The sequence below is a fragment of the Oncorhynchus mykiss genome, chromosome 1 (assembly GCF_013265735.2).
Source record: "Oncorhynchus mykiss isolate Arlee chromosome 1, USDA_OmykA_1.1, whole genome shotgun sequence".
In the NCBI taxonomy this organism is placed as follows: Eukaryota; Metazoa; Chordata; class Actinopteri; order Salmoniformes; family Salmonidae; genus Oncorhynchus; species Oncorhynchus mykiss.
Genome location: NC_048565.1, coordinates 84,366,968 through 84,439,056, shown reverse-complemented (window position 1 = coordinate 84,439,056; position 72,089 = coordinate 84,366,968). Strand labels below are relative to the sequence as shown.

The 72,089-nt window shown below is 43.2% G+C and overlaps 2 protein-coding genes and 1 long non-coding RNA gene across 7 annotated transcripts in view; all 3 read right to left on the bottom strand.

Annotated features, from left to right (window-relative positions):
* The window catches only part of LOC110531070, an 8,371-nt gene extending 142 nt beyond the window's left edge, over positions 1-8,229 (bottom strand). The window contains exons 1-8 of one of the 2 annotated variants that reach the window (XM_036987445.1): positions 7,906-8,229; positions 7,625-7,736; positions 7,122-7,210; positions 6,868-6,908; positions 6,504-6,569; positions 978-1,061; positions 662-721; positions 1-285 (exon numbers count right to left, since the gene is read on the bottom strand). The exon at positions 1-285 is cut by the window's left edge and continues 142 nt beyond it. In XM_036987445.1, the coding sequence (XP_036843340.1) occupies positions 262-285; positions 662-721; positions 978-1,061; positions 6,504-6,569; positions 6,868-6,908; positions 7,122-7,210; positions 7,625-7,736; positions 7,906-8,149 (720 nt within the window). In that variant the 5' untranslated portion in view covers positions 8,150-8,229 and the 3' untranslated portion in view covers positions 1-261. The remainder of the gene's footprint in view (positions 286-661; positions 722-977; positions 1,062-6,503; positions 6,570-6,867; positions 6,909-7,121; positions 7,211-7,624; positions 7,737-7,905) is intronic. The other variant, XM_036987451.1, reaches the window with a different exon arrangement.
* A 17,650-nt stretch (positions 8,230-25,879) lies between these two features.
* On the bottom strand, positions 25,880-28,411 carry LOC118966004. 2 transcript variants are annotated; one of them, XR_005053192.1, is made up of 4 exons: positions 28,371-28,411; positions 26,841-26,924; positions 26,526-26,585; positions 25,880-26,390 (listed from the first exon to the last, which is right to left on the bottom strand). It is a non-coding gene; the product is annotated as an uncharacterized LOC118966004 (long non-coding RNA). The 2 variants fall into 2 exon arrangements; XR_005053191.1 differs by lacking the exon at positions 28,371-28,411 and having other exon boundaries at positions 26,841-27,465.
* A 23,589-nt stretch (positions 28,412-52,000) lies between these two features.
* Positions 52,001-65,821, bottom strand: LOC110532822 (polymeric immunoglobulin receptor-like). 3 transcript variants are annotated; one of them, XM_036987428.1, is made up of 8 exons: positions 65,586-65,821; positions 56,081-56,416; positions 55,800-55,911; positions 55,304-55,392; positions 55,050-55,090; positions 53,074-53,157; positions 52,758-52,817; positions 52,001-52,511 (listed from the first exon to the last, which is right to left on the bottom strand). In XM_036987428.1, exons 1-8 carry the CDS (start codon positions 65,689-65,691, stop codon positions 52,488-52,490), a joined length of 852 nt encoding a protein of 283 aa, XP_036843323.1. In that variant the 5' UTR covers positions 65,692-65,821; the 3' UTR covers positions 52,001-52,487. The 3 variants fall into 3 exon arrangements, with proteins under 3 accessions (XP_036843323.1, XP_036843324.1, XP_036843328.1); XM_036987429.1 differs by having other exon boundaries at positions 52,001-52,508; XM_036987433.1 differs by lacking the exon at positions 52,001-52,511 and having other exon boundaries at positions 52,553-52,817; positions 65,654-65,776.
* Between the last annotated feature and the right edge of the window lie 6,268 nt (positions 65,822-72,089).

The following is a 72,089-nucleotide window of genomic DNA, read 5'->3' as shown; positions in this document are numbered from 1 at the left end:
CTAGATCAATGAGATCATGATGTAAGAAATAAGAGACAAGGGGAAAGGTGGTGGAACATAACTAATAACAGAAATGTGATGATAATCAGAACAAACACAGCAGACTGTCTTCAGTAGTTTATTACACTAAAGGATAGAGGTGTCTTCCTGGGGTGGGTTAAGAGGTATGACAGAAGAATATTGGAGGCAGATAGATGTTGTGACACAGGAGAGGGGAGTGTTCTGTCCTTCCAGTAAAAGGAAGGTCTTCTCAGTCAGTCACTACTGTGCTGCTGCTGCCCTCTGCTGGAGAGAAAGTGAAACATTCAGTCACAATCTCCATTGTGACGTTTCAACTAGATACAGATCTCCTCCTATCCTAACCTTAACCTTTGGTGGGGAATTTTTTTTTATCTGACCCAAGATCATCATCTAGGTGCAACGTCACCCTAAACCCAGGTGCAGTCCACACTGTAATGTTATAGATACACACTGATAACAATAGTTTAGCTGATCACAATGTGATGACAACATTTTACATGCAGCAAAATAAAAAAACGAAGACAGATTTGTGTGGTTAAAGAGTGATGTTTAGTACACATAGTAATGTGGTGTTGTCTGTATCTTTGTTGAGAGATCAGCATCATCTGGTACAACAGACAGAGGAGACACCAACACTGACCTGTGTGGTCACCTGTAGAGCTAGTGAGCTGTAGACCACATTATCATCTGGTTCTGCTGACTACAGAGGAGGAACAGGTAGAGAGGTGAACAGGGATAGTTCTGTCATGATGGAGATACACTATAAAAACACACTTCTCTGTGAAATTAAAAGGGTAGACAGTTATAATTGTGATATGTAACATAAAGGTGATATATTAGGCCTACAGCTATAATGGTGATGTAACCATGACTATATTAACACTGAGGAAACAATCACCTACTGTTGTTTCTGATAACATAATACCAGCTGTGGAGAATCAGTAGAACAGCTTTACCTTGGTCTGTCCTTTTAGTTGGGTCTTGTGCTGGGGGATGACAGTGCTGTATGTGACATCATCATCAGCTTCAGGAAATGGATCCTGTTGGTAGAGAGACGCCCAAGTAACAAAAACGTGTTGTTATACTGTTATAGTGTACATTTACCTATTGCTTGTTCCAAGACAGAACATTAGACTGGAAATACAATTGTTTTCTAAAACAGATGCACATTTGCCAAGGCAGTGACGTTTTATGAGTAACAGCAATAATGTTGTCTACGAGTCGAGATGCTTGTAGCCATAAGTTGACCTTCTCTTCTGTCCTGAACTGATCAGGCATCACAGTGCTGTACATCACGTCATGGCGTCTCTCTGGGTTTGGCCTCTGAGAAATGGACAGCACAGAAGATAAACACATGGCTACATGCATTGGAAAAGACCCGGAACTTCAGATGCTCAGCTAGCTTCGCTCACCCTAGAGGAGGAGATCAACCATTTCCAGGCCCAGGGACATGGACTAGTCTGTGGCAACCTAAATGCCAGAAATATAACTGTTTGGCCATAATGACCATCGTTATGTTTGGAGGAAAAAGGGGGAGGCTTGCAAGCCGAAGAACACCATCCCAACCATGAAGCACGGGGGTGGCAGCATCATGTTGTGGGGGTGATTTGCTGCAGGAGGGACTGGTGCACTTCACACAATAGATGGCATCATGAGAAAGGAACATTGTGTGGATATATTGAAGCAACATCTCAAGATCAGTCAGGAAGTTAAAGCTTGGTCGTAAATGGGTCTTCCAAATGGACAATGACACCAAGCATACTTCCAAAGTTGTGGCAAAATGGCTTAAGGACAACAAAGTCAAGGTATTGGAGTGGCCATCAAAAAGCCCTGACCTCAATCCTATAGACAATTTGTGGGTAGATCTGAAAAAGCGTGTGCGAGCAAGTAGGCCTACAAACCTGACTCAGTTACACCAGCTCTGTCAGGAGGAACGGGCCAAAATTCACCCAACTTATTGTGGGAAGCTTGTGGAAGGCTACCCGAAACGCTTGACCTAAGTTAAACAATTTAAAGGCAATGCTACCAAATACTAATTGAGTGTATGTAAACTTCTGACCAACTGGGAATGTGATGAAAGACATAAAAGCTGAAATAAATCATTCTCTACTATTATCATGTCATTTCACTTTCTTAAAATAAATTGGTGTATAACCTAAATTGTGATATAACCTAAAACAGGGAATTCTTACTAGGATTAATTTGTCAGGAATTGTGAAAAACTGAGTTTAAATGTATTTGGCGAAGATGCACGTAAACCTCCGACTTCAACTGTACGTATCAGATGCTCAACATGCTCTGCTCACACCTACTGTGATGGTCCAGGAACCCAGACTTCATCAAAGAAATTGGAAATATAGACATTGTCATCCTACAAGAAACACGGTATAAAGGAGAGGGACCCACTGGTTGCCCTCTAAGCTACAGACAGCTGTTAGCCACATCCACCAAACTATCAGGTGTCAAACAGGGAAGAGACTCAGGGGGTATGCTAATTCCGTATAGAGCAGACCTAACCCACTCCATTCGTCAAAACAGGAACATTTAACATCTAGCAAGAAACTAATAATGAAATGATCTCAACAGAGAAGAATGTCCTCATGTGTGCTACCTATATCCCCCCAATAGAATCCCTGTGCTTTAACGATGACAGCTTCTCCATCCTAGAGGGGGAGATCAACAATTTCCAGTCTCAGGGATGTGTGCTAGTCTGTGGCGGCCTAAATGTCAGAACTCAACAAGAACCTGACACCCTCAGAACACAGGGGGACAAAAACCTACCTGGAGGTGACCATATTCCCTCCCCCATATGCCTCCCTGAGGCATCAAAGCCAAAGGAAAGGAATACATTTAAGAAATGGTATAGAAAGAAGGAACGTAGTGTGAAATCTAGCAAAAAACAATTAGTCAACAACAAATTCAATCCCTTCTAGAAAAGGTCCTGGACAAAATGTTTCACTGTAATGGTGAAGGTGTAAACTTGGCAGTAGAAAACCTAAACAGTATATTTGACCTTTCAGCATCCAAAATCAAATCAAAAATGTCAAGCAGACAACCTAAGAAAATTAACAACAATGACAAATGGTTTGATGAAGAATGCATAAACCTAAGAAAGAAATTGAGATACCAATCCAACCAAAAACATAGAGACCCAGAAAATCTGAGCCTACGCCTTCGCTACGGTGAATCACTAAAATAGTGCAGACATACACTGTGGAAAAATAAGGAACAGCATGTCAGAAATTAGCTCAATGTAATTAAAGAATCCTTAAAATCTAACCAATTCTGGAAACTCTGAAAAAACAACAACAAATCGGAGGTGTTTGGATAAACCACTTCTCCAATCTATTTGGCTCTGTAACAATGAACAAAAAGCAAAAAGATATACATGATCAAATACAAATCTTAGAATCCACTATTAAAGACTTCCAGAACCCACTCCAATTAAATTGAATGAACTAGAGGACAAAATACAAACCCTCCAACCCAAAAAGGCCTGTGTGGCTGATGGTATCCTAAATGAAATAATAAAATATACAGACCACAAATTCCAATTGGCTATACTTAAACTCTATAACATAATCCACAGCTCTGGCACATTCTCCAATATTTGGAAACAAGGACCAGTGGTGTAAAGTACTCAAGTAAAAATACGTTAAAGTACTACTTAAGAAGTCCTTTTTTTTATCTGTACTTTTCAACATATATATATCATTCAATTGGCGAGGGCACTGGAACAGTCTGCAGCACCCGGCCTCACCCTACTAGAACCTGAAGTCAAATGTCTACTGTTTCCTCTTGTTCTGGTTCTTCTGTCCCCAACCAAGGAGGGCCTACAGCAGCACCTAGATCTTTTGCACAGATTCTGTCAGACCTGGACCCTGACAGTAAATCTCAGTAAGACAAAAATAATGGTCTTCCAAAAAAGGTCCAGTTGCCAGGACCACAAATACAAATTCCATCAAGACACCGTTGCACTAGAGCACACAAAAAACTAGACATACCTTGGCCTAAACATCAACGCCACAGGTAACTTCCACAAAGCTGTGAATGATCTGAGAGACAAGGTAAGAAGATAAGGAACATCAAATGTGACATACCAATTAGGATTTGGCTAAATATACTTGAAACAGTTATAGAACCCATTGCCCTTTATGGTTGTGAGGTCTGGGGTCCGCTCACCAACAAGAATTCACAAAATGGGACAACACCAAATAGAGACTCTGCATGCAGAATTCTGCAAAAATATCCCCAGTGTGCAATGTAAAACACCAAATAATGCATGCAGAGCAGAATTAGGCCGATACCCGCTAATGATCAAAATAAAGTAAAGAGACGTTAATTCTACAACCACACAAAAGGAAGTGAATCCCACACCTTCCATAACAAAGCCATCACCTACAAATAAATGATCTTCAAGAAGAGTCCCCTCAGCAAACTGGTCCTGGGGCTCTGTTCACAAACACATACATACCCCACAGAGCCCCAGGACAGCAACACAATTAGACCCAACCAATTCTTGCGAAAGCAAAACAATTATTACTGTCACGCCCTGACCTTATATATCTCTGTTTTCTATAAATAATGGTTAGGTCAGGGTGTGACTAGGGTGGGTCCTCTAGTGTTGTATGTCTAGGGTTGTTGTATGTCTAGGGTTGTTGTAAGTCTATGGGTTTTTGTATTTCTATGTTGGCCTGATATGGATCCCAATCAGAGACAGCTGTTTATCGTTGTCTCTGATTATGGATCATATTTAGGCAGCCCTGTTACCCACTTTCTGGTGTGGGATCTTAACTGTGTGTAGTTGCCTGTCAGAATGATGTTGTATAGCGTCACGGTTCAGTTGTTATTTTGTTAGATTGTTTGGTGTTCAGTCTTTTAATAAAGAGAATGTACGTACGCATACTATGCTTCATACGATGATTGTGACAATTACTTGACACATTTTTAAGAATTTACAAAATACTGAGCAAACTAGAATGCTATTTGGCCCTAAACAGAGAGTACACAGTGGCAGAATACCTAGTGGTTAAAATACCACAGTGTGTAATCACAGCAGCAAGATTTGTGAACTGTTGCCACAAGAAAAACCTTTACAACATATATTTGTGTATTTATTTTCCCTATTGTACTTTAACTATTTGCACATCATTACAACACTATAGGTGGCAGGGTAGCCTAGTGGCTAGAGTGTTGGACTAGTAACTGAAAGGTTGCAAGTTCAAATCCCCAGCTGACAATATATAAATTTGTCGTGCTGCTCCTGAACAGGCATTTAACCCACTGTTCCTATTCCCTCGTTGAAAATAAGAAGTTGTTCTTAACTGTAAAAAATGTATAGATGTAATATGACATTAGAAATGTTTTTTGGAACTTTAGTGAGTGTGATGTTTACTGTAAATGTTGTTTTGTTATTTAACTTTGTTTACTATCTATTTCCCTTGCTTTGGCAATGTAAACATATGTTTCCCACGCCTACCTCCCAAATTGTTTTTAATTTAATTGAGTTAAGAGAGAGAGAGTGTTAGTGTTTTTATGAATAATGACTAAACAATATCTACGTTTAAATAGAACTATAACTAATTAAACTCTACCCTGTTTTATTATATCTGATTAATAATGTTAATTCACAAGGAAGGGATTGTGCAGCATGAAACAGGGGGTAATTAAACATAATAAATACCATTCCAGCTGGGTTAGGGAGGAATGGATTGTGGGTTTTTAAGTAAGTAAAGAGGGTCGTTAACCTATGGTTGAACCAACTCAACTTAGCTCTGGGATGTTTAGATAAGGCAGCGAGTGTCTCCCTAGGTTTTCCATTATCTGGAACTGTCTGCTGAATAGTGATAGACGAAGGTGAGATTTCAGAAGTTAATCTTGATATGGTTTGTGTCTGGAGTGAGTGAGCTAGGGGGTTGGAATAAACCTTTGAACCTGTTTTGCCTTGGTCGATAGGAGGAAGGATATTTTATAACCTATGACGTCAAATTTTGTATATAAACTGTTGTTCGTGGTTCCATGGCAGCGAGCTCCGAGAATAAATACTATTATCTAATTTTGATAAGACTGGTCTCTATCGATTTTATGCAAATAGGAATCTTACAAATTCTAATAAAATAGACTGAGTGAATTTAATTAATGAACACATATAGGAATTATGAAATTCCGATGACAGAGAGAGAGAAACACCAGCTCAAACTGCAGAAATCGAGGACAGAGAGATAGAGAGAGAGAGATAGAGAACACCAACTCACACTGCAGAAATCGAGGACAGAGAGATCGAGAGAGAGAGATAGAGAACACCAACTCACACTGCAGAAATTGAGGAGAGAGAGAAGGAGAGAGAGAGAGAGAGAAGGAGAGAAGGAGAGAGAGAGAGAGAGAGAGAGAGAGAGAGAGAACCCCGGCTCACTGCAGAGATGGAGTTATTGGTTCTATTCCAAGATCTCCACAGAAAAATACAAGTTTTATTCAGTTTGTACCTGCTGTGCTATTTTTCTGGTGTGGGTCACTGTGCTGTATGTAATGTCCTGCTCAGAGTCAGCAGACTGCAAAGAAATAAATAGCAAAGAGGAACAGGACTTGTCTATTTACCACCTAAACCACAGTTTGTTTCAGATGTATGTTTAGTGAACTGACAATTTCCTGTTATCTGTCTTTTTAACAGTCTTTTTAACATCTTGAGAGCTATAAGAGCTTGGGTTCAGTTAGAATATGGGACCTTTTATGTCAACTCATTGATAATCAACTGAACAGGTAACGCTGGAGTCAAATGGTAGATGATCCCAGATCAACAACAGATTTGCAGATGTTTGAAAATAATAACATTAAAGAAGTGTATCCTACCACTGAGTTGTTAGTTGTCTGGTCCTTGGCCTTATTGTCCTCTGGAATAAAGAGAGGGAGATGTCAACTACTTCTGAGTTTGTTATAGTACAATAATATCTCTGAATGGATTTCTTAAAGACAATTCCTCCAAATGTTTTCTGTCATTCAAGATAAATCACAGGTGAGAAATATACTGTTGGTCACAATATCAATACATTTAGAATTTTCTAAACTATTCTCCTGTTTTATATTCACATAAAATGACTACTTACTATGCCTTCTCCACATCTTCCATGTTACTAGGATACCAGCTGTCACCACCACCAACATGCCCAGAGAGATGAGTAGGACTTTCACGGACCTGATGACAACTTGAATTAATAATACAATTAAAATAGATGATTATAAATGTATCATTTGTGAAAAGGTAACAACTTGTATGATAAGTGGAACAATTATTTATCTATTCACATGTGTGAAAGTTGACCATGCAAATGAAGAGATGATATGATTATTATTGAGATTATGACTATTTATTAAGTTTGCAACTTGTTCTTGCACATGAGTGAGTATAACACAATAATGCTGCTACTTTTCACAAGGCAACCACAGAGATGTTCTACCCAGGAGGAAGTGATAACAGTCTCTATATGCATTTAGGGAGGGTGTTTGGTTAGCATTAACTGTTGTAGTGTATGATGGAATTGTAATGTTTCTCAGAGTTCATATTATCTAACAACATGTGGGATAAAACATCTGAAGGAGTGATAATAACCTCTGGTGGACTTCCTCCATGTTCCCCTCAGCTCCTTGACTTGTGTTGTCAGTCTGAACAGGCTCAGCAGTTGGAGAGGCAGAGGGTTGTTGAGGGGTTGGATCTTGGGTTGCTGTGAGGTAAAACAACAATATCATCAATGAAGTTAATGGTAAACCAGATAGTCAGGTTGTATAGCAACATCACATTCATAGTTCATATTACACTTAGTTCCAGATGATACCAGTGGATAAAACAAAGTGAATCATATTGATCATAAAGTATGTGATTCATCTACTAACTTGAGGTCATCTTAGAGGTTCTCTGTGTTGCAGTTTGTTGACTGACAGTGATGTGAATAGGCATCTCTATTTCTCCAACTCTACACCAATACCAGTCAGTGTTCTCCATCTTCAGTCCACTCATAGTCACTGTTAAGACTGTTCTGTTGTTGGCATCACTAGTCCGCGTTAATGTCACTGATGTTCCATGTAAAGTCCCAGAATACCCACTCACACAATCACCACCCATCCTGCACCACTTCATATCTCCAGAATTACTATAGTAGCAACGGACAGTGACACTCTCTCCTTCTACTCCAGTCACTTCCTCTTGTTCCACATAGAGTTCTGGAGTACCTGAACACAGGTAAAAAACAAGAATTCAGAGGAGAAAAAGTGCTTTTACAACAGCCTCCTTACAAATTCCTTCAAGCTGCATTCTGTGATTGGTACATCCATTTTTGGTCTTTTAAATTCATAATAATTATATATAGTCATTGATTCTTGAAGAATGTAACTATCCTCACAAGCTTAGTTCTGTTACTCCATCATGACACAAAATATAATCTTGTTTTAACTACATTTACAGTATAGCTCTGTCTAGGAATTATTCATTCTACTTTACTAGATACAAGCAGTGAAGGGATCTTACCTGGAGTGACAGACAGGTAGAACCATTGTATCATGATATCTGGTCCTCTATTGATCTCCACAACACACCTGTAAGTATTAGAGTCCCATGACGCCAGGTCAGTCATGGTCACGGTGAAGATTCTCTTGTTGATGTCATCAGAGATTGAGGTCTTACCACTGCTCTTAGGATGGTCAGTACGTACTACATACGAACATACATCCCAACCTAATCCTTTACACCAGTATTTCACGTGGTTTATGTAATACTGATCATAGCGACATGGGAAGGTGATGGAGCCTCCTGTCTGCACAGAAACATACCCCACTGTGGACACATCAACACAAAACACATTTAAATTAGAGTTAACATTTAATAGAATCTTAACAGAGGGAAAATGTAAATACCACATCACTCCAAAAACTTTTAAACTGCTTGTTCATGATTCTGATTGATTATACAGTTTTTAAAGTGAATTGACTCAGGGGACTTCACCCTTAATAAATAGAAATGTTACCTTTACCCGCTGAGATTCTGTAGACGAGGAGGAGAAGGAGGAGCAGGAGGAGGGAGAGATGAAGAGCCATGAGAGTTAGAGTCTGCCTGTTACGTTAAATTGGCCTGAGCACAAATGTGTGTCAAGGACCAAGGCACCAGTGAGAACTATTACTTCCTAGTGTTCACACACCTCACTTTAACTCTTACTGCTTCTGTTTGTGTGTACATGCTCCCCTCAGTGGAAGATAGGAACCATTGCAGTATATAGACTACTTTAAGGCCAAGACCTCTACAGACTAACTTTAAACCGGTCTCATGGTTCAGGATTCCCACAACCCAGTCTGATGTGATTTTACGTTCAACAGAACACTCTCTGTTTCTCACCACCATACAGGAAATGTACAGCAAAAGTGTGAAAGTTATAGTAGCTCAGAATGCTGCAAGTTTCAGTTACAATCCTTCCATGACGTCATGTTAAATACTGAGCTATACGTTCTGTTATTGACTCCAATACTCCAAACTACTTCAGATACATCATAAATCATAATTAATTTCTCACTCAAACTCACAGAGCACAGAGCTCCCATCATGTTGTGACAAATGATCTTGAGAACAGTAAAATATCTTTCAAAACGTCAATTACTTTTTATTTGTTTGCTTTCATACTATTTTCACACATATGTGGTAATATTTCACAACTCTACTTCACAACTCAAAACAGATCATCACGAAAGCTGTTGATTCAAAACTAACCTCTTGAGACTAGGGGGCATTATTTTGATGTTTGGATGAAAAACCTACCCAAATGAAACTGCCTATTTCACAGGCCCAGTAGCTAGAATATGCATACAATTGGCATATTGGGATAGAAAACACTCCAAAGTTTCCAAAACTGTCAAAGTATTGTCTGTGAGCATAACAGAACTGATATTGCATGCGAAAACCTGAGGAAAATCCAACCAGGAAGTGCTGTTTTTCTGAAACCTCTCTGTTCCATTGCATGCCTTCCCTCCATTTATAGGGATATCAACCAGATTCCTTTCCCTATGGCATCCACATGGTGTGAACAGTCTTTAGACATAGTTTCAGGCTTTTATTCTGAAAAATGAGCGAGAATGATCACATTGCGTCAGTGGATAGCTGTGTGTCCCCAGAGTTTTGCATGCGCAAGAAGGTTGGAGCAGACCTTTTCTCTCTCTCACTTATTGAAAAGGCTACCGCCCGGTTGAAATATTATTGATTATTTATTGTAAAATGTTTCTACCAACTTTACGGATAATATTTGGAATTTTCGTCTGCCTGTCGTGACCTGCTTGAGCCTGTGGATTACTAAACAAAACGCGCCAACAAATAGAGGTTTTTGGATATGAAGATAATCTTTATCGAACAAAAGGAACATTTATTGTGTAACTGGGAGTCTTGTGAGTGCATACATCCGAAGATCATCAAAGGTAAGCGATTAAAAAAAAAAAACGGACTTTCGTGACCAATCTACTTTGCTGCTAGCTGTTTGTAATGTTTTGTTTGCTGCGAGAGATGTCCTCACATAAACACTTGGATTGCTTTCGCTGAAAAGCTTTTTTGAAATCTGACATGCCAGGTGGATTGACAACAAGCTAAGCTGTGTTTTGGTATATTGCACTTGTCATGTACTGTCATGTTGTGTCTTGTTTCTGTCCTTTCCCTTCACCCTGTCTCCCTCTGCTGGTCGTTGTTAGGTTACCTTTTCTCCCCCTCTTTTCCCCAGCTGTGCCTTGTCTCCTCCTAACTACCTCGTCACCCCTTTTCCCACCTGTTCCCTTTTTCCCTCTGATTAGGTCTCTATATCTCTCTCTGTTCCTGCTCCTGTCCTTGTCGGATTCTTGTTTGTGTTGTTCATGCCTGAACCAGACTATCGTCATGTTTGCTGCAACCTTGTCCTGTCCTGTCGGAACCTGCCGGTCCATCTGAGCCTACGTTTTGTTTTGTTATTAAAGAAGCTCTGTTTACGTTAATTCGCTTTTGGGTCCTCATTCACGCACCGTAACAGAAGAATCCGACCAAGAATGGACCCAGCGACTTCGGATCCTCTCCACTCAGCCGTCGAGATCCAGGGAGCGATGCTAGGCAGACACAAGCAGGAATTGTCTGCTGCTCGGCATGCCGTTGAGACCCTGGCCATCCAAGTCTCCAACCTCACAGAACAGGTTCACCATCTCCGCCTCGATCCACCGGCCACGTTCAGGGCTTTCGAATCTCCGGAGCCCAGAATCAATAACCCGCCGTGTTACTCTGGGGAGCCCACTGAATGCCGCTCGTTCCTCACCCAGTGTGATATTGTGTTTTCTCTCCAGCCCAACACTTACTCCAGGAGCACTGCTCGTGTCGCCTACGTCATATCTCTCCTTACTGGACGGGCTCGTGAGTGGGGCACGGCAATCTGGGAGGCAAGGGCTGAGTGTACTAACCAGTATCAGGACTTTAAGGAGGAGATGATACGGGTTTTTGATCGATCTGTTTTTGGGGAGGAGGCTTCCAGGGCCCTGTCTTCCCTATGTCAGGGTAATCGATCCATAACAGACTACTCTATTGAGTTTCGCACTCTTGCTGCCTCCAGTGGCTGGAACGAGCCGGCTTTGCTCGCTCGTTTTCTGGAGGGTCTCCGCGCAGAGGTAAAGGATGAGATTCTCTCCCGGGAGGTTCCTTCCAGCGTGGATTCCTTGATTGAACTCGCTATTCGCATTGAGCGACGGGTTGATCTTCGTCACCGAGCTCGTGGAAAGGAGCTCGCGTTCTCCGTTGCCCCCCTCTCCGCATCACTACCATCTTCCTCTGCCGGCTCGGGTGCTGAGCCTATGCAGCTGGGAGGTATCCGCATCTCGACTAAGGAGAGGGAACGGAGAATCACCAACCGCCTCTGTCTCTATTGCGGTTCTGCTGGTCATTTTGTCACTTCATGTCCAGTAAAAGCCAGAGCTCATCAGTAAGCGGAGGGCTACTGGTGAGCGCTACTACTCCTGTCTCTCCTTCAAGATCCTGCACTACCTTGTCGGTCCATCTACGCTGGACCGGTTCGTCAGCTTCCTGCAGTGCCTTAATAGACTCTGGGGCGGAGGGCTGTTTTATGGACGAGACCTGGGCTCGGGAACATGACATTCCTCTCAGACAGTTAAGGGAGTCCACGGCCTTGTTCGCCCTGGATGGTAGTCCTCTCCCCAGGATTCAGCGTGAGACGCTACCTTTAACCCTCACTGTTTCTGGTAATCATAGCGAAACCATTTCTTTTTTAATTTTTCGTTCACCTTTTACACCTGTTGTTTTGGGCCATCCCTGGCTAGTTTGTCATAATCCTTCCATTAATTGGTCTAGTAATTCTATCCTCTCCTGGAACGTCTCTTGTCATGTGAAATGTTTAATGTCTGCTATCCCTCCTGTTTCCTCTGTCTCTTCTTCACAGGAGGAGCCTGGTGATTTGACAGGGGTGCCGGAGGAATATCACGATCTGCGCACGGTGTTCAGTCGGTCCAGGGCCACCTCTCTTCCTCCACACCGGTCGTATGATTGTAGTATTGATCTCCTTCCGGGAACCACTCCCCCCCGGGGTAGACTATACTCTCTGTCGGCTCCCGAACGTAAGGCTCTCGAAGATTATTTGTCTGTAGCTCTTGCCGCCGGTACCATAGTCCCCTCCTCCTCTCCCGCCGGAGCGGGGTTTTTTTTTGTTAAGAAGAAGGACGGGTCCCTGCGCCCCTGCATAGATTATCGAGGGCTGAATGACATAACAGTGAAGAATCGTTATCCGCTTCCTCTTATGTCTTCAGCCTTCGAGATCCTGCAGGGAGCCAGGTTTTTCACTAAGTTGGACCTTCGTAACGCTTACCATCTCGTGCGCATCAGGGAGGGGGACGAGTGGAAGACGGCGTTTAACACTCCGTTAGGGCACTTTGAATACCGGGTTCTTCCTTTCGGCCTCGCTAACGCTCCAGCTGTCTTTCAGGCATTAGTCAATGATGTCCTGAGAGACATGCTGAACATCTTTGTTTTCGTTTACCTTGACGATATCCTGATTTTTTCACCGTCACTCCAGATTCATGTTCAGCACGTTCGACGTGTCCTCCAGCGCCTTTTAGAGAATTGTCTTTTTGTGAAGGCTGAGAAGTGCTCTTTTCATGCCTCCTCCGTCACATTTCTCGGTTCTGTTATTTCCGCTGAAGGCATTAAGATGGATCCCGCTAAGGTCCAAGCTGTCATTGATTGGCCCGTCCCTAAGTCACGCGTCGAGCTGCAGCGCTTTCTCGGCTTTGCGAACTTCTATCGTCGTTTCATCCGTAATTTCGGTCAGGTGGCAGCTCCTCTCACAGCCCTTACTTCTGTCAAGACGTGCTTTAAGTGGTCCGTTTCCGCCCAGGGAGCTTTTGATCTCCTCAAGAATCGTTTTACATCCGCACCTATCCTTGTTACACCTGACGTCTCTAGACAGTTCATTGTCGAGGTTGACGCGTCAGAGGTGGGCGTGGGAGCCATTCTTTCTCAGCGCTCCTTCTCTGACGACAAGGTCCACCCTTGCGCGTATTTTTCTCATCGCCTGTCGCCGTCGGAGCGTAACTATGATGTGGGAAACCGCGAACTGCTCGCCATCCGCTTAGCCCTAGGCGAATGGCGACAGTGGTTGGAGGGGGCGACCGTTCCTTTTGTCGTTTGGACTGACCATAGGAACCTTGAGTACATCCGTTCTGCCAAACGACTTAATGCGCGTCAGGCGCGCTGGGCGCTGTTTTTCGCTCGTTTCGAGTTCGTGATTTCTTATCGTCCGGGCTCTAAGAACACCAAGCCTGATGCTTTATCTCGTCTCTTCAGTTCTTCAGTAGCCTCCACTGACCCCGAGGGGATTCTCCCTGAGGGGCGTGTTGTCGGGTTGACTGTCTGGGGAATTGAGAGGCAGGTAAAGCAAGCACTCACTCAAACTCCGTCGCCGCGCGCTTGTCCCAGGAACCTTCTTTTCGTTCCCGTTCCTACTCGTCTGGCCGTTCTTCAGTGGGCTCACTCTGCCAAGTTAGCCGGCCACCCTGGCGTTCGGGGTACGCTTGCTTCCATTCGCCAGCGCTTTTGGTGGCCCACCCGGGAGCATGACACGCGTCACTTCGTGGCTGCTTGTTCGGTCTGCGCGCAGACTAAGTCCGGTAACTCTCCTCCTGCCGGCCGTCTCAGGCCGCTTCCCATTCCCTCTCGACCGTGGTCTCACATCGCCTTAGATTTTGTCACCGGACTGCCTTCGTCAGCGGGGAAGACTGTTATTCTTACGGTTGTCGACAGGTTCTCTAAGGCGGCTCATTTTATTCCCCTTGCTAAGCTTCCTTCTGCTAAAGAGACGGCACAAATCATCATCGAGAATGTTTTCAGAATTCATGGCCTTCCGTCAGACGTCGTTTCGGACAGAGGTCCGCAATTCACGTCTCAATTTTGGAGGGAGTTTTGCCGTTTGATTGGGGCTTCCGTCAGTCTCTCTTCCGGCTTTCACCCCCAGTCTAACGGTCAAGCAGAACGGGCCAATCAGACTATTGGTCGCATCTTACGCAGTCTTTCTTTTCGCAACCCTGCGTCTTGGTCAGAACAGCTCCCCTGGGCAGAATACGCCCACAACTCGCTTCCTTCGTCTGCGACCGGGCTATCTCCTTTTCAGAGTAGCCTCGGGTACCAGCCTCCGCTGTTCTCATCTCAGTTCGCCGAGTCCAGCGTCCCCTCCGCTCAGGCTTTTGTCCAACGTTGCGAGCGCACCTGGAAGAGGGTCAGGTCTGCACTTTGCCGTTATAGGGCGCAGACTGTGAGGGCTGCTAATAAGCGTAGAACTAAGAGTCCTAGATATTGTCGCGGTCAGAGAGTTTGGCTCTCCACTCAGAACCTTCCCCTTAAGACCACTTCTCGCAAGTTGACCCCGCGGTTCATTGGTCCGTTCCGTATTTCTCAGGTCATTAATCCTGTCGCAGTTCGACTTCTTCTTCCGCGATACCTTCGTCGCGTCCACCCGGTCTTCCATGTCTCCTGTATCAAGCCCGTTCTTCGCGCCCCCGCTCGTCTTCCCCCCCCCCCCCATCCTTGTCGAGGGCGCACCCATCTACAGGGTCCGTAGGATTTTGGACATGCGTCCTCGGGGCCGTGGTCATCAGTACCTAGTAGATTGGGAGGGGTACGGTCCTGAGGAGAGGAGTTGGGTTCCCTCTCGGGACGTGCTGGACCGTGCGCTGATCGATGATTTCCTCCGTTGCCGCCAGGTTTCCTCCTCGAGTGCGCCAGGAGGCGCTCGGTGAGTGGGGGGGTACTGTCATGTACTGTCATGTTGTGTCTTGTTTCTGTCCTTTCCCTTCACCCTGTCTCCCTCTGCTGGTCGTTGTTAGGTTACCTTTTCTCCCCCTCTTTTCCCCAGCTGTGCCTTGTCTCCTCCTAACTACCTCGTCACCCCTTTTCCCACCTGTTCCCTTTTTCCCTCTGATTAGGTCTCTATATCTCTCTCTGTTCCTGCTCCTGTCCTTGTCGGATTCTTGTTTGTGTTGTTCATGCCTGAACCAGACTATCGTCATGTTTGCTGCAACCTTGTCCTGTCCTGTCGGAACCTGCCGGTCCATCTGAGCCTACGTTTTGTTTTGTTATTAAAGAAGCTCTGTTTACGTTAATTCGCTTTTGGGTCCTCATTCACGCACCGTAACAGCACTTGTGATTTCATGAAAATTAAATATTTTTTGTAATTTAATTTGAATTTGGCGCTCTGCAATTCAGCGGATGTTGACGAAAATGATCCCGCTAACGGGATGGGTGCGCCAAGAAGTTTTTAAGCACTTTTTCATTTGAGTACAACACAAAATCACACAGTAACTTTTTCACCAAACTAATCAGTGTTTCATCTAGAAATACCTTTAAAAGAAAGTAATTGCCTTTCACAAGGCAATTCTTTCAATACTTTTCATATGATTCTCTTCTCATTTGTTTAAATACATTTGTCCATCACATAACCCACATCGCTTAATGGTTAAAACTTATTAAGGCGATGGGTTCCCCTACTGCAGGGGTGTCAAAGTCAAATGGACGGAGGGCCAAATAAAAAAATCAGCTACAAGACGAGGGCCGGACTGTTCGAATGTTCATTGAAAAATTTTTAAATGACGCATATAGTCTAGTGAACCTAATTGAACCTACTGAAAACCTAACAAATATATTACAATATGATCAGATAAATAAAGCAATATTTTCTTATGGCGCTGTCAGTAATCTTTAATTTTCAACAGACACAAAAGACAAATTTCCTTTATATAAATATCCCCATAACATGAACATTAAATGAAAGAAACCGGTATTCAAGGCACCATCAGTAGACTATATTTTCTATTTTAGCAAAAGTGGGCTAAATTTACTTCAAAGAAAAAACAATAATAGCAATTTTCTATCATCCACTCAACTGAAATATTTTTAAAATATAATTGGATTGAAATACAAAAAAATAAAGTGCAAAAATCTATTAATCAAAAACAACACTTTGTTTAAGGAGAAGTAACATGCAGTGAAAACAAATATTAAATTTTAACTTTTAAACTTGAACTGAGTAAAAACTCTAAATATGTGATTGCACAGTAATGTTCACTTGTTTGAGGTTGAGGGTGATACTTGGTGGTGTCCCATCTTTTCCACAAGTTCATCAATGTTCGGGGTAAGGCTCTGAGCTGAAGAAATCCTCAGAATTGAGTGGAGGTGTTCAGCAGTAAGTCGACTTCTGTGTGATGTTTTGTTCAGGTTCATCAAAGAAAACAGTTGTTCACACAGGTATGTGCTGCCAAACATAGACAACGTTTGAGCAGCCTGGATGCGCAGCTGGGGCATTGTGCCGGGGAGGAAACGGGCAAACTCCGCAGCACCCACTGCCGCATATTTTTCCCTCAGTGCATCATTGCATTGGAGGTCAATCAACTCCATTTGGAGGTTTGGTGGTGAGCTTTCCACGTCAACAGCAAATGGGTTACCGAGCAGTTCCAACCTGCTTTTTTGTGCTTCAAAGTCAGCAAATCGGCGTCGAAAGTCAGTGGTAAGCATACCTATTTTATCAGCCAACTGTGTGCTCGGGAACGCACTGGTAGAGAGCTTCTCTTTCATGGTCTGGCAGCTGGGAAAGTGGCTCAAATTTTCTTTCCGCATCTGCGTCTCCCACAGAGTCAGTTTGGTTTTAAATGCCTTCACTGTACTGTACATATCAGAGATGACACGATCCCGACCCTGCAGCTGCAAGTTTATTGCATTCAGATGACTCGTAATGTCACACAGAAAAGCCATTTCACACAGAAACATTTCGTCTCGGAGTTGTGTTGTGTCTTTCCCTTTGCTGTCCAAGAATAGACAAATCTCCTCACGAAGCTCGAAACATCTTTGAAGCACCTTTCCCTGGCTTAGCCATCGCACCTCTGTGTGATAAGGCAAATCACCATGCTCCGTTTCTAACTCCGTCAGAAATGCCTTGAACTGGCGGTGATTCAAACCTTTGGCTCTGATAAAGTTAACTGTGCGCGTGATGATGCTCATTACATGCTCCATTTTCAAGGCTTTACCGCACAACGCTTCCTGGTGTATGATACAATGATAAGCTGTCAGCTCACCTGTCGCGTTTTCCTCTTGCATCTTTTCCCGTATCTTCGCCACCAGTCCGCTCCTGTGTCCACACATCGCAGGTGCTCCGTCGGTTGTCAAACCCACGAGTTTTTCCCAAGGCAGCTCCATCTCATTTACACATCTTGACACCTCTTCATACAAATCATGCCCCGTAGTTGTGCCATGCATAGGACGTAAAGCCAAAAACTCCTCTGTCACGCTTAGGCTGGAGTCCACTCCGCGGATGAAAATTGACAACTGGGCAATGTCAGAAATGTCGGTGCTCTCATCCACAGCCAAGGAATATGCAATAAAATCTTTTCCCTTTTTCACAAGCTGCTCTTTTAGATTGATGGACAACTGGTCTACTCTCTCGGCAATGGTGTTTCTGCTCAGACTCACATTTAAAAAGAGTTGCCTTTTTTCTGGGCAAACTTCGTCACAAACTTTAATCATGCAGTTTTTGATGAAATCCCCCTCCGTAAATGGCCGGGCTGATTTAGCGATCTCTTCTGCCAAAATAAAACTGGCCTTGACAGCAGCCTGGCCTTGTGATTTGGCTTTTTTGAACAGAGCCTGTCGAGATTTGAGGCCTCGTTTTAATTCCTCTGCCTTTTGTAGCCTTTGTTCCATGTCCATATTCTTGTTTTTGTCCGCGTGTTTCGTTTCATAATGTCGTCTCAGATTATACTCTTTCAGTACCGCCACACTTTCTCCACACAGAAGACACACAGGTTTTCCAGCTACCTTCGTGAACATATACTCCGACTCCCACCTTGTTTGAAACCCCCGGTTCTCAGTATCCACCTTCCGTTTTGCCATTTTTGATGGGTATCTGAAAGTTAATTTTACTGTGATGCTGACGACTGCTGTGCCAATAAATATTGAAATGAAGCAGCCTACTGCTCGGTGCGTCACCTTTGCATTGTGGGAAATGTAGTATTGGTGCGTGTAAAAGATCTGCGGGCTGCCGGCTTGCTGCGGGCCGGTTCTAATAATAAATCAAGATCATCCCAGGGGCCGTAAAAAACCTTCTTGCGGGCCGGATGTGGCCCGCGGGCCTTGACTCTGACATATGTGCCCTACTGGAACTACACCACCCCCCAGAATGTAGTGCAAGGAGTCCTAGTTCAACAATAAATTGTTTTGTTTCATCATGTTCAATTATAGTGTCCAAGTAGCAGCATTTGCTACCACTTTCAGCTCAAATGCCCAAATGCCCAAAAAATGACTTCTGGTCCAGGATAACTTTGCATCAAAACTTCCATATGACATATTACAGGTCGAAGAAACTGGTCAAACTAAGTGCAGAATCAATCTTCAGGATGTTATAATCATATATATCCAATAGCATTCCAACCGGATCATTCGTTTTCATCTGGGGCCTAGTGGTTAGAGCGTTGGACTAGTAACCGGAAGGTTGTGAGTTCAAACCCCCGAGCTGACAAGGTACAAATCTGTCGTTCTGCCCCTGAACAGGCAGTTAACCCACTGTTCCCAGGCCGTCATTGAAAATAAGAATTTGTTCTTAACTGACTTGCCTGGTTAAATAAAGGTAAAAAAAAAAAAAAAAAAAAAAAAAAAAAAAAATTGGAACAGCCGAAGCACTCAAAGGCAAACGCGCCTCAACAAAATGGCATCCTTTTGCGACACCAACTACTTTCCTTCCCATTAGGTCAACGTTCACAGCAAATGCTCCATTACACTTTCTACTGAATGAGGACAAGTGTTTCCAGATCCATACCTTGTTGGGAAGGGAGGGGGCGATGACGTCAAAGTTGCCCCAACTTTCAGGATTTCAAAACTTGTTTGGAAGATTACCTGCCTTGTGAGTTCTGTTATACTCACAGACATAATTCAAACGGTTTTAGAAACTTCAGAGTGTTTTCTATCCAATATTAATAATGATATGCATATATTAGCAATTTAGGACAGATTTTGATGCAGTTCACTATGGGCACGTAATTCATCTAAAGTGGAAATACTGCCCCCTATCTCTAACTGGTTTTAATCACTTAACGACTTACGGAGGTGGTCCCTGCACAGGGACAGCTCAGCGGAAATTTCAGAGCGCCACCTATAGTACTCGAGTATAGTACTCGATAAATCTCAAACTTTCATAAAAATACACATGCAAGGTACTGAATTAAAGCTACACTCGTTGTGAATCTAGCCACCAAGTCAGATTTGTAAAATGCTTTTCGGCGAAAGCATGAGAAGCTATTATCTGATAGCATGCACCCCCCCCCAAAATACCACCACGACACGAAAACAACAGATTTTGCGGTAGCCGGCGCTACCCAAAACGCAGAAATAAAATATAAAACATTCATTACCTTGGACAATCTTCTTTGTTGGCACTCCTATATGTCCCATAAACATCACAATTGGGTCTTTTTCCCGATTAAATCCGTCATTGTATACCCAAAATGTCATTTGCTGAAGGCCAGTCTGATGCTGCAAAAAGCCCATTTACAAGACGCAACGTCACTTTTTAAAATTACAAAAGTCGCCTATAAACTTTTACAAATCACTTCAAACGACTTTTCTAAACCAACTTTAGGTATTAATAAACGTTAATGATGTATCAAATTGATCACGGGGCGATCTGTATTCGATAGCAGCAAGTCTGGAAATCATCGTCCATTTTTTCAGTTTCACAACATACTGTGGTGCGCCTCAAGAAAGGAGGGGTCTATTCGTGTTGTAACCAAGGACAAATGAGTCAGAAATTGACAGCAATGGCGACATCGTGTGGAAGCTGTAGGCGTTTACAGGGGATTCGCATATATTTTCTGTCGCCTTAAATAATACATTGAATGGCGGACTAATATTTTTTTTGTGTTTTTGGTAAACAGTTTTTTACTCCTAAACACGTTCTGTTATAGCCACAGACCCGATTTAACCAGTGTTAGAGACTTCAGAGTGTTTTCTATACACACATACTTATCATATGCATATACTATATTCCTGGCATGAGTAGCAGGACTTTGAAATGTTGCGCGATTTTTTACAAAAAGCTGCGAAAATTCGCATCATCCATAACAGGTTTAACCGTTTGGTAAACCTATAGATTTGAATCTGGTTGGTCTACTACATATGGATTTTGAGAATTACAGAAATAAATGTATGTTTGTATAGTATAAACATCTAAATGACAAGAATAATACATCATAGCTACACATAATGACTTTGTGATTGCTCATTGATTTCACATAGTGGTAACCACAACATATAAAAGGTGTGTGTGAACACTTTCTTTGAACATGGAGCAGATAGACAAGAAGGGAGAGGAAGAAATAAAATATCTTGTGGACAAGGGCCCCTTCAGAGAGGTGGGCATGGGCCCTGTCAAAGAGGTAGAAATGGTGGGCATGGACCCCATCAAAGAGGTCAAAGAGGTGGGTATCTAATGAAGTCCGGACATTTTTGTTGACCTTGTGGTTAACAGAGGCCTTGCCATGGCAGAAGCTTCCATATTAGTTCACCCATATCTGAAAATATCAACTGTCAACTCGATCATGAGAATATTTCGCTAAGATAACCGGTAAGTCTGCAGGATATGGACTATGCTTTACCATTACATTCACAGTAAATAACATATTGTAATGCAAGTAAATTCACAAAACATGTTACAGTATTCCTACAGTATGAACTATTGACAGTACACTCTGTTCTACTCTCAGAATTGACAGAAGACCGCATGGTGGTGGCCGTGTGCTTACCAACCAGCAGTAGTGGGCCGTGGTGGAAATGGTGAGGGCCCGGAATGACATGGGCCAGGAGTGGCTGTCCGAAATGAAGCAGGTCATTGAGGAGAACGATGACACCTTTACCAATGTGGCATCCATCAGCCTACCAACAATTGGCCACCTTATGAAGAGGCACCAGGTATATATTAAACACATTTACCTTGTGTTTTTTGAGAGAAACAACGACTGGGGGAGAGAACTACGGGCAGAGTGTGTTCAGGTACATTGCTGTATTACTGTTACTATGTTTTGCACATGCTACTTCACAGTATAATATTGGAACTATACTGTAAAAGTAACTAACTCAAATATATTTTTAGAGCGTGATTGTCAGACACTGATCTGTTTCACCTGTCTTTGTGATTGTCTCCACCCCCCTCTAGGTGTCGCCCATCTTCCCCATTATCCCTTGTGTATTTATACCTGTGTTCTCTGTTTGTCTGTTGCCAGTTTGTTTTGTTTCATCAAGCCTACCAGCATTTCCCCTCTGCTCCTGTTTCTTGATTGTTCCGGTTTCCTAGTTTCCCCGGTGTTGACCATTCTGCCTGCCCTGACCCTGAGCCTGCCTGCCGTGCTGTACCTTTGCCCCACCTATCTGGATTACTGACCTCTGCCTGCCCTTGACCTGTCATTTTGCATGCCCCTGTTCGAATAAACGTTGTTGTTTCGACACTGTCTGCACCTGGGTCTTACCTTAGATGTGATAGTGATGGTGCTTGACACTGTTGTTAACCATCATAAGTATATCTTTGCTAGATGATCTTTGCTAAATGTCGGCGCCGTGGGCGGACTCTCATCGGCCAATGAGAGACTGTCCAAATGCCTGGACAACATGGTGAAACATCTCCATGTGTGCAGCTACCTCTGAAGATGGTGTGGAGGACGTAGGCCATTACTTGGATCTTACAACGCTGCACACCTCATTGTGTTTCTTAATGAAATTGAGCAGATCTGAAGGGGTCACCTATGACATTGTGTGGGACAATGTCAGGTTCCACCATGCAGAGGTTGTTCAGGCATGGTTTCTGCCCATTCCCATATCGTGACCCTATATCATACTCTCCTTTCCTCAGCCCTATTGAGGATTTATTTTCAGCATGGAGCTGGAAGGTGTACGGTCACCATCCCTATGAGAGTGACACCCTCCTCCTGGCCATGGATGAGGCTACGACATCAATTCAGAACATTGTCTTCATTGATCATACATTTATTTACAACAGGGTTCATAAAATAAATTATTAACAAAAACGCCAAACGTATAGGTGTGTGTGTGTGTGTGTGTGTGTGTGTGTGTGTGTGTGTGTGTGTGTGTGTGTGTGTGTGTCTACTCACACAAAACATGCCTACTGTATGAGACAGTATATCCACACACATACTACTTTATACAGTGTCATGAATTTAGTTTGGTGTTATGAATTGCATTTTGGCAACAAGGGTAGTAGACAGGGAGGTTCGTGTAATAAGACTGTAATAAGTATGTAATTGCATTGAGGAAATGTGTTTTTGAAGGAAAAATGAAAGGACGGAAGGAAGGAGAGAAAGAGGAGAAGGAAAGAAAAATGGTTAGAAATGCTAAAAGAAAGACAGAGAATGGCAGCACACCACCTGGCATTATGTTAAAGGTTACCATAGAAGAAGTTGAAAGTCAGACAGCCATGCCAACAACAGTGGTTGGCTATACAAAGTCATGGCAGGTTTTTTCACCTGATTTGGAAATGCAGCTTGTTCAGTATATTACCGGGTCAGCTGACATTTATTTTGGTCTGTCGCCAAGTGAGGTCAGAAAACTTGCCTACCAGTTTGCTGTGGCACACCAGCTGAAGTTCGCGCCAATGTGGGCAGAAAAAGAAAAGGCCAGCTCGGAGTGGTTTACAGGCTTCTTAAAGCGGCACCCAACGCCGTCGCTGAGAAAGCCAGAGGCAACTAGCCTTGTCAGGGCAAGTAGCTTCAACAGAGAACATTTTAACGCTTTCTTCGACAATGTAGCAGAAGTGCTACAGAGATATCAATTCGGATCAGGAGACATATGGAATGTCGATGAAACTGGGGTGACCACAGTACATAAACCTGACAAAGTGGTGGGCAGACTGAAAGGGGAACCCTCTTCACACTGGCCTTTGCTGTCTCTGCCACAGGGAATAGTATATCTCCATATTTTATATTCCCCCTGTCAACTTCGCAATCATTTCTTGATCAATGGGCCACCTGGCAGCATAGGAGAGGCAAATCCCACTGGGTGGATGAAAGATGTACACTTTGTTGACTTCCTGAAACATTTCGTTGAGCATACGAAATGCTCAAAGGAGAAGCCCTGTTTAATCCTTTTGGACAAAACCACAAGTCTCATCTGTCCATTGATGGACTCAATTATGCCAAATAAAATGGCATAATTATGCTGTCATTCCCACCCCATTGCTTTCATCGGATTCAACCCTTAGACAGGTCTGTCTACCTGCTGCTAAAGAGGCACATCAACACCGCGTGTGATGCCTGGATGAGGAACAATTCCGGGAGGACAATTCCTGGGATTGTGGCAATTGCCTATCCTCTGGCTGCAACTCCCTTGAACATTCAGGCTGGCTTTAGGGTGTCTGGGGTATAATCTTACAACGGGGATGCATTGCTGGAAACTGAGTTTGCGCCTCCTATGTTGCAGATCGCCCCATTCAGAACCCAACCCTACCAGGCCCCAGCACCAACAATTCCCTGCCAGGCCCCAGCACTATTCCAGCCCTGCCAGATCCCAGCACCAACCTGTCAGACCCCAGCACTATTCCAGCCCTGCCAGGCCCCAACACCAGCTTGCCAGGTCCCAGCACCAACCTGCCAGGCCCCAGCACTCTTCCAGCCCTGCCAGGCCCCGGCACCAACCTCCCAGGCCCCAGCACCAATTCAGCCCTGCCAGGCCCCAGCACCATTCTAGCCCTGCCTAGCACAAGCTCAGACACAGACCTGCCCAGTTCTTGTGCTATCACTAGCTCACCCTTGCCCAACAATGCCATTGCTGACAGTGGACTGCCAACTCCAGAGGACATCCGGCATCAGATAGGCTAATTGACATGATTTGACTCAAATGGAGGTGTACCTGTGGATGTATTTCAAAGCCTACCTCAAACTCAGTGACTGTTTGCTTGAAATCATGGGAAAATCAAAAGAAATCAGCCAATACCTCATAAAAAAATTGTAGACCTCCACAAGTCTGGTTCATCCTTGGGAGCAATTTCCAAATGCCTGAAGGTACCACGTTCATCTGTACAAACAATAGTACGCACGCATAAACACCATGGGACCATGCAGCCTTCATACCGCTCCGGAAGGAGACCCGTTCTGTCTCCTAGAGATGAACGTACTTTTGTGCGAAAAGTGCCAAATAATCCCGTAACAACAGCAAAGGACCTTGTGAAGATGCTGGAGGAAACAGGTACAAAAGTATCTATATCCACAGTAAAATGAGTCCTGTATCGACATAACCTGAAAGGCTGCTCAGCAAGGAAGAAGCCACTGCTCCAAAACCGCAAATAAAAAATACAGACTACGGTTTGCAACTGCACATGGGGACAAAGATCGTACTTTTTGGAGAAATATCCTCTGGTCTGATGAAACAAAAATAGAACTGTTTGGCCATAATAACCATCATTATGGTTGCAGGAAAAAGGGTCTTGCAAATGGACAATGACCCCAAGCAAAAGTAAAGGTATTGGAGTGGCCATCACAAAGCCCTGACCTGAATCCTATAGAACACTTGTGGGCAGAACTGAAAACTTGTGTGCGTGCAAGGAGGCCTAAAAAACCTGACTCAGTTACACCAGCTCTGTCAGGAGGAATGGGTCAAAATTCACCCAACTTATTGTGGGAAGCTTGTGGAAGTCTACCCAAAATGTTTGACCCAAGTTAAACAATTTAAAGTATATGTAAACTTCTGACCCACTAGGAATGTGATGAAAGAAATAAAAGCTGGAATAAATCATTTGCTCTACTATTATTCTGACATTTCACACTCTTAAAATAAAGAACGCCATTGAGATTGACCTAAAACATGAAACTTTCACTACGATTAAATGCCAGGAATTGTGAAAAACTGAGTTTAAATGTATTTACAGTGCCTTGCGAAAGTATTCGGCCCCCTTGAACTTTGCGACCTTTTGCCACATTTCAGGCTTCAAACATAAAGATATAAAACTGTATTTTTTTGTGAAGAATCAACAACAAGTGGGACACAATCATGAAGTGGAACGACATTTATTGGATATTTCAAACTTGTTTAACAAATCAAAAACTGAAAAATTGGGCGTGCAAAATTAGACACTTAGTGAGACACTTAGATTGCACACAGGTGGACTTGATTTAACTAATCATGTGACTTCTGAAGGTAATTGGTTGCACCAGATCTTATTTATTTAGGGGCTTCATAGCAAGGGGGTGAATACACATGCAGGCACCACTGTTTTTTTTTTTTTTTTTGAAACAAGTAATTTTTTACATTTCAATCCACCAATTTGGACTGTTTTGTGTATGTCCATTAAATTAAATCCCCAAATAATCAATTTAAATTACAGGTTGTAATGCAACAAAATAGGAAAAATACCAAGGGGGGTGAATACTTTTGATTGGAACTGTACATTTTGTATTCAGCCTCATCATCATATTTATTTTGTTACACAGCTTGTACGTTAAATTTACACTCCTGATTGGTTACTGGCATTGGACATTTGACTATATATATGAGAGAAATAAGATGAACATGTAAACAACAAGAGACAAGGTGAAAAGGTGGATGGAACATAACTAATATAACAGATAGTGTATGTGGTGATAATGAAAACAAACACAGCAGACTGTCTTCAGTAGTTTATTACACTAAAGAATAGAGGGATCTACCTGGGGTGGGTTAAGAGGTATGACAGAAGAATATTGGAGGCAGACAGATGTTGTGACACAGGAGAAGGGAGTTTTCTGTCCTTCCAGTAAAATGACGAGACAAAGGTCTTCTCTGTCAGTCACTGCTGTGCTGCTGCCCTCTGCTGGAGAGGAAGTGAAACATTCAGTCACAATCAAACCACTGTAATCTTACAGACAATGGTAACGACAAGGTCCGCTTCTCAGAAAGTGGTGATACAGGTTTAAGTGCAGCAAACTAAAAAGGCACCAACACTGACCTGTGTGGTCACCTGTAGAGCTAGTGAGCTGTAGACCACATTATCATCTGGTTCTGCTGACTACAGAGGAGGAACAGGTAGAGAGGTGAACAGGGACAGTTCTGTCATGATGGAGATACACTATAAAAACACACTTCTCTGTGAAATTAAAAGGGTAGACAGTTATAATTGTGATATGTAACATAAAGGTGATATATTAGGCCTACAGCTATAATGGTGACGTAACCATGACTATATTAACACTGAGGAAACAATCACCTACTGTTGTTTCTGATAACATAACATAGCTGTGGATAATCAGTAGAACAGCTTTACCTTGGTCTGTCCTTTTAGTTGGGTCTTGTGCTGGGGGATGACAGTGCTGTATGTGACATCATCATCAGCTTCAGGAAATGGATCCTGTTGGTAGAGAGACGCCCAAGTAACAAAAACGTGTTGTTATACTGTTATAGTGTACATTTACCTATTGCTTGTTCCAAGACAGAAAGTGATAGTGGAAATACAATTGTTTTCTAAAACAGATGCACATTTGCCAAGGCAGTGACGTTTTATGAGTAACAGTCATTATGTTGTCTAAGAGCCGAGATGCTTGTAGCCATAAGTTGACCTTCTCTTCTGTCCTGAACTGATCAGGCATCACAGTGCTGTACATCACGTCATGGCGTCTCTCTGGGTTTGGCCTCTGAGAAATGGACAGCACAGAAGATAAACACATGGCTACATGCATTGGAAAAGACCCGGAACTTCAGATGTTCAGCTCACTTCGCTCACCCTAGAGGAGGAGATCAACCATTTCCAGGCCCAGTGACATGGACCAGTCTTTGGCAATCTAAATGCCAGAACTAGACAAGAAGCCCTCAGCACGCAGGTGGAGAAAACACCTACCTGGAGGTGACAGCATTCCCTCCCCCATATGTCCCCCTAGACACAACTACGACAACATAACCAACAAAAATGGGTCACATCTCTTTTTGGTTCTATAACAAAGAACAAACAGCAGAAACATATACACGATCAAATACAAATCTTAGAATCAACTATTAAATACTAGCAGAACCCACTGGATTCTCCAATTACATTAAATGATCTACAGGAGAAAATACAAACCCTACAAACAAAAAGGCTAGTGGGGTTGATGGTATCCTAAATGTAATGATAAAATATACAGAACACAAATCTATCCTGGCTATCCGTAAACTCTTTAACATCTTCCTCAGCTCTGGCATATTCCCCATTATCTGGAACCAAGGACTGATCACCCCAATCCACAAAAGTGAAGACAAATTTGACCCCATTAATTACCTGTCACGCCCTGACCATAGAGAGCCCATGGGGTTCTCTATGGTGCAATAGGTCAGAGCGTGACTAGGGGGTGTTCTAGTCTTGTATTATGTTGGTGTGAGTATGGTTCCCAATTGGAGGCAGCTGATGATCGTTGCCTCTAATTGGGGATGATACTTAGTGTGGTCCTTTTCCCACCTGCGTTTGTGGGATATTGTTTCGTTTTGGTTTAGTGCTATGTGCACTATGAACTTTACGTTTGTTTATTCGTTGTTGTTTTTTGAAGATTCACTTTAATAAATATGTGGAACTCTACTCACGCTGCACCTTTCCACTGATATGATGCAGTCAGGTGTATATTTAGTGAACTGACAGTATTCACAACATTTTTCAACATCGTGAGCACTGTAAGAGCTTGGGTTCAGTTAGAATATGGGACCTTTTATGTCAACTCATTGATAATCAACTGAACAGGTAACGCTGGAGTCAAATGGTAGATGATCCCAAATCAACAACAGAAAAGCAGATGTTTGAAAATAATCAAATTAAAGAAGTGTATCCTACCACTGAGTTGTTAGTTGTCTGGTCCTTGGACTTATTGTCCTCTGGAATAAAGAGAGGGAGATGTCAGTAACTTCTGAGTTTGTTATAGTACAATAATATCTCTGAATGGATTTCTTAAAGACAATTCCTCCAAATGTTTTCTGTCATTCAAGATGAATCACAGGTGAGAAATATACTGTTGGTCACAATATCAATACATTTAGTATTTTCTAAACTATTCTCCTGTTTTATATTCACATAAAATGACTACTTACTATGCCTTCTCCACATCTTCCATGTTACTAGGATACCAGCTGTCACCACCACCAACATGCCCAGAGAGATGAGTAGGACTTTCACGGACCTGATGACAACTTGAATTAATAATACAATTAAAATAGATCATTATAAATTGATCATTTGTGAAAAGGTAACAACTTGTATGATAAGTGGAACAATTATTTATCTATTCACATGTGTGAAAGTTGACCATGCAAATGAAGAGATGATATGATTATTATTGAGATTATTACTATACAAATAATGTTTTTTGTGTGTGCAACTTGTCCTTGCACATGAGTGAGAATAACACCAACATTGCTGCTACTTCTCACAAGGCAACCACAGAGATGTTCTACCCAGGAGGAAGTGATAACGGTCTCTATATGCATTTAGGGAGGGTGTTTGGTTAGCATGAACTGTTGTAGTGTATGATGGAATTGTAATGTTTCTCTGAGTTCATATTATCTAACAACATGTGGGATAAAACATCTGAAGGAGTGATAATAACCTCTGGTGGACTTCCTCCATGTTCCCCTCAGCTCCTTGACTTGTGTTGTCAGTCTGAACAGGCTCAGCAGTTGGAGAGGCAGAGGGTTGTTGAGGGGTTGGATCTTGGGTTGCTGTGAGGTAAAACAACAATATCATCAATGAAGTTAATGGTAAACCAGATAGTCAGGTTGTATAGCAACATCACATTCATAGTTCATATTACAATTAGTTCCAGATGATACCAGTGGATAAAACAAAGGGAATCATATTGATCATAAAGTATGTGAATGATCTACTAACTTGAGGTCATCTTAGAGGTTCTCTGTGTTGCAGTTTGTTGACTGACAGTGATGTGAACAGGCATCTCTAGTTCTCCAACTCTACACCAATACCAGTCAGTGTTCTCCATCTTCAGTCCACTCATAGTCACTGTTAAGAATGTTCTGTTGTTGGCATCACTAGTCCGCTTTAATGTCACTGATGTTCCATGTAAAGTCCCAGAATACCCACTCACACAATCACCACCCATCCTGTACCACTTCATATCTCCAGAGTTACTATAGTAACAACAGACTGTGACTGTCAGGTGCGTGAATGAGGACCCAAAAGCGAATTAACAAACAGAGTTTCTTTAATGATGAACACACGTGGGCTCAGATGGACAGGTAGATTCCGACAGGACAGGACAAGGTTGCAGCAAACACGATGATAGTCTGGTTCAGGCATGAGACACACAAACAAGAATCCGACAAAGACAGGAGCAGAAACAGAGAGAGATATAGGGACCTAATCAGAGGGAAAAAGGGAACAGGTGGGAAAAGGGGTGAATGAGGTAGTCAGAGAAGACAAGGAACAGCTGGAGGAAAGAGGGACAGAAACGGTAACCTAGTACGACCAGCAGAGGGAGACAGGGTGAAAGGAAAGGACAGAAAGACACAACATGACAATACATGACAGTGACACTCCCTCCTTCTACTCCAGTCACTTCCTGTTGTTCCACATAGAGTTCTGGAGTACCTGAACACAGAAAAAAAAAAAAAGAATTCAGAGGAGAAAAAGTGCTTTTACAACAGCCTCTTTACAAATTCCTTCAAGCTGCATTCTGTGATTGGTACATCCATTTTTGGTCTTTTAAATTCATAATAATTATATATAATCATTGATTCTTGAAGAACGTAACTATCCTCACAAGCTTAGTTCTGTTACTCCATCATGACACAAAATATAATCTTGTTTTAACTACATTTACAGTATAGCTCTGTCTAGGAATTATTCATTCTACTTTACTAGATACAAGCAGTGAAGGGATCTTACCTGTAGTGACAGATAGGTAGAACCAATGTATCATTATATCTGTTCCTCTATTGATCTCCACAACACACCTGTAATTCCCATAGTCCCATGACGTCAGATTAGTCATGGTCACAGTGAAGATTCTCTTGTTGATGTCATCAGAGATTGAGTTTTTACCACTGCTCTTAGGATGGTCAGTACGTACTACATAAGAACATACTTCCCAAACTAATCCTTTACACCAGTACTTCACGTGGTTTATGTAATACTGATCATAGCTACATGGAAAGGTGATGGAGCCTCCTGTCTGCACAGAAACATACCCCACTGTGGACACATCAACACAAAACACATTGAAATTAGAGTTAACATTTAATAGAATCTTTACAGAGGGAAAATGTAAATATCACATCGCTCCAACACTTTTAAACAGCTTGTTCATGATTCTGATTGATTATACAGTTTTTAAAGTGAATTGACTCAGGGGACTTCACCCTTAATAAATAGAAATGTTACCTTTACCCGCTGAGATTCTGTAGACGAGGAGGAGAAGGAGGAGCAGGAGGAGGGAGAGATGAAGAGCCATGAGAGTTAGAGTCTGCCTGTTACGTTAAATTGGCCTGAGCACAAATGTGTGTCAAGGACCAAGGCACCAGTGAGAACTACTACTTCCTAGTGTTCACACACCTCACTTTAACTCTTACTGCTTCTGTTTGTGTGTACATGCTCCCCTCAGTGGAAGATAGGAACCATTGCAGTATATAGACTACTTTAAGGCCAAGACCTCTACAGACTAACTTTAAACCGGGTTCATGGTTCAGGATTCCCACAACCCAGTCTGATGTGATTTTACGTTCAACAGAACACTCTGTCTCTCACCACCTTCTATACAGGAAATGTACAGCAAAAGTGTGAACTTTATAGTAGCTCAGAATGCTGCAAGTTTCAGTTACAATCCTTCCATGACGTCATGTTAAATACTGAGCTATACGTTCTGTTATTGACTCCAATACTCCAAACCACTTCAGATACATCAGAATTTCTCACTCAAACTCACAGAGCACAGAGCTCCCATCATGTTGTGACAAATGATCTTGAGAACAGTAAAATATCTTTCAAAACATGAATTACTTTTTATTTGTTTGCTTTCATACTATTTTCACACATGTGGTAATATTTCACAACTCTACTTCACAACTCAAAACAGATCATCACGAAAGCTGTTGATTCAAAACTTTAACCTCTTGAGACTAGGGGGCATTATTTTGATGTTTGGATGAAAAACGTACCCAAATGAAACTGCCTATTTCACAGGCCCAGTAGCTAGAATATGCATACAATATGCATATTGGGATAGAAAACACTCCAAAGTTTCCAAAACTGTCAAAGTATTGTCTGTGAGTATAACAGAACTGATATTGCATGCGAAAACCTGAGGAAAATCCAACCAGGAAGTGCTGTTTTTCTGAAACCTCTCTGTTCCATTGCATGCCTTCCCTCCATTTATAGGGATATCAACCATATTCCTTTCCCTATGGCATCCACATGGTGTGAACAGTCTTTAGACATAGTTTCAGGCTTTTTTTCTGAAAAATGAGCGAGAATGATCACATTGCGTCAGTGGATAGCTGTGTGTCCCCAGAGTTTTGCATGCGCAAGAAGGTTGGAGCAGACCTTTTCTCTCTCTCTCTCTTATTGAAAAGGCTACCGCCCGGTTGAAATATTATTGATTATTTATTGTAAAATGTTTCTACCAACTTTACGGATAATATTTGGAATTTTCGTCTGCCTGTCGTGACCTGCACGAGCCTGTGGATTACTAAACAAAACGAGCCAACTAATAGAGGTTTTTGGATATAAAGATAATCTTTATCGAACAAAAGGAACATTTATTGTGTAACTGGGAGTCTTGTGAGTGCATACATCCGAAGATCATCAAAGGTAAGCGATTAAATTTTTTTTTTTAAATCGGACTTTCGTGACCAATCTACTTTGCTGCTAGCTGTTTGTAATGTTTTGTTTGCTGAGAGAGATGTCCTCACATAAACACTTGGATTGCTTTCGCTGAAAAGCTTTTTTGAAATCTGACATGCCAGGTGGATTGACAACAAGCTAAGCTGTGTTTTGGTATATTGCACTTGTGATTTCATGAAAATTAAATATTTTTAGTAATTTAATTTGAATTTGGCGCTCTGCAATTCAGCGGATGTTGACGAAAATGATCCCGCTAACGGGATGGGTGCGCCAAGAAGTTTTTAAGCACTTTTTCATTTGAGTACAACACAAAATCACACAGTAACTTTTTTACCAAACTAATCAGTGTTTCATCTAAAAATACCTTTAAAAGAAAGTAATTGCCTTTCACAAGGCAATTCTTTCAATACTTTTCATATGATTCTCTTCTCATTTGTTTGGAGAGATTGGGTACCCCTAGTAAACTGGAAAAAAAATCTGTCAAAAATTGCTAATATATGCAAATAAAAATTATTATTGGATAGAAAACACTCTAAAGATTCTAAAACCGTTGGAATTATGTCTGTAAGTATAGCAGAACTCACAGGGCAGGCATTCTTCCAAACTAGTTTTTGTGGCCATGAAAGTTGGAGCAACTTTGACGTCATGGCCCCCACCCTTCCCAACCAGCTATGATTCTGAGGACACTTTCTATCTCTTCCGCTAGATGTCCTCTTTCGTTAGAGCTTCAAATCGTTCAAATCCCGCGAGAATTGACCCTATGGGAGTGAAATTAGTGCGTGCCACGAGAGAATAGGCTGTGCGTATGGGCGCGAATTGGTCCCAGCCATTCCTTTGTTTCCAGCACTCAAGAGAAGGGCAGACGATGGCCGATTGAATTGAAGTTTGTTTTGCACGTCTAAAACATCATGAAGCTTGCTTCTGCACTTAGTTTGACCTGTTTAGTCGACATATAATGTGTAATTTTGAAGTTTTGATGCGCAACTTTTCCGGACCAGAGGACGTTTTGGGTGCATTTCAGCTGATGTTATTAGCAGTAGCTAATACAAAGACGCAAGACTTGAAACCAAACGATGTATTGGGTAAGTATGAAGCCTTCCAGAACATTCTGAACGAAGATGTCAGGTGCGTGAATGAGGACCCAAAAGCGAATTAACAAACAGAGTTTCTTTAATGATGAACACACGTGGGCTCAGATGGACAGGTAGATTCCGACAGGACAGGACAAGGTTGCAGCAAACACGATGATAGTCTGGTTCAGGCATGAGACACACAAACAAGAATCCGACAAAGACAGGAGCAGAAACAGAGAGAGATATAGGGACCTAATCAGAGGGAAAAAGGGAACAGGTGGGAAAAGGGGTGAATGAGGTAGTCAGAGAAGACAAGGAACAGCTGGGGGAAAGAGGGACAGAAACGGTAACCTAGTACGACCAGCAGAGGGAGACAGGGTGAAAGGAAAGGACAGAAAGACACAACATGACAATACATGACAGTACCCCCCCACTCACCGAGCGCCTCCTGGCGCACTCGAGGAGGAAACCTGGCGGCAACGGAGGAAATCCTCGATCAGCGCACGGTCCAGCACGTCCCGAGAGGGAACCCAACTCCTCTCCTCAGGACCGTACCCCTCCCAATCTACGAGGTACTGGTGACCACGGCCCCGAGGACGCATGTCCAAAATCCTACGGACCCTGTAGATGGGTGCGCCCTCGACAAGGATGGGGGGGGGGGGGAAGACGAGCGGGGGCGCGAAGAACGGGCTTGATACAGGAGACATGGAAGACCGGGTGGACGCGACGAAGGTATCGCGGAAGAAGAAGTCGAACTGCGACAGGATTAATGACCCGAGAAATACGGAACGGACCAATGAACCGCGGGGTCAACTTGCGAGAAGCCGTCTTAAGGGGAAGGTTCTGAGTGGAGAGCCAAACTCTCTGACCGCGACAATATCTAGGACTCTTAGTTCTACGCTTATTAGCAGCCCTCACAGTCTGCGTCCTATAACGGCAAAGTGACCCTCTTGACCCTCTTCCAGGTGCGCTCGCAACGTTGGACAAAAGCCTGAGCGGAGGGGACGCTGGACTCGGCGAACTGAGATGAGAACAGCGGAGGCTGGTACCCGAGGCTACTCTGAAAAGGAGATAGCCCGGTCGCAGACGAAGGAAGCGAGTTGTGGGCGTATTCTGCCCAGGGGAGCTGTTCTGACCAAGACGCAGGGTTGCGAAAAGAAAGACTGCGTAAGATGCGACCAATAGTCTGATTGGCCCGTTCTGCTTGACCGTTAGACTGGGGGTGAAAGCCGGAAGAGAGACTGACGGAAGCCCCAATCAAACGGCAAAACTCCCTCCAAAATTGAGACGTGAATTGCGGACCTCTGTCCGAAACGACGTCTGACGGAAGGCCATGAATTCTGAAAACATTCTCGATGATGATTTGTGCCGTCTCTTTAGCAGAAGGAAGCTTAGCAAGGGGAATGAAATGAGCCGCCTTAGAGAACCTATCGACAACCGTAAGAATAACAGTCTTCCCCGCTGACGAAGGCAGTCCGGTGACAAAATCTAAGGCGATGTGAGACCACGGTCGAGAGGGAATGGGAAGCGGCCTGAGACGGCCGGCAGGAGGGGAGTTACCGGACTTAGTCTGCGCGCAGACCGAACAAGCAGCCACGAAACGACGCATGTCATGCTCCCGGGTGGGCCACCAAAAACGCTGGCGAATGGAAGCAAGCGTACCCCGAACGCCAGGGTGGCCGGCTAACTTGGCAGAGTGAGCCCACTGAAGAACGGCCAGACGAGTAGGAACGGGAACGAAAAGAAGGTTCCTAGGACAAGCGCGCGGCGACGGAGTGTGAGTGAGCGCTTGCTTTACCTGCCTCTCAATTCCCCAGACAGTCAACCCGACAACACGCCCCTCAGGGAGAATCCCCTCGGGGTCAGTGGAGGCTACTGAAGAACTGAAGAGACGAGATAAAGCATCAGGCTTGGTGTTCTTAGAGCCCGGACGATAAGAAATCACGAACTCGAAACGAGCGAAAAACAGCGCCCAACGCGCCTGACGCGCATTAAGTCGTTTGGCAGAACGGATGTACTCAAGGTTCCTATGGTCAGTCCAAACGACAAAAGGAACGGTCGCCCCCTCCAACCACTGTCGCCATTCGCCTAGGGCTAACCGGATGGCGAGCAGTTCGCGGTTTCCCACATCATAGTTACGTTCCGACGGCGACAGGCGATGAGAAAAATACGCGCATGGGTGGACCTTGTCGTCAGAGAGGGAGCGCTGAGAAAGAATGGCTCCCACGCCCACCTCTGACGCGTCAACCTCGACAACGAACTGTCTAGAGACGTCAGGTGTAACAAGGATAGGAGCGGATGTAAAACGATTCTTGAGGAGATCAAAAGCTCCCTGGGCGGAAACGGACCACTTAAAGCACGTCTTGACAGAAGTAAGGGCTGTGAGAGGAGCTGCCACCTGACCGAAATTACGGATGAAACGACGATAGAAGTTCGCGAAGCCGAGAAAGCGCTGCAGCTCGACGCGTGACTTAGGGGGGGGCCAATCAATGACAGCTTGGACCTTAGCGGGATCCATCTTAATGCCTTCAGCGGAAATAACAGAACCGAGAAATGTGACGGAGAAGGCATGAAAAGTGCACTTCTCAGCCTTCACAAAAAGACAATTCTCTAAAAGGCGCTGGAGGACACGTCGAACGTGCTGAACATGAATCTGGAGTGACGGTGAAAAAATCAGGATATCGTCAAGGTAAACGAAAACAAAGATGTTCAGCATGTCTCTCAGGACATCATTGACTAATGCCTGAAAGACAGCTGGAGCGTTAGCGAGGCCGAAAGGAAGAACCCGGTATTCAAAGTGCCCTAACGGAGTGTTAAACGCCGTCTTCCACTCGTCCCCCTCCCTGATGCGCACGAGATGGTAAGCGTTACGAAGGTCCAACTTAGTGAAAAACCTGGCTCCCTGCAGGATCTCGAAGGCTGAAGACATAAGAGGAAGCGGATAACGATTCTTCACTGTTATGTCATTCAGCCCTCGATAATCTATGCAGGGGCGCAGAGACCCGTCCTTCTTCTTGACAAAAAAAAACCCCGCTCCGGCGGGAGAGGAGGAGGGGACTATGGTACCGGCGTCAAGAGCTACAGACAAATAATCCTCGAGAGCCTTACGTTCGGGAGCCGACAGAGAGTATAGTCTACCCCGGGGGGGAGTGGTTCCCGGAAGGAGATCAATACTACAATCATACGACCGGTGTGGAGGAAGAGAGGTGGCCCTGGACCGACTGAACACCGTGCGCAGATCGTGATATTCCTCCGGCACCCCTGTCAAATCACCAGGCTCCTCCTGTGAAGAAGAGACAGAGGAAACAGGAGGGATAGCAGACATTAAACATTTCACATGACAAGAGACGTTCCAGGAGAGGATAGAATTACTAGACCAATTAATGGAAGGATTATGACAAACTAGCCAGGGATGGCCCAAAACAACAGGTGTAAAAGGTGAACGAAAAATTAAAAAAGAAATGGTTTCGCTATGATTACCAGAAACAGTGAGGGTTAAAGGTAGCGTCTCACGCTGAATCCTGGGGAGAGGACTACCATCCAGGGCGAACAAGGCCGTGGACTCCCTTAACTGTCTGAGAGGAATGTCATGTTCCCGAGCCCAGGTCTCGTCCATAAAACAGCCCTCCGCCCCAGAGTCTATTAAGGCACTGCAGGAAGCTGACGAACCGGTCCAGCGTAGATGGACCGACAAGGTAGTGCAGGATCTTGAAGGAGAGACAGGAGTAGTAGCGCTCACCAGTAGCCCTCCGCTTACTGATGAGCTCTGGCTTTTACTGGACATGAAGTGACAAAATGACCAGCAGAACCGCAATAGAGACAGAGGCGGTTGGTGATTCTCCGTTCCCTCTCCTTAGTCGAGATGCGGATACCTCCCAGCTGCATAGGCTCAGCTCCCGAGCCGGCAGAGGAAGATGGTAGTGATGCGGAGAGGGGGGCAACGGAGAACGCGAGCTCCTTTCCACGAGCTCGGTGACGAAGATCAACCCGTCGCTCAATGCGAATAGCGAGTTCAATCAAGGAATCCACGCTGGAAGGAACCTCCCGGGAGAGAATCTCATCCTTTACCTCTGCGCGGAGACCCTCCAGAAGACGAGCGAGCAAAGCCGGCTCGTTCCAGCCACTGGAGGCAGCAAGAGTGCGAAACTCAATAGAGTAGTCTGTTATGGATCGATTGCCTTGACATAGGGAAGACAGGGCCCTGGAAGCCTCCTCCCCAAAAACAGATCGATCAAAAACCCGTATCATCTCCTCCTTAAAGTCCTGATACTGGTTAGTACACTCAGCCCTTGCCTCCCAGATTGCCGTGCCCCACTCACGAGCCCGTCCAGTAAGGAGAGATATGACGTAGGCGACACGAGCAGTGCTCCTGGCGTAAGTGTTGGGCTGGAGAGAAAACACAATATCACACTGGGTGAGGAACGAGCGGCATTCAGTGGGCTCCCCAGAGTAACACGGCGGGTTATTGATTCTGGGCTCCGGAGATTCGAAAGCCCTGGAAGTGGCCGGTGGATCGAGGCGGAGATGGTGAACCTGTTCTGTGAGGTTGGAGACTTGGGTGGCCAGGGTCTCAACGGCATGTCGAGCAGCAGACAATTCCTGCTCGTGTCTGCCTAGCATCGCTCCCTGGATCTCGACGGCTGAGTGGAGAGGATCCGAAGTCGCTGGGTCCATTCTTGGGCGGATTCTTCTGTCAGGAGCGTGAATGAGGACCCAAAAGCGAATTAACAAACAGAGTTTCTTTAATGATGAACACACGTGGGCTCAGATGGACAGGTAGATTCCGACAGGACAGGACAAGGTTGCAGCAAACACGATGATAGTCTGGTTCAGGCATGAGACACACAAACAAGAATCCGACAAAGACAGGAGCAGAAACAGAGAGAGATATAGGGACCTAATCAGAGGGAAAAAGGGAACAGGTGGGAAAAGGGGTGAATGAGGTAGTCAGAGAAGACAAGGAACAGCTGGGGGAAAGAGGGACAGAAACGGTAACCTAGTACGACCAGCAGAGGGAGACAGGGTGAAAGGAAAGGACAGAAAGACACAACATGACAATACATGACAGAAGACCATCGAAGGTAAGGGAATATTTATGCTTAAATCTGTGTTTCTGTTGACTCCAACATTACGTGGAAATGTAGCTTGGAACTGAGCGCTGTCTCAGCATATGGAATAGTGTGCGATTTCTGTAACGTTAAAAATAAATCTAACACAGCGGTTGCATAAAGAAGCAGTGTATCTTTCTAACTATATGTAGAACATGTATATTTAGTCAAAGTTTATGATGTCTATTTACGTTATCTTGCCGCGCTACATAGATTTCCTGCGGGCATTTTTGAGTAATTTCTGAAGGTGAACTCACTGTAAATGGACATTTATGGATATAAATGGCATATTATTGAAAAAAAAATATGTACTGTGTAATATGTCATATTACTGTCATCTGATGAAGATTTTCAAAAGGTTAGTGAGCGATTTATTTTTTAATCCTGCGTTTGTTGATTGCATGTTTTGGCTATTGAAATGAGCTGTGTCTGGTGGTGGTTTTACATATATATGTGCTATGTTTTCGCCGTAAAACATTTTAGAAATCTGACTTGCTGGCTAGATGAACAATATGTTTATCTTTCATTTGAGCTATTGGACTTGTTAATGTGTGGAGGTTAAATATTTTTAAGAATATTTTTGCGTTCCATGCGCCACCGTTTCAGCTGAACGTGGGAGGGTTGATTCCCAATTGGGAACCAGTATCGTAGACAGGTTAAATACATTTGACCATCACGTAACCCACATCGCTTAATGGTTAAAACTTGTTAAGGTAATGGGTTCCCGCTGAAAAGGTGGCGCAGGGAATGCAAAAATATTCTTTAGAAATATTTAACCTCCACTCAAATGAAAGATAAACACCTTGTTCATCTACCCTATTTTTTAAATGTTTTGCGGCGAAAACACAACATATGTTAGACCACCACCAAACCAAAGAAAAAAACATAGCCATTTTTTCCAGCAAAAGATAAAAATCACAAAAGCAGGATAAAAAAATAATCAATCACTAACCTCTTGAAAATCTTCATCAGATGACAGTCATATGACATGTTACATAGTACATTTATGTTTTGTTCGATAATATGCATTTTATATCCATAAATCTCGGTTTACATTGACGCCATGTTCAGAAAATCCTCCAAAATATCCGGAGGAATTATGGAAAGCTACGCCAGATAACAGAAATACTCATCATAAACTTAGACTAAATATACATGTTCTACATATAATTAAAGATACACTGGTTCTTAATGCAACCACTGTGTCACATTTTTTTTTTACGTTACGGAAAAAGCCTAACATTGCAATAATCTGAGACGGCGCTCAGATGTAACAATATTTCTCCGCGATGTTGGAGTCAACAGAAAAACAAAATTACAACATAAATATTCCCTTACCTTTGATGATCTTTCATCAGAATGTAGTGCAAGGAGTCCTAGTTCCACAATAAATAGTTTTGTTTCATAATGTTCAATTCTAGTGTCCATGTAGCAGCATTTGCTACCACTTTCAGCTCAAATGCCCAAATGCCCAAAAAATGACTTCTGGTCCAGGATAACTTTGCATCAAAACTTCCAAATGACATATTACAGGTCGAAGAAACTGGTCAAACTAAGTGCAGAATCAATCTTCAGGATGTTATAATCATATATATCCAATAGCATTCCAACCGGATTATTCGTTTTCATCTGGGGCTGATTGGAACAGCTGAAGCACTCAAAGGCAAACGCGCCTCAACAAAATGGCATCCTTTTGCGACACCAACTACTTTCCTTCCCATTAGGTCAAAGTTCACAGCAAATGCTCCATTACACTTTCTACTGAATGAGGACATCTAGTGGAAGACGTAGGAAGATCCATACCTTGTTGGGAAGGGAGGTGGCGATGACGTCAAAGTTGCCCCAACTTTCAAGATTTCAAAACTTGTTTGGAAGATTACCTGCCCTGTGAGTTCTGTTATACTCACAGACATAATTCAAACGGTTTTAGAAACTTCAGAGTGTTTTCTATCCAATATTAATAATGATATGCATATATTAGCAATTTAGGACAGATTTTGATGCAGTTCACTATGGGCACGTAATTCATCCAAAGTGGAAATACTGCCCCCTATCTCTAACTGGTTTTAATCACTTAACCGTTTGGTAAACCTATAGATTTGAATCTGGTTGGTCTACTACATATGGATTTTGAGAATTACAGAAATAAATGTATGTTTGTATAGTATAAACATCTAAATGACAAGAATAATACATCATAGCTACACATAATGACTTTGTGATTGCTCATTGATTTCACATAGTGGTAACCACAATTGGTCAACATATAAAAGGTGTGTGTGAACACTTTCTTTGAACATGTAGCAGATAGACAAGAAGGGAGAGGAAGAAATAAAAGAGCTTGTGGACAAGGGCCCCTTCAGAGAGGTGGGCATGGGCCCTGTCAAAGAGGTCAAAATGGTGGGCATAGACCCCATCAAAGAGGTCAAAGAGGTGGGTATCTAATGAAGTCCGGGCATTTTTGTTGACCTTGTGGTAAACAGAGGCCTTGCCATGGCAGAAGCTTCCATATTAGTTCACCCATATCTGAAAAGATCAACTGTCAACTCGATCATGAGAATATTTCGCTAAGATAACCGGTAAGTCTGCAGGATATGGACTATGCTTTACCATTACATTCACAGTAAATAACATATTGTAATGCAAGTAAATTCACAAAACATGTTACAGTATTCCTACAGTATGAACTATTGACAGTACACTCTGTTCTACTCTCAGAATTGACAGAAGACCCCATGGTGGTGGCCGTGTGCTTACCAACCAGCAGTAGTGGGCCGTGGTGGAAATAGTGAGGGCCAGGAATGACATGGGCCAGGAATGGCTGTCCGAAATGAAGCAGGCCATTGAGGAGAACGATGACACCTTTACCAATGTGGCATCCATCAGCCTACCAACAATTGGCCACCTTATGAAGAGGCACCAGGTATATATTAAACACATTTACCTTGTGCTTTTTGAGAGAAACAACGACTGGGGGAAAGAACTACGGGCCGATTGTGTTCAGGTACATTGCTGTATTACTGTTACTATGTTTTGCACATGCTACTTCACAGTATAATATTGGAACTATACTGTAAAAGTAACTAACTCAAATATATTTTTAGAGCGTGATTGACAGACACTGATCTGTTTCACCTGTCTTTGTGATTGTCTCCACCCCCCTCTAGGTGTCGCCCATCTTCCCCATTATCCCTTGTGTATTTATACCTGTGTTCTCTGTTTGTCTGTTGCCAGTTTGTTTTGTTTCATCAAGCTTACCAGTGTTTTTCCATCTGCTCCTGTCTCTGGATTGTTCCTGTTTCCTAGTTTCCCCGGTGTTGACAATTCTGCCTTCCCTGACCCTGAGCCTGCCTGCCGTGCTGTACCTTTGCCCCACCTATCTGGATTACTGACTGCCTGCCCTTGACCTGTCATTTTGCATGCCCCTGTTCTAATAAACTTTGTTGTTTCGACACTGTCTGCACCTGGGTCTTACCTTAGATGTGATAGTGATGGTGCTTGACACTGTTGTTAACCATCATAAGTATATCTTTGCTAGATGATCTTTGCTAAATGTCGGCGCCGTGGGTGGACTCTCATCGGCCAATGGGAGACTGTCCAAATGCCTGGACAACGTGGTGAAACATCTCCATGTGTGCAGCTACCTCTGAAGATGGTGTGGAGGACGTAGGCCATTACTTGGATCTTACAACGCTGCACACCTCATTGTGTTTCTTAATGAAATTGAGCAGATCTGTCAAGGTGAAGGGGTCACCTATGTGGGACAATGTCAGGTTCCACCATGCAGAGGTTGTTCAGGCATGGTTTCTGCCCATTCCCATATCGTGACCCTATATCTGCCCCCATACTCTCCTTTCCTCAGCCCTATTGAGGATGCCCTATTTTCAGCATGGAGCTGGAAGGTGTACAGTCACCATCCCTATGAGAGTGACACCCTCCTCCTGGCCATGGATGAGGCAGGGTACGACATCAATTCAGAACAATGTCTTCATTGATCATACATTTATTTACAACTGGATTCATAAAATAAATTATTAACAAAAACGCCAAACGTATAGGTGTGTGTGTGTGTGTGTGTGTGTGTGTGTGTGTGTGTGTGTGTGTGTGTGTGTGTGTGTGTGTGTGTGTGTGTGTCTACTCACACAAAACATGCCTACTGTATGGGACAGTATATCCACACACATACTACTTTATACAGTGTCATGAATTTAGTTTGGTGTTATGAATTGCATTTTGGCAACAAGGGTAGTAGACAGGGAGGTTCATGTAATAAGACTGTAATAAGTATGTAATTGTATTGAGGAAATGTGTTTTCGCTAAGTGAGGTCAGAAGACTTGCCTACCAGTTTGCTGTGGCACACCAGCTGAAGTTCGCGCCAATGTGGGCAGAAAAAGAAAAGGCCAGCTCGGAGTGGTTCACAGGCTTCTTAAAGCGGCGCCCAACGCTGTCGCTGAGAAAACCAGAGGCAACTAGCCTTGTCAGGGCAAGTAGCTTCAACAGAGAACATTTTAACGCTTTCTTCGACAATGTAGCAGAAGTGCTACAGAGATATCAATTTGGATCAGGAGACATATGGAATGTCGATGAAACTGGGGTGACCACAGTACATAAACCTGACAAAGTGGTGGGCAGACTGAAAGGGGAACCCTCTTCACACTGGCCTTTGCGGACTCTGCCACAGGGAATAGTATATCTCCATATTTTATATTCCCCCTGTCAACTTCGCAATCATTTCTTGATCAACGGGCCACCTGGCAGCATAGGAGAGGCAAATCCCACTGGGTGGATGAAAGATGTGCACTTTGTTGACTTCCTGAAACATTTCGTTGAGCATACGAAATGCTCAAAGGAGAAGCCCTGTTTAATCCTTTTGGACAAAACCACAAGTCTCATCTGTCCATTGATGGACTCAATTATGCCAAATAAAATGGCATAATTATGCTGTCATTCCCACCCCATTGCTTTCATTGGATTCAACCCTTAGACAGGTCTGTCTACCTGCTGCTAAAGAGGCACATCAACACCGCGTGTGATGCCTGGATGAGGAACAATTCCGGGAGGACAATGTCAATTTATGACATTGTGGCAATTGCCTATCCTCTGGCTGCAACTCCCTTGAACATTCAGGCTGGCTTTAGGGTGTCTGGGGTACAATCTTACAACGGGGATGCATTGCTGGAAACCGAGTTTGCGCCTCCTATGTTGCAGATCGCCCCATTCAGAACCCAACCCTACCAGGCCCCAGCACCAACAATTCCCTGCCAGGCCCCAGCACTATTCCAGCCCTGCCAGATCCCAGCACCAACCTGTCAGACCCCAGCACTATTCCAGCCCTGCCAGGCCCCAACACCAGCTTGCCAGGTCCCAGCACCAACCTGCCAGGCCCCAGCACTCTTCCAGCCCTGCCAGGCCCCGGCACCAACCTGCCAGGCCCCATCACCAATTCAGCCCTGCCAGGCCCCAGCACCATTCTAGCCCTGCCTAGCACAAGCTCAGACACAGACCTGCCCAGTTCTTATGCTATCACTAGCTCACCCTTGCCCAACAATGCCATTGCTGACAGTGGACTGCCAACTCCAGAGGACATCCGGCCATGTCCAAAAGCTGGCCCCCGAAAACCAGCTTGCAAAGGAAGAAAACAGTGCAAAATAGCAATTCTAACTGACACACCAGTGAAGCAGGCACTAGAAATGGAAAAGAAGAAGAAGAAGGCACAATCTAGCAAAAGGCTGTTTCCGAAGAAAGGGAAGCAAGGAGGGGGGAAGTCAACATCTGGATCTGCAAAGAACAAGAAAGCAGCTAAAAAACTAAAAATCGTAGAAGAGTCATCATCAGAGGAAGAGGACTGCTTCTGCCTCGTCTGTGTGGAGCCATTTTCAAACAGCCTTCCAAAGGAGACTGGGTGAAGTGTGTGAGATGCAACAAATGGGCCCATGATGCTTGTACCTCAGGCCAGGAAATGTATGTGTGCCAGCACTGTGACTCTGAAGATGAGTCTGATTAGTCAGATACAGATGTACGTCGTATAGGCTGTTACAAAACTGTGCATGAGCGCATTAGTGTGTTTAAACACCATGTCTGTTTTGTTAAGACTTTAAACATTTATGCAAGTTATCTGCAGTATTACATTCCATTCCGATTCCAACAATTATCGTGGATCTATGTGCACGCCAGAGAACGTTCGATTTAAGTCAAGTGGTCGAGCCACTTAATTAATGTGTGCTCTGCCAGCATCATTGTTTGTTTTGATTGAAAGGCACGATTTGACAGATTCTCTAGGCATGATTGTTTTTATTTTGAGTTCTTTAATGAAGTTGAATTTGGTTTTGAATTTGAAATTAAAATCAATATTCACAATTAATTAGTTGTGTTCTTATTTGGTGATAAACCAATGTGACAATTTACCCGACGTAGTGTGACAATTTACCCGCTGATGGGTCAAATAGTCACAAGTGCACACTGTCGTGCCTTTGGCATCATTAAAGTGAAGACTTATTTTATCAAATCAATTCTCTGTAATTATTATTATGTGATTAAACTAACTTAATCATGTAAATGTAATTAACCAGGAGGTTGGGGCACCAAGGAAAATCTTCAGATTACAAAGTTATAATTTTCCTAATATAACTTTTCAGATATTTTAATATCTGACCAATTAGTCTTCTAATTAATGAATCATTCTTTACCTCATGTTAGTCTCATTTCAAACGTCGAAAGTTGTTGGTTATCTGCACGAACCCAGTCTTTGCTATGAATCATCCATACATCAATTGTCTTAATCATTTATTTACTAACTAACTAAATAATCACAGAAATGAATAAACAAACAATATATATGGTTACAAGGAAATGATAAGGGAAGTGGGTGTGGACTGAGAAGGCCGGGAAAGACAAGAGTCACTACACAGCAGATAATTATAATAATTGAAATGCTAATCCTTTGCACATGAACGCTCACTCATTCGGGAACAACTGCAATCAATACATATATTTACGCTCAGTGTGTCGTCATGATCTCTGTTGGAATCGTCCTTTTCTGTTGGAAAGTTCATCCTAGATTCTCTCTGTGTCCCTGGAGTCTTTGGTTAGAATGGAATACTTCAGAGTAACATTCAGAAATGTTCTTATAGAATAGCTGTTTCGGCAGTTGTCGGTCTTCGCATTCCAGGTCGACATAAATTCTAGCTGCAGACTAATAATTCGTATCTAAGATTTGCTCTTATTCTGTCGGTATCGATAGTCTCAGAGTTTAACCATTTCCAACAGTGTAGCCAATGCTCCACGTGGTTTGGTTAGGGATTCAACAACCGTTACAACCTTAGCTCCCTCAGGAATGCATGGTCTCTACTCAAACCTTAGCCCTCTTGGTAATCGAGGTATGCTTGGTCTGAAGTGGGCATCTCCAGGTGGGGTTTATAATCGGAACAGCAGAAAAGGGCTGTCCCATGACGCCAGATCAATGTCTGTGCTCATGGGGTGGGCCAATGACTCAGTTAAACTTTAAAGGGAACTGGATTCTCTTTCATTAAACAGTTTAAAACCACAATACATAATTTCACAAATAGTTTCATATTTACTCATTCATTTTATACAATAATTAGATGCAAAACTCATAACGGAGACTCTTGTATAAACAGAGTTATGGTAATGTGGATGTATTGTCTCTCATGAGGTCACAAACATTACACAAAGTGGACCGGTCGGAGCTGGATTCTGGATTCTATGGATTCTCCACTGACCGTTTACACATTCTCCAAAACATGGACATTGTTCAGTTCTCAAGTTCTGTGATGTAGAAGAAGTTCCTTTGTTCTAATGTGAAACCCTCTTTCTATACTGCATGAGAGAGAGTCTCCTCCAGGAATTTATGACCTGAGATAACAGAGGTTGGGTGCAGGAGGGAGAGAGAGAGCTGGTAAGAGAGAGAGTTGGAGGGTACTCGCTATACCCAAAGAGGGCCACTTCATGACAACACTCTTTATTTAACGGTCTACAACTCCGTACTGAAATAAGATATGAAGATGTAATGAAAACAAAATATGTACCCAATACTTCCTTCTTTCATTTGGTATGACATTTATACCATTATGATGTATTGTGTCCAGTAAATGTTAGACAGCGTGAAAAGTTTGACAACATACCTATTTTTTGACTATCTGATTTGTCATTTATGAATATGTTATTCAATGTGTTTCTATGAGATAGTAGCAGTAAGGCCAAATTCAATGTTTCATCAAATAATTAAGTTATACACTTATTTATACTTACAAATTCTAAATGAAATACTTAAATTATCCTTGTTATCATCATATGATGATGTTAAAACAGTTCCATATGTTAGCTTAGTAGAAACCAAGACTCGGGTCCTCCTGATTAAACTTTTGTAAACTACATAAGAACAACATTGTTTGAGACTGCAAACTGCAATCAGATAGACATGTATGTATATAGACATGTATGAAGGGTGATACAGAAAGAGCAAGTGATTGTGGGACAGTATAATTAATCCGTTTAGATACTAAATTAATTACTTTGCTTAATAAGTGATAATCATCATTGTGTACACTTACCCCTGGGCTCTGTGGTGTGTTGTTGACTGGGGCCTGAGAGGTGGAAGAGGAGACAGCAGGATCTCCAGTCCTAACAGCAGAGCTGTTTTTGATGGTGTAGTGGAAATTTCCTGTATTTACCAAATCATGAGAGCAAACCACCACACAAGTCAGAGTTATCATAAAGTCCATCTTTAATTATTATGAGCTCCATCACAACCCTGTGACTCTCAGATCAATTCAGTGTCTATAAATTAATTCTCTGAGAGTGCTTACACATTGCAACTGAGATCCATTATAGCAAAGACACACTATAAATTATCGTTCAGCTTTGGTCTCTTAAACTATGTTCTTATCTCGCTCTTGGTACCACTCAGGACCAAAACCATTACCTCACCCAATGGCATATATCAAATACACCCCCTACTGGACAAGATCACAGAGACAGTGACTGGCACACAGACATTGTGGAGCCAAGAGATAATTGGTTCCCCCTCAATCATCCCGTCACATGGTTTAAAAGAGACGTTTATACATGACACATTCACAGATAAGACTAACCAGACCTCTCCCCTCTCTGGGCCCACGTAACTTTGCCCACATAAGCATGCTATAAAATGAATAAAATGTTACCCAACTAATTCTGATTCTGCCACGACAATGGTTGGCATGGTCGTTGCTATTATGAAAACAATATCAGATTATGTTTTTCACATACTAGCATCTATGCGAGGAAGTAAAGCTGGAATAAATACATATTATCAGGCTGATACTAATGTAAGTAAATTACTGAATTTAGATGTGAAGTAACTATACATATTAAATAGTTTATCGGGAACCAACCAGACATTACTTACTGATAAAGGGGTTCTCTGTGTTGCAGTTTGTTGGGTGACAGTGATGTGAACAGTCATCTCTAGTTTTCCCACTCTACACCAATACCAGTCAGTGTTCTCTACTCATAGTCCCTGTTAAAGGGGCAGTGCAGTCAAAAACATAATAAACCAGTTTTTCTATGATAGTTGCACACTATGAAGTTGAAATAACAACTTCAATTGTGAAAATTATGATAATGCACTTTTGAAAGAAAAAATTTGGAATTTCAGCCTATTCAGGTGGGATGTGGTTTTTGGCCCACAGCATGAACTCTGATCTGATTATTCTGACCAATGACCAGTTGTATCCTCCTACTTTGAATGGGTAAGTGGGGAGTCTAATCGATCCCTTGTACCAGTCAGGGCTGTGTATGTAAATAGATTAACATTTCTATCACACACACACTTGATCAGACCGAGGATTTCAATAGCAAAAGGAGCCTGAGGGAAAGAAATGATCAAAAATATATTAGAAGTTAATTCATGAAACAAACAGTAATTTATTATTAATATACTCATGATTTAACATTTGTATTAAAAAGATTGCATAAGCGCTTTAAGACTCGTCTTTTGGCAGCATCGGTGCTTAAAGTCACTGAGCTTCCATCTAAAGTCCCAGAATTGCTCCTCACACATGAGCCACTACCACCCAGCATGCAACACCTCATACCACCAGGTTACTGTAGTGAAAATAGACAGTGGCACTACCCACTGGGCACAGACGTCAGTTCAACGTCTAGTTTTGATTTACATTTGGTTGAGTAACAACTAACGTGAATTCAACGTGAAATCCACAAAACATTTGAAAAGATAAAAAACAATAACTACTTTCTGATGTTCATAAACATTACTGTCTTTAACTCTCTTCCTGATTCTGTTTGAATCTACATGCCCCCCTCAGTGGTAGATAACATCTATGGTATTCTATGGTCTAGTTGTAACATAGTACATATTAATTTCAATACAGTGGCTTGCGAAAGTATTCACCCCCCTTGGCATTTTTCTTATTTTGATGCCTTACAACCTGGAATTACAATAGATTTTTTTTGGGGGGGGTTCTATCGTTTGATTTACACGACATGGCTACAACTTTGAAGATGCTAAATATTTTTTATTGTGAAACAAACAAGAAATAATACAACAAAAAAACAGAAAACTTGAGCGTGCATAAACTCCCCCCAAAGTCAATACTTTGTAGAGCCACCTTTTGCAGAAATTACAGCTGCATGTGTCTTGGGGTATGTCTCTATAAGCTTGGCACATCTATCCACTGGGATTTTTGCCCATTCTTCAAGGCAAAACTGCTACAGCTCCTTCAAGTTGGATGTGTTCCACAGGTGTACAGGAATCTTTAAGTCATACCACAGATTCTCAATTGGATTGAGGTCTGGGCTTTGACCAGGCAATTCTAAGACATTTAAATGTTTCCCCTTAAACCACTCGAGTTTTGCGTTTTAACAGTATGCTTATGGTCATTGTCCTGCTGGAAGGTGAACCTCTGTACCAGTCTCAAATCTCTGGAAGACTGAAACAGGTTTCCCTCAAGAATTTCCCTGTATTTAGCGCCATCTTTCATTCCTTCAATTCTGACCAGTTTCCCAGTCCCTGCCGATGAAAAACATCCCATGATGGTGTTCTCGGGGTGAAGGGAGGTGTTGGGTTTGCGCCAGACATAGCGTTTTCTTGATGGCCAAAAAGCTCAATTTTAGTCTCATCTGACCAGAGTACCTTCATCCATATGTTTGGGGAGTCTCCCACATGCCTTTTGGCAAACACCAAACGTGTTTGCTTATTTTTTTCTTTAAGCAATGGCTTTTTTTTCTGGCCACTCTTCCTTAAAAACCCAGATCTGTGGAGGGTACGGCTTAAAGTGGTCCGATGGACAGATAGTCCAATCTCTGCTAAGGAGCTTTGCAGATCCTTCAGGGTTATCTTTGGTCTCTTTGTTGCCTCTCTGATTAATGCCCTCCTTGCCTGGTCCATGAGTTGTGGTGGGTGGCCCTCTCTTGGCAGGTTGTTGTGGTACCATATTCTTTCAATTTTTTAATAATGGAATTATTGGTGCTCCATGGGATGTTAAAGTTTCAGATATATTTTTATAACCAAAGCCTGATCTGTACTTCTCCACAACTTTGTCCCTGACCTGTTTGGAGAGCTACCTGGTCTTCATAGAGCCGCTTGCTTGGTGGTGCCCTTGCTTAGTGGTGTTGCAGACTCTGGGGCCTTTCAGAACAGGTGAACAGTATACAGTTGAAGTTGGACGTTTACATACACTTAGGTCTTAGGTCTGACTTAGAGTCATTAAAACTCGTTTTTTTCAACCACTCCACAAATTTATTGTGAACAAACTATAGGTTTGGCAAATCGGTTAGGACATCTACTTCGTGCATGACACAAGTCATTTTTTCCAACAATTGTTTACAGACAGATTATTTCACTTATAATTCACTGTATCACAATTCCACTGAGTCAGAAGTTTATGTACGCTAAGTTGAACAGCTTGGAAAATTCCAGAAAATTATTTAATGTCTTTATAAGCATCAGATAGGCTAATTGACATGATTTGACTCAAATGGAGGTGTACCTGTGGATGTATTTCAAAGCCTACCTCAAACTCAGTGACTGTTTGCTTGAAATCATGGGAAAATCAAAAGAAATCAGCCAATACCTCATAAAAAAATTGTAGACCTCCACAAGTCTGGTTCATCCTTGGGAGCAATTTCCAAATGCCTGAAGGTACCACGTTCATCTGTACAAACAATAGTACGCACGCATAAACACCATGGGACCATGCAGCCTTCATACCGCTCCGGAAGGAGACCCATTCTGTCTCCTAGAGATGAACGTACTTTTGTGCGAAAAGTGCCAAATAATCCCGTAACAACAGCAAAGGACCTTGTGAAGATGCTGGAGGAAACAGGTACAAAAGTATCTATATCCACAGTAAAATGAGTCCTATATCGACATAACCTGAAAGGCTGCTCAGCAAGGAAGAAGCCACTGCTCCAAAACCGCCATAAAAAAGACACACTACGGTTTGCAACTGCACATGGGGACAAAGATCGTACTTTTTGGAGAAATATCCTCTGGTCTGATGAAACAAAAATAGAACTGTTTGGCCATAATAACCATCATTATGGTTGCAGGAAAAAGGGTCTTGCAAATGGACAATGACCCCAAGCAAAAGTAAAGGTATTGGAGTGGCCATCACAAAGCCCTGACCTGAATCCTATAGAACACTTGTGGGCAGAACTGAAAACTTGTGTGCGTGCAAGGAGGCCTAAAAAACCTGACTCAGTTACACCAGCTCTGTCAGGAGGAATGGGTCAAAATTCACCCAACTTATTGTGGGAAGCTTGTGGAAGTCTACCCAAAATGTTTGACCCAAGTTAAACAATTTAAAGTATATGTAAACTTCTGACCCACTAGGAATGTGATGAAAGAAATAAAAGCTGGAATAAATCATTTGCTCTACTATTATTCTGACATTTCACACTCTTAAAATAAAGAACGCCATTGAGATTGACCTAAAACATGAAACTTTCACTACGATTAAATGCCAGGAATTGTGAAAAACTGAGTTTAAATGTATTTACAGTGCCTTGCGAAAGTATTCGGCCCCCTTGAACTTTGTGACCTTTTGCCACATTTCAGGCTTCAAACATAAAGATATAAAACTGTATTTTTTGTGAAGAATCAACAACAAGTGGGACACAATCATGAAGTGGAACGACATTTATTGGATATTTCAAACTCTTTTAACAAATCAAAAACTGAAAAATTGGGCGTGCAAAATTAGACACTTAGTGAGACACTTAGATTGCACACAGGTGGACTTGATTTAACTAATCATGTGACTTCTGAAGGTAATTGGTTGCACCAGATCTTATTTATTTAGGGGCTTCATAGCAAGGGGGTGAATACACATGCAGGCACCACTGTTTTTTTTTTTTTTTTTGAAACAAGTAATTTTTTACATTTCAATCCACCAATTTGGACTGTTTTGTGTATGTCCATTAAATTAAATCCCCAAATAATCAATTTAAATTACAGGTTGTAATGCAACAAAATAGGAAAAATACCAAGGGGGGTGAATACTTTTGATTGGAACTGTACATTTTGTATTCAGCCTCATCATCATATTTATTTTGTTACACAGCTTGTACGTTAAATTTACACTCCTGATTGGTTACTGGCATTGGACATTTGACTATATATATGAGAGAAATAAGATGAACATGTAAACAACAAGAGACAAGGTGAAAAGGTGGATGGAACATAACTAATATAACAGATAGTGTATGTGGTGATAATGAAAACAAACACAGCAGACTGTCTTCAGTAGTTTATTACACTAAAGAATAGAGGGATCTACCTGGGTTGGGTTAAGAGGTATGACAGAATCATATTGGAGGCAGACAGATGTTGTGACACAGGAGAAGGGAGTGTTCTGTCCTTCCAGTAAAATGACGAGACAAAGGTCTTCTCTGTCAGTCACTGCTGTGCTGCTGCCCTCTGCTGGAGAGGAAGTGAAATATTCAGTCACAATCAAACCACTGTAATCTTACAGACAATGGTAAAGACAAGGTCCGCTTCTCAGAAAGTGATGATACAGGTTTAAGTGCAGCAAACTAAAAAGGCTAAGAAAGATTTGTGTGGTTAAAGAGTGATGTTTAGTACACATAGTAATGTGGTGTTGTCTGTATCTTTGTTGAGAGATCAGCATCATCTGGTACAACAGACAGAGGAGACACCAACACTGACCTGTGTGGTCACCTGTAGAGCTAGTGAGCTGTAGACCACATTATCATCTGGTTCTGCTGACTACAGAGGAGGAACAGATAGAGAGGTGAACAGGGACAGTTCTGTCATGATGGAGATACACTATAAAAACACACTTCTCTGTGAAATTAAAAGGGTAGACTGTTATAATTGTGATATGTAACATAAAGGTGATATATTAGGCCTACAGCTATAATGGTGATGTAACCATGACTATATTAACACTGAGGAAACAATCACCTACTGTTGTTTCTGATAACATAATACCTGCTGTGGAGAATCAGTAGAACAGCTTTACCTTGGTCTGTCCTTTTAGTTGGGTCTTGTGCTGGGGGATGACAGTGCTGTATGTGACATCATCATCAGCTTCAGGAAATGGATCCTGTTGGTAGAGAGACACCCAAGTAGCAAAAATGTGTTGTTATACTGTTATAGTGTACATTTACCTATTGCTTGTTCCAAGACAGAAAGTGATACAGGAAATACAATTGTTTTATAAACAGATGCACATTTGCCAAGGCAGTGATGTTTTATGAGTAACAGCAAAAATGTTGTCTACGAGTCGAGATGCTTGTAGCCATATGTTGACATTCTCTGCTGTCCTGAACTGATCAGGCATCGCAGTGCTGTACATCACATCATGGCGTCTCTCTGGGTTTGGCCTCTGAGAAATGGACAGCACAGAAGATAAACACATGGCTACATGCATTGGAAGAGACCCGGAACTTCAGATGCTCAGCTAGCTTCGCTCACCCTAGAGGAGGAGATCAACCATTTCCAGGCCCAGGGACATGGACTAGTCTGTGGCAACCTAAATGCCAGAACTAGACAAGAAGCCCTCAGCACGCAGGTGGAGAAAACACCTACCTAGAGGTGACAGTATTCCCTCCCCCATATGTCCCCCTAGACACAACTACGACAACATAACCAACAAAAATGGGTCACATCTCTTGCAGCTCTGTCGGACAATGGGTATGTACATAGTCAAAGGTAGGTTTCGAGGGGACTCCTATGGCTCATCTCTTGGCAGTAGTGCTGAGACCCCTATCAGATCACAGCAAAATAACACTCTACTCAAACAGGGCTATGCTCAATCATGAGGCATCAAAGCCAAGGGACCTGAATAATAAGAAATGCTATAGATGGAAGGAAAGTATTGTGGAAATCTACCATAAAACAATTAGGCAAGAAAAATTCAATCCCTTCTCAACAATTTCCTGGACAAAAATACACTACAGAAAAAGAAGGAACAGCACGTCAGAAATCAGCTCAATGTAATTGAAGAATCCATAGACTAACCACTTAGATTTGGAAAAACCACTTAAAATTGGAAAACTCTAAACAAACAGCAACACGATGAGTTATCTATCCAAAACGGAGATGTTTGGATAAACCACTTCTCCAATCTGGTTGGTTCTATAACAAAGAACAAACAGCAGAAACACATACATGATCAAATACACATCTTAGAATCAACTATTAAATACTAGCAGAACCCACTGGATTCTCCAATTAAATTAAATGATCTACAGGAGAAAATACAAACCCTACAACCAAAAAGGCTAGTGGGGTTGATGGTATCCTAAATGTAATGATAAAATATACAGAACACAAATCTATCCTGGCTATCCGTAAACTCTTTAACATCTTCCTCAGCTCTGGCATATTCCCCATTATCTGGAACCAAGGACTGATCACCCCAATCCACAAAAGTGAAGACAAATTTGACCCCATTAATTACCTGTCACGCCCTGACCATAGAGAGCACTTGGGGTTCTCTATGGTGCAATAGGTCAGAGCGTGACTAGGGGGTGTTCTAGTCTTGTATTATGTTGGTGTGAGTATGGTTCCCAATTGGAGGCAGCTGATGATCGTTGCCTCTAATTGGGGATCATGCTTAGTGTGGTCCTTTTCCCACCTGCGTTTGTGGGATATTGTTTCGTTTTGGTTTAGTGCTATGTGCACTATGAACTTTACGTTTGTTTATTCGTTGTTGTTTTTTGAAGATTTACTTTAATAAATATGTCTCATGCTGCACCTTTCCACTGATATGTATGTATATGTGTATATTTAGTGAACTGACAGTATTCACAACATTTTTCAACATCGTGAGCACTGTAAGAGCTTGGGTTCAGTTAGAATATGTGACCTTTTATGTCAACTCATTGATAATCAACTGAACAGGTAACGCTGGAGTCAAATGGTAGATGATCCCAGATCAACAACAGAAAAGCAGATGGTTGAAAATAATACAATTAAATAAGTGTATCCTACCACTGAGTTGTTAGTTGTCTGGTCCTTGGCCTTATTGTCCTCTGGAATAAAGAGAGGGAGATGTCAGTAACTTCTGAGTTTGTTATAGTACAATAATACCTCTGAATGGATTTCTTAAAGACAATTCCTCCAAATGTTTTCTGTCATTCAAGATGAATCACAGGTGAGAAATATACTGTTGGTCACAATATCAATACATTTAGTATTTTCTAAACTATTCTCCTGTTTTATATTCACATAAAATGACTACTTACTATGCCTTCTCCACATCTTCCATGTTACTAGGATACCAGCTGTCACCACCACCAACATGCCCAGAGAGATGAGTAGGACTTTCACGGACCTGATGACAACATGAATTAATAATACAATTAAAATAGATGATTATAAATTGATCATTTGTGAAAAGGTAACAACTTGTATGATAAGTGGAACAATTATTTATCTATTCACGTGTGGAAGTTGACCATGCAAATGAAGAGATGATTATTATTGAGATTATGACAATTTATTAAGTGTGCAACTTGTTCTTGCACATGAGTGAGTATAACACAATAATGCTGCTACTTCTCACAAGGCAACCACAGAGATGTTCTACCCAGGAGGAAGTGATAACAGTCTCTATATGCATTTAGGGAGGGTGTTTGGTTAGCATTAACTGTTGTAGTGTATGATGGAATTGTAATGTTTCTCAGAGTTCATATTATCTAACAACATGTGGGATAAAACATCTGAAGGAGTGATAATAACCTCTGGTGGACTTCCTCCATGTTCCCCTCAGCTCCTTGACTTGTGTTGTCAGTCTGAACAGGCTCAGCAGTTGGAGAGGCAGAGGGTTGTTGAGGGGTTGGGTCTTGGGTTGCTGTGAGGTAAAACAACAATATCATCAATGAAGTTAATGGTAAACCAGATAGTCAGGTTGTATAGCAACATCACATTCATAGTTCATATTACAATTAGTTCCAGATGATTCCAGTGGATAAAACAAAGGGAATCATATTGATCATAAAGTATGTGATTGATCTACTAACTTGAGGTCATCTTAGAGGTTCTCTGTGTTGCAGTTTGTTGACTGACAGTGATGTGAATAGGCATCTCTATTTCTCCAACTCTACACCAATACCAGTCAGTGTTCTCCATCTTCAGTCCACTCATAGTCACTGTTAAGACTTTTCTGTTGTTGGCATCACTAGTCCGCGTTAATGTCACTGATGTTCCATGTAAAGTCCCAGAATACCAACTCACACAATCACCACCCATCCTGCACCACTTCATATCTCCAGAGTTACTATAGTAACAACAGACAGTGACACTCCCTCCTTCTACTCCAGTCACTTCCTGTTGTTCCACATAGAGTTCTGGAGTACCTGAACACAGGTAAAAAAAACAAGAATTCAGAGAAGAAAAAAGTGCTTTTACAACAGGCTCCTTCCAAATTCCTTAAAGCTGCAATCTGGGATTGACACATCTATTTTTTTGTCTTTTAAATTCATAATAATGATATATAGCCATTGATTCTTGAAGAATGTAACTTTCCTCACAAGCTTAGTTGTGTTACTCCATCATGACCCCAAATATACTCAGTGAATAAAGAAACGTTGTTAGGTTCTTATTTTTCAGAGAAAATAACTCAAGGGCACTAAAGAAGCTTTTACCAAGTTTATTTATTCCCAAAAGGTTCTGTATAGCTGTAATTCAGACAACTCTAAATTTCTTCCAGACAGATATATACAATGCTCAAAAAAATAAAGGGAACACTTAAACAACACAATGTAACTCCAAGTCAATCACACTTCTGTGAAATCAAACTGTCCACTTAGGAAGCAACACTGATTGACAATAAATGTCACATGCTGTTGTGCAAAAAGAATAGACACCAGGTGGAAATTATAGGCAATTAGCAAGACACCCCCAATAAAGGAGTGGTTCTGCAGGTGGTGACCACAGACCACTTCTCAGTTCCTAAGTTTCCTGGCTGATGTTTTGGTCACTTTTGAATGCTGGCGGTGCTTTCACTCTAGTGGTAGCATGAGACGGAGTCTACAACCCACACAAGTGGCTCAGGTAGTGCAGCTCATCCAGGATGGCACATCAATGCGAGCTGTGGCAAGAAGGTTTGCTGTGTCTGTCAGCGTAATGTTCAGAGCATTGAGGCGCTACCAGGAGACAGACCAGTACATCAGGAGACGTGGAGGAGGCCATAGGAGGGCAACAACCCAGCAGCAGGACCGCTACCTCCGCCTTTGTGCAAGGAGGAGCAGGAGGCGCACTGCCAGAGCCCTGCAAAATTACCTCCAGCAGGCCACAAATGTGCATGTGTCTGCTCAAACGGTCAGAAACAGACTCCATGAGGGTGGTATGAGGACCCGACGTCCACAGGTGGGGGTTGTGCTTACAGCCCAACACCGTGCACAACGTTTTTCATTTGCCAGAGAACACCAAGATTGGCAAATTCGCCACTGGCGCCCTGTGCTCTTCACAGATGAAAGCAGGTTCACACTGAGCACATGTGACAGTCGTGACAGTCTGGAGACGCCGTGGAGAATGTTCTGCTGCCCTGCAACATCCTCCAGCATGACCAGATTGGCAGTGGGTCAGTCATTGTGTGGGGTGGCATTTCTTTGGGGGGCCGCACAGCCCTTCATGTGCTCGCCAGAGGTAGCCTGACTGCCATTAGGTACCGAGATGAGATCCTCAGACCCCTTGTGAGACCATATGCTGGTGCGGTTGGCCCTGGATTCCTCCTAATGCAAGACAATGCTAGACCTCATGTGGCTGGAGTGTGTCAGCAGTTCCTGCAAGAGGAAGGCATTGATGCTATGTACTGGCCCGCCCGTTCCCCAGACCTGAATCCAATTGAGCACATCGGGGACATCATGTCTCGCTCCATCCACCAACGCCAAGCTGCACCACAGACTGTCCAGGAGTTTTCGGATGCTTTAGTCCAGGTCTGGGAGGAGATCCCTCAGGAGACCATCCGCCACCTCATCAGGAGCATGCCCAGGCGTTGTAGGGAGGTCATACAGGCATGTGGAGGCCACACACACTACACTACACACACTACACACACTGTGCCTCATTTTGACTTGTTTTAAGGACATTACATCAAAGTTGGATCAGCCAGTAGTGTTACGGTGCGTGAATGAGGACCCAAAAGCGAATTAACGTAAACAGAGCTTTTTTAATGACAAAACATAGGTAGGCTCAGATGGACCGGCAGATTCCGACAGGACAGGACAAGGTTGCAGCAAACATGACGATAGTCTGGTTCAGGCATGAATAACACAAACAAGAATCCGACAAAGACAGGAGCAAAAACAGAGAGAGATATAGAGGACTAATCAGAGGGAAAAAGGGAACAGGTGGGAAAAGGGGTGACGAGGTAGTTAGGAGGAGACAAGGAACAGCTGGGGGAAAGAGGGGGAGAAAAGGTAACCTAATAACGACCAGCAGAAGGAGACAGGGTGAAGGGAAAGGACAGAAACAAGACACAACATGACAATACAAGACAGTACCCCCCCACTCACCGAGCGCCGCCTGGCGCACTCGAGGAGGAAACCTGGCGGCAACGGAGGAAATCCTCGATCAGCGCACGGTCCAGCACGTCCCGAGAGGGAACCCAACTCCTCTCCTCAGGACCGTACCCCTCCCAATCTACTAGGTACTGATGACCACGGCCCCGAGGACGCATGTCCAAAATCCTACGGACCCTGTAGATGGGTGCGCCCTCGACAAGGATGGGGGGGGGGGGGGGAGACGAGCGGGGGCGCGAAGAACGGGCTTGATACAGGAGACATGGAAGACCGGGTGGACGCGACGAAGATATCGCGGAAGAAGAAGTCGAACTGCGACAGGATTAATGATCTGAGAAATACGGAACGGACCAATGAACCGCGGGGTCAACTTGCGAGAAGCGGTCTTAAGGGGAAGGTTCTGAGTGGAGAGCCAAACTCTCTGACCGCGACAATATCTAGGACTCTTAGTTCTACGCTTATTAGCAGCTCTCACAGTCTGCGCCCTATAACGGCAAAGTGCAGACCTGACCCTCTTCCAGGTGCGCTCGCAACGTTGGACAAAAGCCTGACCGGAGAGGACGCTGGACTCGGCGAACTGAGATGAGAACAGCGGAGGCTGGTACCCGAGGCTACTCTGAAAAGGAGATAGCCCGGTCGCAGACGAAGGAAGCGAGTTGTGGGCGTATTCTGCCCAGGGGAGCTGTTCTGACCAAGACGCAGGGTTGCGAAAAGAAAGACTGCGTAAGATGCGACCAATAGTCTGATTGGCCCGTTCTGCTTGACCGTTAGACTGGGGGTGAAAGCCGGAAGAGAGACTGACGGAAGCCCCAATCAAACGGCAAAACTCCCTCCAAAATTGAGACGTGAATTGCGGACCTCTGTCCGAAACGACGTCTGACGGAAGGCCATGAATTCTGAAAACATTCTCGATGATGATTTGTGCCGTCTCTTTAGCAGAAGGAAGCTTAGCAAGGGAAATAAAATGAGCCGCCTTAGAGAACCTGTCGACAACCGTAAGAATAACAGTCTTCCCCGCTGACGAAGGCAGTCCGGTGACAAAATCTAAGGCGATGTGAGACCACGGTCGAGAGGGAATGGGAAGCGGCCTGAGACGGCCGGCAGGAGGGGAGTTACCGGACTTAGTCTGCGCGCAGACCGAACAAGCAGCCACGAAGCGACGCGTGTCATGCTCCCGGGTGGGCCACCAAAAACGCTGGCGAATGGAAGCAAGCGTACCCCGAACGCCAGGGTGGCCGGCTAACTTGGCAGAGTGAGCCCACTGAAGAACGGCCAGACGAGTAGGAACGGGAACGAAAAGAAGGTTCCTAGGACAATCGCGCGGCGACGGAGTTTGAGTGAGTGCTTGCTTTACCTGCCTCTCAATTCCCCAGACAGTCAACCCGACAACACGCCCCTCAGGGAGAATCCCCTCGGGGTCAGTGGAGGCTACTGAAGAACTGAAGAGACGAGATAAAGCATCAGGCTTGGTGTTCTTAGAGCCCGGACGATAAGAAATCACGAACTCGAAACGAGCGAAAAACAGCGCCCAGCGTGCCTGACGCGCATTAAGTCGTTTGGCAGAACGGATGTACTCAAGGTTCCTATGGTCAGTCCAAACGACAAAAGGAACGGTCGCCCCCTCCAACCACTGTCGCCATTCGCCTAGGGCTAAGCGGATGGCGAGCAGTTCGCGGTTTCCCACATCATAGTTACGTTCCGACGGCGACAGGCGATGAGAAAAATACGCGCAAGGGTGGACCTTGTCGTCAGAGAGGGAGCGCTGAGAAAGAATGGCTCCCACGCCCACCTCTGACGCGTCAACCTCGACAACGAACTGTCTAGTGACGTCAGGTGTAACAAGGATAGGTGCGGATGTAAAACGATTCTTGAGGAGATCAAAAGCTCCCTGGGCGGAAACGGACCACTTAAAGCACGTCTTGACAGAAGTAAGGGCTGTGAGAGGAGCTGCCACCTGACCGAAATTACGGATGAAACGACGATAGAAGTTCGCGAAGCCGAGAAAGCGCTGCAGCTCGACGCGTGACTTAGGGACGGGCCAATCAATGACAGCTTGGACCTTAGCGGGATCCATCTTAATGCCTTCAGCAGAAATAACAGAACCGAGAAATGTGACGGAGGAGGCATGAAAAGAGCACTTCTCAGCCTTCACAAAAAGACAATTCTCTAAAAGGCGCTGGAGGACACGTCGAACGTGCTGAACATGAATCTGGAGTGACGGTGAAAAAATCAGGATATCGTCAAGGTAAACGAAAACAAAGATGTTCAGCATGTCTCTCAGGACATCATTGACTAATGCCTGAAAGACAGCTGGAGCGTTAGCGAGGCCGAAAGGAAGAACCCGGTATTCAAAGTGCCCTAACGGAGTGTTAAACGCCGTCTTCCACTCGTCCCCCTCCCTGATGCGCACGAGATGGTAAGCGTTACGAAGGTCCAACTTAGTGAAAAACCTGGCTCCCTGCAGGATCTCGAAGGCTGAAGACATAAGAGGAAGCGGATAACGATTCTTCACTGTTATGTCATTCAGCCCTCGATAATCTATGCAGGGGCGCAGGGACCCATCCTTCTTCTTAACAAAAAAAAACCCCGCTCCGGCGGGAGAGGAGGAGGGGACTATGGTACCGGCGGCAAGAGCTACAGACAAATAATCTTCGAGAGCCTTACGTTCGGGAGCCGACAGAGAGTATAGTCTACCCCGGGGGGGAGTGGTTCCCGGAAGGAGATCAATACTACAATCATACGACCGGTGTGGAGGAAGAGAGGTGGCCCTGGACCGACTGAACACCGTGCGCAGATCGTGATATTCCTCCGGCACCCCTGTCAAATCACCAGGCTCCTCCTGTGAAGAAGAGACAGAGGAAACAGGAGGGATAGCAGACATTAAACATTTCACATGACAAGAGACGTTCCAGGAGAGGATAGAATTACTAGACCAATTAATGGAAGGATTATGACAAACTAGCCAGGGATGGCCCAAAACAACAGGTGTAAAAGGTGAACGAAAAATTAAAAAATAAATGGTTTCGCTATGATTACCAGAAACAGTGAGGGTTAAAGGTAGCGTCTCACGCTGAATCCTGGGGAGAGGACTACCATCCAGGGCGAACAAGGCCGTGGACTCCCTTAACTGTCTGAGAGGAATGTCATGTTCCCGAGCCCAGGTCTCGTCCATAAAACAGCCCTCCGCCCCAGAGTCTATTAAGGCACTGCAGGAAGCTGACGAACCGGTCCAGCGTAGATGGACCGACAAGGTAGTGCAGGATCTTGAAGGAGAGACAGGAGTAGTAGCGCTCACCAGTAGCCCTCCGCTTACTGATGAGCTCTGGCTTTTACTGGACATGAAGTGACAAAATGACCAGCAGAACCGCAATAGAGACAGAGGCGGTTGGTGATTCTCCGTTCCCTCTCCTTAGTCGAGATGCGGATACCTCCCAGCTGCATAGGCTCAGCACCCGAGCCGGCAGAGGAAGATGGTAGTGATGCGGAGAGGGGGGCAACGGAGAACGCGAGCTCCTTTCCACGAGCTCGGTGACGAAGATCAACCCGTCGCTCAATGCGAATAGCGAGTTCAATCAAGGAATCCACGCTGGAAGGAACCTCCCGGGAGAGAATCTCATCCTTTACCTCTGCGCGGAGACCCTCCAGAAAACGAGCGAGCAAAGCCGGCTCGTTCCAGCCACTGGAGGCAGCAAGAGTGCGAAACTCAATAGAGTAGTCTGTTATGGATCGATTACCTTGACATAGGGAAGACAGGGCCCTGGAAGCCTCCTCCCCAAAAACAGATCGATCAAAAACCCGTATCATCTCCTCCTTAAAGTCCTGATACTGGTTAGTACACTCAGCCCTTGCCTCCCAGATTGCCGTGCCCCACTCACGAGCCCGTCCAGTAAGGAGAGATATGACGTAGGCGACACGAGCAGTGCTCCTGGAGTAAGTGTTGGGCTGGAGAGAAAACACAATATCACACTGGGTGAGGAACGAGCGGCATTCAGTGGGCTCCCCAGAGTAACACGGCGGGTTATTGATTCTGGGCTCCGGAGATTCGAAAGCCCTGGAAGTGGCCGGTGGATCGAGGCGGAGATGGTGAACCTGTTCTGTGAGGTTGGAGACTTGGGTGGCCAGGGTCTCAACGGCATGTCGAGCAGCAGACAATTCCTGCTCGTGTCTGCCCAGCATCGCTCCCTGGATCTCGACGGCTGAGTGGAGAGGATCCGAAGTCGCTGGGTCCATTCTTGGTCGGATTCTTCTGTTACGGTGCGTGAATGAGGACCCAAAAGCGAATTAACGTAAACAGAGCTTCTTTAATGACAAAACATAGGTAGGCTCAGATGGACCGGCAGATTCCGACAGGACAGGACAAGGTTGCAGCAAACATGACGATAGTCTGGTTCAGGCATGAATAACACAAACAAGAATCCGACAAAGACAGGAGCAAAAACAGAGAGAGATATAGAGGACTAATCAGAGGGAAAAAGGGAACAGGTGGGAAAAGGGGTGACGAGGTAGTTAGGAGGAGACAAGGAACAGCTGGGGGAAAGAGGGGGAGAAAAGGTAACCTAATAACGACCAGCAGAGGGAGACAGGGTGAAGGGAAAGGACAGAAACAAGACACAACATGACAATACATGACAAGTAGTGTGGTTTTCCACTTTAATTTTGAGTGTGACTCCAAATCCAGACCTCCATGGGTTGATTAATTTGATTTCGTATTCCAGAAATGCTATGCATACAATGCATTTTATTTTTTATTAAATGTGTATGTATGTTTCCATTTTATTTCGTTAATATTAAATAGCCTATATATTAACAAAATAAAATGGCAAATAGCCTATGTTGCAAATTATTTGTTTTCTTTCTTTTATTTTCAGTGAATAGTTATGTGTCTTTATCATCACGGTGAAACTGCTTTGGGTGCGACAATGCGCTGTTTAGTGAACACACTGTGTTTATTTATTTTTTTACTTAAAGCTCAAGGTTTCTGGACCAGAAATGGATAGAATAATAATATTAATATAACTCTGTTGCACTCAACTATGTTCTTGCCTATTAGTTGACCTGTACTGTATTGTACTCTTCCCCTGCAATTCTCTGAATAAAAATGTCAATTTCAAGGTGACGCAACGCCTGGTTATACTGTGTTTCTGTCTAAAGGTATAGTGTCTAGAGCCATGGCATCATAATGATGGTAATAAGAGGTGCATTAATTTGGGTGGGACTGTGTAGGACCTCACTGAAGGCCCAGGCCCCAGGCCCACGGCATGCTACTGCAATTAATGAACATCCACCTGTGGAACGGTCATTAAGACACTAACAGCTTGTGGCGAAATCCTGCACGGAGCCTTCACCGTGCACTGCCACTTTAAGAGCGCATCAGCAGTAAGGAAGGAGGAAATAAAGACAGCTATTTCAGCTCTTTTGGGAGGAGCTCTTTGTTTGTTTTCAGCATGTGTAGTTTATAAAGTATTTAACTCAATCATCGGTATGATCGCTCTAGGTCGTGGTGGTTTTAATTTGGGACCGCGCCCGTTATGGATCGCATGGATTAGTAGCAACATTGTTGCTTGGATAGGTCGAACAGTGTTCCGTGACTATCTGTTAAGCTGGAGAATGCTGTTTGCGGTTTTCCGGTAGGGCTGAAAGTGCTGGGGGTCCAGGAGGGAGAGAAACATACATTTTTCTTGGTCTTGAAACCTGTTTCGTATCTGGCAAAAAATGTTGTCCAGAATATTGCTGTGGAGTTGTTGGTAGTATGTGCGAGGGTCTCCTTGTGCTGGGCCTCTGCGTGCACTGGGTGAACTTGAGATGCGCGCTGTGTCATCGTAGATTTGACTGAACCTGCGCCTCTCTCGCTCAATTGTAATTATAGGCATTCCCAGCAGTACAGTTTGCAGTGCTTCTCGGAGCCTGTGAGCCATTGATAGCGCTCGTAGTTGGAACTTTGAAAGTGGCGAACGAACCCCTTTCCCGCCTGTGACAGGCTTTGTAGCGTCGGCGTCGGGCGACCTCTCCTTACAATGTCTAACTTTTCTTGAAAAGTTTGTCTTGAGAATGGCGTTATAATTATATCCTCGACCAAATCGATATCTTCTCCTCCTTCCGCCATTGTGGGTTGAAAAACAGCTTAGTAGTACGCAAATTAATTTGTTTATCAAATTCAGTTTCCTAGTTGTGAGGTTCTGCATAGACCTGCCCATATAGGACCTGCCTCTTAATATTGGTAATCCAATCAAAAGACGTGCACGCACTACGCCTGCTAGCTGGCTCCTGTGTAACACTGGAGTCAGCCAGCGGGCGTACAATAGCCAACTCTAAAGCTGATTGGTTGACACTAAATTTTAATTTCCATTCACTTTAAGCTACAAGCACGCACTGTTGATTCTGAAGGCCTGAGGGCAGGTTTTAGACCCCTGGCTACACATGATGGCTGAATATAATTGGATAAATGATCTAACATAAAGACCAGCCCTCCAAATCTCAACCTGGGGCTGGAAGCAGTGAAACCAAGAGCAAAGCTATGAAATGAAGAGTATAACTCTTACTCTGGGGAATAATTTAATTTGTGGGAAAATATATTTAAAAAATAATAATATTCTGATGATGTTTAGGCCAGCAGAGAAGGCCTTGCTGGCCCTGACGGCCCACCACTGATTAATTGCTTATGGTTCATTGAACAATTATGGGACACAGTGTTTAAACCCTTTACATTGAAGATCTGTGAAGTTATTTGAATTTGAACTAAGTATCTTTGAAAGACGGGGTCCTGAAAAAGGGATGTTTCTTTTTTTTCAGAGTTTATAATCTTGTTTTACCGACATGTACAGTATAGCTCTGTCTATGATTTTCAGAGTGGTTACACATTTCTCATTTCATTTGTTTTAATAGGTTATTTATAATTGGGTCATATTTTCGTATTTGACATTGCAGGATTACAGGACACTCCATAGGACATTGCTGAGCACTATTCATTCTACTTTACTAGATACAAGCAGTGAAGGGATCTTACCTGGAGTGACAGACAGGTAGAACCATTGTATCATGATATCTGTTCCTCTATTGATCTCCACAACACACCTGTAATTCCCATAGTCCCATGACGCCAGGTCAGTCATGGTCACAGTGAAGATTCTCTTGTTGATGTCATCAGAGATTGAGGTCTTACCACTGCTCTTAGGATGGTCAGTACGTACTACATACGAACATACATCCCACCCTAATCCTTGACACCAGTATTTCACATGGTTGATGTGATTCAGATCATAGCGACATGGGAAGGTGGTGGAGCCTCCTGTCTGCACAGACACATGCCTCGCTGTGGACACATCAACACAAAACACATTTAGGTTGGAATGCAATCACTTTATTTCTGCACTATAAAACAACTTGTGTATGATTAAGATTGATAACACTGTTTACAGCCCTTTCTTGAAACATCCCACATGAAACAATTATACAGTCTAAATACTGTAGTACAGTATATTTATATACTATGGTATTCGCTACACTGCTTATGTGGAATTTACTGTAATATTCACTATAGTGTTTTGCATATTGATGACTGTAGTATATTGTAGTAACATCTGCCGACTATGCAAGTTACTGTTTAATGAGGGGAACACCTCAACCACAACATAAAGACACACAGGTTTGTGACAGGCCACCTATTGAGTTAGGTCAACAGAGGATTAGTTTTTTTTGTTTGATACAGATAATACACATTAACAAGAGTACACCAAAATGACTTATTAGCTTTATGAAATATTAACAGTGCTTTCACAGAGATTCAGCTGACCAAGTAAACAACATGACCTAAAACTGTGACAAACAATACCGTACTTCTGATGGTAGAAAATAATAAACAGGTAACCACAGTATTTACAGGGGTGTAAAATACTTAAGTAAAAATACTTTAAAGTACTAGTTAAGTATTTTGGGGGGGTTATCTGTACTTTACTATTCATGTTTTGGACAACTTTTAATATTACTTCACAACATTTCTAAAGAAAATAATGTACTTTCTGCTCCATACATTTTCCCTGACACCAAAAAGTACTTGTTACATGTTGAATGCTTAGCTGGAAAATTGTCAAATTCATGCACTTGATCATCCCTACGGCCTCTGACCAGGCAGACTCACTAAACACACATGCTTCGTTTGTAAATTATGTCTGAGTGTTGGAGTATGCCCCAGGCTATCTGTAAATTAAAAAAACAAGAACATGGTGCTGTCTGGTTTGCTTAATCTAAGGAATTTGAAATTATTTATACTTTTACTTTGGATACTTAAAGTGGAATGTCACTCTAAAATGAACTTTGGTATTTTTTTCATTAGTTTACTGTTGATACAGTCCCAAAATGTTTTGCAAGTCAGCAGGGGCGGACTGAAACAATAATTCAGGCTGGGAATTTGACTATATCCCATGCCACCATGTTCACGCAAACCACCAGACAGCTAATTTTGTAGGGTAACCCTATTTGTTGTTGTAATGGGTACCAAACTAGGTATATATTTGGCCACTATGTTCATCTGGGAAGAAAGTTATCCACATTACAAAATACAAACATTTGGGACTGACTAACAAGTAGCCTATCTGAACACTGAGTTTTCAAGGTATGCTATGGCTGTGGGTGCACCCTCAAAAACTCACTAGGAATACACCAATCATAGCACATACAAATGTACAAGGCTAGACACACAAAACAATTAGCCTACACTTTTTAAAAAGATAATTAGATACACAGAGTTAGCTCAAATGTTCAAATTATTATCTTTATATTCAAGCATCAAGCATATCAACAGTATCAAAAAACTTCACACACGCACACACATTCACTGAAAGTGAACATAAGCTACAACAATGTAAGTAAGTATAACACAAAAGTCAAAAAAGCACTCCTCTACAAAAAAATGTAGATTACAATGTTCACTCACTGATGTCCATAAAGCAAACAGGACAAAAATAAACACATCTACACACTGAGTCAATGAAATTGAACATTGGCTACATAAATGCAAGTATAATACGAATGTCCAAAAAACATGCCTCTGTACAAAAGCTTTAACTCACAGCAAATGTTCTTTCACCGTTGTTAGCCTGTTAAGGAAGAGACATAGCATAGCTACTTCAGAGTAACCAGGAAGTAATTACCACTAGTAAACCAGTAGGTGGCGCAGTAACTTACTGCTCTCCGCCATCTTGTCAATGATGTCATCTTTGTCAAGTCCCAAAATAATCTCCTTCTCTGTTGCATTCAAAAGGAATGCTTCAAGGTTCTCTTGAGTGAGGGGAGGTTCTTTGGCGGTTCTTCACGAATTTCAGGGTGGAGAAGGTCCTCTCACAAGCCACCTGAGTGACGGATAGGGTGAGACGGAACTTGTAGCCCAGACCCCATGATGTGATACTCATCCGTGAGCAGATTGTACTGAGACAGCATATCGGGCAGTTTTTACGTGTGGAACAACTTCTGCTCACCAACTCCACACTTTTGTCAGGATCCTCAAAGCCTTCTCGTGAGTCATCACTGGCGGCGGTGACCCTGTGTTGTACTCCTCCAATGGTGACTGTTTCAGTCTGTTTCAGTCTTTTTTTTATTGTGCAAGGCTGATCAGTTCAACCTGCAATGCCTCAACAGTGGCATGTTCATCAAATTCCAGTAAGCATTTGCTGAGCTCCTTCATGGCTGTCTTTGGAAGGCCCTTGACTCACTCAACAAAGTTGTCTGCTGCCCTCTTCACACCCTCAAAGTCTCAAGGCACACCGTCAATGAGTGCTGTGCTGTTACGATATCCATGCAAATTGTTTGCAAGTATTTAGAGAGAGGGGTCTTCTCAAAAATGCTGAGAAAAATCTCAATTGTAGGTATGGTTTCATACTTTAGGAGAGCATCCTTGTACCCTTGGGCCTTGCTTCGGGTGGCAGGTTTTATGGTCACATCCTTTTAAATTCTTTCCATAGTGATGACCACATGCGTGTAAATTGCACCGTCAGGCTTTGCAAAGCTTCCAAATATTTCCCTCAAGGCCTCGTCTTTGGCCCACCAGCGTGTTTCACCAATTACATCAAGCCGTCTGGGTCTCCTGTCCTCACTGGTTTCCGCTCATAGCTACATGCGCTTGTAGGAATCTCGAACGAACACTGCAATGTCATTCAATAGTGAGAAAAGGGATTCACTTGCCACAACAACCCCAGTGGTGTAAGTTAGCACAAGGTTGAGGACATGTGAGTACACCATATGTGTACTTGGTTAGGAGACTCTCCTGTGAGCAATGCAGAGAAGCCCCTGTATTGTCCCTGCATATTAGCTGCGCCGTCTTTTGCATTACCAACACAACACGTTTGATATCTATGTCCATCTTCTCAAGGGTCTGTTTCACAAGGTCCACAAAGTACTGTCCAGTTGATGACTCACAGTCAATGACCTCAATGAGTCTCTCGTGGACAAGATCAGTGACATATCGCAGAACTACTATACACTGGTCTTTGGATGTTAAATCCTGTGTTGTGTCCATTTGTATTGAGAACATCCCTGCCTTTCTCACTTCAACAACAATTGTCTGCTGAATCAACATTCTGATGACTTCAGTTACTTTATTTGCTATTGTTTTGGACATCATAGTTAGCAAGGACCCTTTACTTCCCATCTGCTTCTTGCTCTTCTCAATGCAATCCCTAGCATGCTCTTATAGGAAGACATCATATTTGCTTAGCAACAAAATGAGCTCAAGAAACTTGCCGTGATTGATGGCCATGTTTTCCAAGTTATATGCAGCTTTGTGTCTGTGTCCTCTGTAGCTAAGCCCACATTTACCAATAACTTTAACTACATCTACATCTACATCAATCACACGTTCCATGACCTGCCTCCTCTTTCTGACCTGGTCTCGTTGAACTGACATTTGCTTATCACCCAAAAGGGTACGGATGTCTGCTTTGCTGGCTCTGTGGAAAAATGCTTCTGCACTTTCTCTATGGGTCTTGCTTCTCTCATGTTCCTGTACTCTCTGATAGCATTGTTTCCAGGCCTGCATGCCTCCTTTGACAAATGCACTCACTGGCTGAATGTGTTGCAAATGCAAGACATACTGAGCAGAATAAGGAAAGAGGTACTTCATTGTAGGTCAGCCATTTTCTGTTTATGCCATCTTTGGAGTGGAATACATTGGGAATGACTCTGAGGGGTTTGTTTTGGGTGGTACTGAAAAAATAAGTCAAAATCCTTGGACTGAGAACAGGCAAAATAATCAAATGGATTTTCAGTGCTTTCACTGTCCCTTTCTATTTCCCTGTACTGGGCTCTGAACCTCTCTCTCTCTCTGCACATCTGGTTGCTCTGCAGAATGAGATTAACATTGTAAATAACCTCAATTTAAACTTGTATTACTTGTGCGGTCATCGATTGTATGCCCCCCGATTACAGTGCTACTGATAATCTCATAAATAAAGCACATATTAATCTAAAAGCATAGCCTACATGTTTAGGTTTGTGCTCTTAAGTTGTAGCTGAAGGTTCCTGCTCTGAGTCTGACTGAACTGACCACCATCTCCAGTTCTGCAGGAGCACCTGAAGCTCTAGTGCAGCTGCTGCTCCCTTCTCCACTTTAGCAACGAAAATACTCTATTATCATACTCACTCACTATCATTAGTGTACCAGTAATCTACATTAATACAGCTCTTAAGAGTGGTCTCTTAATTTTTCTCAGAGCTGTATATTATTGTAGTAATGCTTGTACTAATGGTGCTAATGATCTTTGTCATTGCCTGTGCTGTGTCACACAGCCTACTGTGTTACTGTGTCACACAGCCTACTGTGTTACTGTGTCACACAGCCTACTGTGTTACTGTGTCACACAGCCTACTGTGTTACTGTGTCACACAGCCTACTGTGTTACTGTGTCACACAGCCTACTGTGTTACTGTGTCACACAGCTTACTGTGTTACTGTGGGGGGGACAAATGCCAAGGGGGGTGAATACTTTCGCAAGAAACTGCATAGAGAATGATAACTTGGTTAGTGAATAATTCAATCAGTCTTGTTGTCAAGATTTATCCATTATGGGCATCCAATATGAGGTTGCTCAATTAAAAAATAACAAATCTATAGGTTGTGATAGATTAACCTCTGAATTTGACAAAACCTTCTCTGAAGAAATGGCAACATTTTACTTGAAACCTTTGAGGCTATAAAGAAGGGAGAACTACCTGCCTCTCTGATGCAAGGGGTTATTACTCTTATACCTAAACCACACAAGGATCTCTTCATTATTGATGATTGGCGTCCAATCACTCTCCTCAGTAACAACTACAAAAGTATAGCCCCAATCTTTGCGAAAAGGTTAAAGTTGTGCTTGAATGATCTGATTGATGAATGTCAATCAGGGTTTATGAAAGGGAACCAAATATATAATAATCTGAGGCTGGTGTTAGATTTGGTTGAGTATTGTGATCTATTGGATGACTTCCCTGTTATCTTATTTTTAGATTTTCAGAAAGCATTTCATACCGTAAATCACAATTGTATCTTTGAATGTCTTAAGCATTTTAAGTTTGGTATTTTTGCTGTTGATGCTTTTAGAACTCTGTATTATGGTGGAAATAGCTGAATCAAACTCTGTCATAGAACATCCTCAAGGTTTTACATTTGCAAAGGTGCCCAATCTCACCTTTTTTTATCTCAAATTTTGTGCTCATTAATTTATCAAAGTCCAAATGAAGGCAGATAACACCTCACAGATAACACCTCAGATAACACCTCACTTAAAAAAATATATGTTTTTTTAAATGGGTCAAAAAATAGATTAGCATTGGATATTGTGAAGCAGTTCTCCCAAATCTGGTATTATTATTAGGTATTAAATCTTTACAAATGTGAGATGTTCGTTCTGAAAGGAGCTGTCAATCCAGCAGATTGTTACATCTCTTAAAAAGATACTATAACCTATCTCGGTGTAAAGATCACCAAAAATCTTAAGGCTGTGAATGATCTTAATTTGAATCCTGTAACTGAATCTATCAAAATGGTTAGGGAGGGATTAAAGTCTTCAAGGGAGGGTGCTTTTATGCAGAGCTGAGGGGCTATCTTTTTTTAATCTATTGACATTCCCAAATCCACTTGCTGTACCTGATTGATCAACAGTTTAAACTTCTTCAGTTCAACCATTATTGGGTTAAATGACACATTTACATTGTAAACAGCCATCCACAACAACCTCAACCCTTAAAGTGCAAATAGCTAAATAAATGAGAGAGCAGCAGTGTGATTCACATCAATACGCTATCTAGTCTAGATATCAATAATAAGTGATAACCATCCGTATTGCCCGTAGGCTACACCTCTGCTGTTGTCCTTACCTCCAAGCATTTATTCAAATTGGATAATCTTTGGATGCCGACAGCAGTCGCAACATTGGAAGACCTAGCTTGGACAAGACTACAAAATCATTTTCCTGCTCTTTTCCCGCGATCCATCAAACATCATAGTGGTCTCTGACTTGTGGTCAGACTCGCTCAG

Coding starts and splice junctions, on each gene's coding strand:
- LOC110532822 (XM_036987428.1), bottom strand. CDS start 65,691: ATGACTGACCTGGCGTCATGGGACTATGGGAATTACAGGTGTGTTGTG. Junction 55,393..55,799: donor ATGGAGGAAGTCCACCAGAG/GTTATTATCACT, acceptor TGTTGTCATCAG/GTCCGTGAAAGTCCTACTCA. Junction 53,158..55,049: donor AGACAACTAACAACTCAGTG/GTAGGATACACT, acceptor CTCTACCAACAG/GATCCATTTCCTGAAGCTGA.